At 42.3% G+C, this 72,089-nt stretch overlaps 2 protein-coding genes across 5 annotated transcripts; one reads left to right on the top strand and one right to left on the bottom strand.

Annotated features, from left to right (window-relative positions):
• Positions 1 to 5,253: 5,253 nt before the first annotated feature.
• On the bottom strand, positions 5,254 to 12,743 carry LOC143524743 (uncharacterized). Of its 2 annotated transcripts, XM_077018286.1 has the most exons (6): positions 12,444 to 12,743; positions 11,057 to 11,623; positions 10,344 to 10,499; positions 7,912 to 8,054; positions 7,724 to 7,833; positions 5,254 to 6,879 (listed from the first exon to the last, which is right to left on the bottom strand). In XM_077018286.1, exons 1-6 carry the CDS (start codon positions 12,583 to 12,585, stop codon positions 6,750 to 6,752), a joined length of 1,248 nt encoding a protein of 415 aa, XP_076874401.1. In that variant the 5' UTR covers positions 12,586 to 12,743; the 3' UTR covers positions 5,254 to 6,749. The 2 variants fall into 2 exon arrangements, with proteins under 2 accessions (XP_076874401.1, XP_076874402.1); XM_077018287.1 differs by lacking the exon at positions 10,344 to 10,499.
• Positions 12,744 to 31,210: 18,467 nt separating this feature from the next.
• LOC143524712 (uncharacterized) lies at positions 31,211 to 69,340 on the top strand. Of its 3 annotated transcripts, none has more exons than XM_077018284.1 (5): positions 31,211 to 31,574; positions 40,382 to 40,948; positions 62,957 to 63,096; positions 63,176 to 63,282; positions 63,381 to 66,051. In XM_077018284.1, the coding sequence occupies exons 1-5, from the start codon at positions 31,433 to 31,435 to the stop codon at positions 63,541 to 63,543; spliced, it is 1,119 nt and encodes a 372-aa protein (XP_076874399.1). In that variant the 5' UTR covers positions 31,211 to 31,432; the 3' UTR covers positions 63,544 to 66,051. The 3 variants fall into 3 exon arrangements, 2 of the variants coding, with proteins under 2 accessions (XP_076874399.1, XP_076874400.1); XM_077018285.1 differs by lacking the exons at positions 31,211 to 31,574; positions 40,382 to 40,948; positions 62,957 to 63,096; positions 63,176 to 63,282; positions 63,381 to 66,051 and adding exons at positions 66,066 to 66,192; positions 66,610 to 67,674; positions 68,588 to 68,733; positions 68,803 to 68,909; positions 69,006 to 69,340; XR_013133496.1 differs by lacking the exons at positions 31,211 to 31,574; positions 40,382 to 40,948 and having other exon boundaries at positions 57,056 to 63,096.
• The last annotated feature ends 2,749 nt before the right edge of the window (positions 69,341 to 72,089 follow it).

Genomic DNA, 72,089 nt, shown 5'->3' with positions numbered 1-72,089 from the left:
TGTTGAATGCCGAACTGAAATCAATAAAGAGCATTCTCACATATGAGTTCTGACAGTCCAGGTGGGTCAGTGCAGTGTGTAGTGCTGTGGAGATAGCGTCCTCAGTGGATCTATTGCTGTAATACGTGAACTGGTGTGGGTCCAGCGTAGCAGGCAGGAGGGTCTTCAAGTGAGATAGAACTAGTCTTTCAAAGCACTTGGAAATTATTGGGGTGAGTGCAACAGGTCGGAAGTCATTCAAGGCCGAGGCAGTTGAGTGTTTTGGCACTGGCACAATGGTGGCAGACTTGAAGATGGATGGGACGGTTGCTTGGGCCAGTGAGACATTGAAAATGTGCGCAAAGACACCTGAGAGTTCCTTGGCACAAGCTCGTAGGACACGGCCAGGTACACCATCAGGGCCGGCTGCTTTTCATGCATTCACCCTGCTCAGCGTGCGACTGACGTCTGAAGTGGAGACTACAAGCGGATTCCCATCTGATGGGAAACCGTTTTTTAAAGGTGTCACCTTACTACCCCGATCAAAGCTAGCATAGAATTGGTTCAACTCATCAGGGAGTGAAGCACTGTTGGTGGATGGCACCGTGCTCGGTGGCTTGTAGTCAGTAAGCCCTCCCACAAACGTAGAGGGTCAGAGGAGGTGAAATGCGCCTCAATCCGGTGTTTGTAACGGTGCTTGGCTATTGCTATTCCTCTCCTCAGATTGGCTCTGGCTGATCTGTAAGCCTCCCAGTCCCCTGACCTGAAGACCGCATCTCTGGTCTTGAGCAAAGAGCGAACTTCTCCGTTCATTGACTGCCACTCTATGGATTGGGAAACGGGAAAACCCATGAGAAACTCAAATAGGCAATAAAGGCAAGCATGACATACACAAGGCTTCTAAATGTAAGATTACTTTTATTTTGTAATAGAATACAGCACCAACCATCCACAATTTTGGCACTACAGCCTGGCAATACCTCATTCGCAACTTCTGAATGGCTGTCAGTCACTACAATGGCCAAAACAAAACCTCATATGTTCAATGAGACAACTTTACAGGAGAAGAAAATGGTTTTAATAGAATATCAGTGTAGGAATTCTTAATTCGAGCCAATTTTGGACCATTCCTATCCCTCTTATTTATACATTTAAAATAATGTAAAAAAGGAAAATGACAAAAGGGAGATGTTAGCATTTGATAAACCATGAATACCTTTCTCCACATGAACTTGCGTGTATTTCAATGGTTTTGGAAGGGAATCTTTTCAGGCATATTGGACAGGTGTGATCAACAGGTGCTGAGAAAATGGAAGCACAGAATTCACATCACAACTAAGACTTAGTTTCTACTATTTATTTTTAGCAATATAATTATAATTCATATTATATCAGCATTGCAAATGTACTTTTACTTTACACAAAAGTACTTACATTTGGTCCCTTTTGGCTCATTACCATCACTGTCTAGATGGTCAGATTCTTCCACAGAGTCTTCCACAGCTGTGATTTCACATGACTTGATGTAGTCAGCCAGGACTTGGAGTGGATACATCGTTTTGCACTTCTGACACAGAGCTTTTGGCATGTTGCTGAATGCTTCTGATGTAGGGGGCAATGGATTAGTGTCCAGCTGTTCTTGAAGTGGAGCTATATAAATGGGCCCTTAACAAGCTGCTTTCAGAATTTTGCCAGTATATCCACAATCCTCTGGTGGCATAAGAGACAGCTTTCATCTTCCCCATCCTCCTAAAGTAAAAATACATGTTCATTTTACTTCGCCATTTAAGTCCCCACAGGTGCCCCTCCAATGCGTTGCATTTGAGCCTTATAATAAACTGATAAATCCTGTTACTTTTGTCATTCAATTGTACTTGTACTGCTGGTCCTCAGTATGTGTCTGTTTCTTGTATTTTATTAAAATCCCCTTTTGTGTTTCATGCACTTGTTTCTTGCTCTATGTTAATAACATGTCACATTTACACTCAAAGATGGTTCATCATTAGTTCATTAACTAGAACACAGCATAATTAGAGGGTTCATCAGACTGATTGTATTTTCTATGTGGATCAATAGAATGTATTTTCAATAGGTCTCTTTTACTGTTACAATGTCAAACTTGTAACAAAAAAAAAAACTTTATAGAATTCTTCAAAAAGATTCAATTTCTCCATAAACATTCTCCATCAATCTTAACAACTTTTTCCATAATAAAAGAATCATCTAATCAATGGTTCTGTTAAGTGTTTAAGAAGTATATTTAAGTGTACATAAAGAAATGTCTACATCAAACAAATAATTTAGTCTGTACCTGGTGCTTTGTAAAGAAGCCAGCCTCCTTTTATTGTCATTAGCTTTGGATACAGCACATTGAGTTGCTCCATTAACTGCATTATAAAAAGTAAATAAAAACAAACATATAATGATGCAAAAATTACATTTTGTTTGGGACCAATGCTATAATGAAATGTTATAATACCCTCCAAATAGTCTCTCCCTGTTGTGTTAATTGGGGTAAGTCCATACAAGTCTTACAAACTGAGGGCATAGGTTTCATATGTTCATCATATGTGCCTATCTCCTCATGTGTGGTATCTTCATCTAGAGTAGCAGTTCTTCGCCCTAAACCAGCCTGTAAATGCACCAGCTGCTCTGAATCTATTGGTGTCTTTTCATACAGGCTTGGCAAGAGATTGAAAGTGACACTTATTTTCTGTATCTTTTTACGTGGAACTCCCTCCTGGAAACGTCCGCCTATTAAACGTCGCGTAGCCTTCCCTTTGGAATAAAGGTCTGGAAAGGCCCTGTGGAAACAAAAACAAACAAAAATAAAAACCACAGATGAACAATTTTCCTCCCTACAAATTTATTTTGTAACTTAAAACAATCAGTTAATCTAAACCTGGTCATTTCTGTCTGAACTGTAGGTCTAGGAGCCTGCTTGCCTGGTCTTTGACCTCCCTGTTGCCTGTAAAAGGGTAACCACAGAAAGCTCTTAATTTTGTAGATAAAATATTCCACAACAAGCTTTATAAAAGGTATAAAAGCCTAAACACTGAACCTGCTATTGTCCTCCCTGGAGGGTAACACAGCACTGACTGTGGTCCCTTGGCTCTCACATGATGCAAGCAGAGATACTAGGTGTGTTGCAGAACGTAATACTTCAGCATGACTACCCTGTCAAGAAAAATTGTCAACCAGAAATGTGATAATAAATGGACAAACAAATGTTCTTCACTGAACAGAAAGAAATGGCATACTGGAGTTTTTTGCAATTCAACCACAAACCTGCCTCCTTGCTGCGATGCGTTTAGTATCTATTGTCTTGGTAATGACTCAGTGTTTGGAAGCACCAATCACTGTACCCACTGAAAGCTTGCACAATACTGAAATTAACTAATGCGATACATGAAAGTTTAGTTGTATAGCACGTCTCATATACAACTTACAATATACACATTTATACTACCGCCGCTGAAGGTTAATGGCAACTTCGCCGAGTTAGGCGGTTGAATACGCAGTCTCTAATTTGACTCCCGCACAAAACAAAACATATATTGTTCTTATTGCAAAATAAATATATGTTGAATAATGTTGCTTCATTGCAAACACCAACTCACATTCCTGTAACTTTCACTAAAATATTCCAAGCAGTTTTGCCGGAAGAATGTAGCTGTTATTTAAGTTAGAATAGGCCTATGTGTATGCGCGGTGTCTACTAATAACTCCAATAATAAAAACGATGTTTTTTCTATGCGCGCACCAGTGGGGAACCGTCAGGGCCCTCTACACCCTCTGAGAGGGCCTAAAATATTCTTAAAATATAAATATATATAATTTATCCGATTTTTTTCTATCTACTTACAGTTTGACAATCGACATCTAAACAATTACAGAAACATAAGCAAATAAATTATTCAACCATGTCTATTCAATCTGTATTTGAAGGTGAGGGGTTAAGTTAAGTGGAAGCCTGTGAGCCTGTGTCTCCCCCTATCAGGACTGTGATGCCCGCTGTTCGTTTACAGAGGGCCTTCCAGTTATAATTCAGCGCAATACCAGTTTCAAATGACAGTAAAATTGACCAATCATATCTTCCTCACTTAGTGGGCAGGCTTAACTGTATGATAATTTCCGCCCGCTGTGGCGACACTAGCTGACCTTAGCATACCACCGCTAGCTAGTTTCGATTCAGTCCTTTGATGCCCTCGTGCGCGTTGTTTACATATTCCGTTCCCAAGGAACACAGAGCTGTGAACCTTATTTTGCTTAAGAACTTCTCTAGTACATATATTATTGTTTATTCCGTTTCTAAAGCTGTACTGTCATCTCAGTTTTTTATTTTTTATTTATTGCAGTTAATTAGGAAGGGGGGGGGGGGGCGGGCCCACTTTTAATGGTCATGGTTCGCTACTGGTGCGCACACACACGCACAGCGGCTTAATCATTTTTACCGATTGTGATTTGTGACTAATGTCAATATACCTACACCAGAATTTATAATGCTTCTATGCGGAATGCACAATATAGCTGCAGCTTCAGTGCTTCCGTCACGTACTTACATACGTTAAAACAAAATGCTGTTCATCGTCAATACTGAAGAAACCTAACGCAGATACTAACAAACTAGCCTGCCAACATGTGCTTCACACCATACTCGTCTTAAGAAAGAAATCCAAAATCTGATTTTCAATTTACAACTCTGGTGTGGTCCTAAAGAAGAAGAGGATAAACTAATAAAGATTAGGTTTACTTACAGCTGGAAAAGCTCAGACAGTGCGATCTTCGGCCATGGTCTTCCGAATGGTCCTTTTAGAAAATTGGCAGAAAGACGCGCCTGCACTTGACCTCTGAGATGTTTTGTGATTGGTCAGATGCAGTTCGATTAGCTCTGAGTGTGTTTGCTCATCCTAAGTATCCCGGATGCATTCCCCACCGAAATTTCAACCTGAACCTGAATTTCGACCCGAACCTGAATTTCGACCCGAACCTGAATTTTAACTTCAATTTTTGCATACCTGAATGGATTTAATGGACTTTTTTTTCAAGTAATAATGAGTTCAGGTTCAGGTGACACTAAAAAAGCTCTATAAGAAGGTCACAATTTTGTCTGGGTTCTCTGTGCACAAAAGCTCCAAATGTACAAACAGTTTGACAATAAACGGAGCTCATTTCAAAAATACTTTGGCATTGGTGGAAATGAATAAAGAAACTGTAAGCTTGTACTGAACATTGTATTTATTTATTTAATTAAAATGGAGCAATTGACAATGAGTAAGCCGGTGGTAAAAAAGCTTCTCTGTGACCGTCATCACAATAATACAAAAACTGAGGAACAGCTATAGCCAAACTCCCCAGTATATTAGTAAAAGTGGGTGAACATTAAACTGTCATTCTCTCTTTATGTATGAAATTAGTAATTTCATAAACGCTTGTAGCTCCTTGCACAGACTTAGACTTTGTATTTGATCAACAAATTTTTGTGTGTATAACAATATTTTGAATATAAACTTCTGTTTATGTTAAAATGCTTTTATACATGCATTAAGCAACATGGTCATTCTAGCAAACATAAAAAAACATTTAAATATTAGGTTTGGCATAAGACTTTGCAAAATTGTAAAACAGACTAAAAATCAATAAATATGATAAAAGTTCAGTTTTCCCAAAATGCCTCTTTTTTAACAGTACCAGGTGACAAAGATTGTAGAGTTTACACAACAGGATCAATATCCACAGCCAGGAAACAAACAGTACAAAATCATACAATCCATGAATAAACATAATCTCACGATTATCTCAAGATAATATGAAAATCTAAAAACATTAATTCCCTTATCAGAGCTGTGCAACAGCAACATAAAAGAAAAAATAACTGGACAAAACAACCATTACCCATTATAAACACAACACAAATCATCAACAATAATTTTAATAAGTAACTCGATAACTTCTAAGCCAGGGGTATTCAATTAAAATTTAAAGAGGTCCAGTCTGGCAATATTTAATGATGCCACGGTCCAGAAGTCTATATATTCTGAACCATGGCATCATCATATTAACATCCGCATGCCTTGATTTGCCTATCAAATGAAATGAATTCGGTCTTATTAGATGGCTGAACATGTATATCTAATTTCTGATGTTTTATATGTTATGATATTGTCATATGCACAGATAGAAAGAGTGTTTCCCTACCCAATTCTAAATAATAAGTAAAACATGACAACTGTGCATGTTCAGAAATGGTTTCTCCTCTCCTTCTTCGTCTCAGCGATCAGGTTTCTCTATCTTTTCCCGTCTTGCCTGCCTGTATATTTCTTTCTTTTCGCCGTTTTTCTCTACGTCTCCGTCTCACCTATCAGTTTCTCTATATTTTTATTTTTGTCTTTCACTAGGTTACGTCTTCCACGCCTCCCATCCAGTCTCACTTTGCTTCGTGATACTGGCTTGGTGGTATAGCCAAACTCGCATGCAATTAATCCGTAGGTTTCTTTGGACGCGTGAGCACTACTGTAAGGACTGTAAAAGCTGTGCTGGTAAAACAGAAAGTGCTCAACAAGATTTTACTATAGCGTTTCTGTTTTGGTATCAGTTTCGGGTCCGCATGAGACATCATTTTGGTCCGGATCCGGACAGAGGTCCGCCTATTAGTGACCTGTGTCCTAAGCAATGCACCATATTATATGCTGTAAAAACTTCAACAAAAGGGGGCAGTCAAACTCAAAGCGGTATTTGATTTGTAACATTAATTATTTCACCAGAACGTACTATGCAACACTTTTCTCACAGATCCACTTGTTTTTATTAGAGCAAAACCAGTCATTCCAGCCTTCTGACATCAGAATCTCACCACAGTCTTCATTACCTAGATTATTTGGCTCCCCCTTATTCCAGTACCTGAAATTCATAGAATCAGATTCAACATCTGAACACTGTCCTGATTTCCTTCAGTTCAAACTTCTGCTCTGAGAATTCTGAAAACCTAGAAAAAATATGCCTAAAATCTCTATAAATTAGCAAAGGTGAAGGAGGCCACTAAATCCTCAAGAAATCAAGTCACTAAAAATTCTAACAACATTAACCAATGCCCTTAACATCAGCTTAACTATTTCAATATTAACCACACCCCCTAACATCAGCTTAACTATTTCAATATTAACCACAGCCCCTAACATCAGCTTAACTATTTCAATATTAACCACAGCCCCTAACATCAGCTTAACTATTTCAATATTAACCACACCCCCTAACATCAGCTTAACTATTGCAATATTAACCACACCCCTAACATCAGCTTAACTATTTCAATATTAACCATACCTTGTAACATTAGCTTAACTATTTCAATATTAACCACACCCCTTAATATCAGCTTAACTATTTCAATACTAACCACACTCCCTAACATCAGCTTAACTATTTCAATATTAACCACACCCCCTAATATCAGCTTAACTATTTCAATATTAATCACTGTTGTTAACATCAGCTTAACTATTTGTAATTTTTTACTCTAATTGGGTCATGCAAATTGTTACAAATGTACAACTGCCACCACAGATCTTATAAGCTATGTGCCATCTTCTGACAAATTAGAATAGTAATATATTCAAATATTTATAGTCTTTTACTCACAGTTAATAAATCAAGTAAGAAATAAATCTGAAAATATTGTTGAACTTTTAGGTTGCATTTTCTAAGAGTTTTCTCAGTGTGTGTTATTTTACACTGATTCTCTTACCCAGTGTTTGGAGGTCTGGAGCCATCCACCCATTTCCAGGTGCCCTCTGTATCTACATCAGTCAGACCGATCCAAGCTCGAGTGTTGCTCACCATTTCAAACATAAACTCCTGTAAATGTAGTTCCTACATAAGAAAAGGCAGTAGAAGTATAACTGTTCTCCCTCACATGGACTCTCCCTCTCTCACCTGTTCCTGTCTGCTGTTTATGATCACCAGGTCTGCTCTTCTCTCTCTGCAGTCCTGTCTGCTCTCACTCCAGGTCTTCTCTTCAGTAGAGATGTAGTAGATACTGGAGTTGAAGTATCTCCAGCCTTGTCTTCTTGCCTCTTCTTTTGATAGTATTTCCAGAAAATTATATAATGAATGATTTGGTAAACAAGAACTCAGGACATTTCTTCAAGAATGGTAAACATGTTGTAAAAACTGTGGTGTGTTAACGTCTGATATACACCATTTCTTCAAGAAGGATCCACTTTTGTATACATTTGTAAGCACTGTGGTGTGTTAACGTTAACTATTTCAATATACTGTACAGCCTTGTTTAATCTTGTTTATTATCTTAATTAAAATCATGTTTTTTTTTTATAAAACACTACAGATCTCAAGTGAACATTACTATGTGATGCTACCAGCTTCTCCCATTATCAACAGTCTACTTCACTACTGTCCAGAATTCCTTCATAGCTTGGAACACTAAACCAATCATCAATTATTTACTCACTCATCCTCACCAGAATCCTTATTCATTTATGGCTGTATACGTCTGTCTTCTTATACTTGTCTATTCATCTTCTGGTGAAGTTCTGTCACTGTTTCTTTTGCTAAGTGAGTACTGAGGAATTTACTCTGTTATTGTGTTTTGACCCTGCTGTGCTTTTGGATTCAGATTTTGCTTAGAAATTTTGGATTTAGATTATTATTATTTCAACTTTTGACTTGCTTGCCTTGTCATTTTTTACTTTCTGGTTTTTTTTTTGTGTTTGGTATTTGTTTTTACTGACTTTTGTTTTTTGGATTCTCCCTCTGGCTTGGACAAATTATTCATGCTTTAATAATAAATTGATTGTCCTTGTCACGTTTTTCCCCAAACCCCTCCCTTCTGGCGTGTGTATATGTAGTCCACGTCCATATATGTACTTCCTGTGAGTGTGGTTGTTTGTGTATGTGTTCATCCATCTCTTCAGTCTAATGTGTTACACGCAGGGCTCGTTATGTGTTGTGTATATATTGTGTGTTAGTCCTGAGTTTGTCTTTGTGAGTTTTCGTGTCTGTAACGTTTAATGTTATATGTCTGCTATGTTCTAGTTGCGCAGCTCTCTAATGTTAATAAAGTACTCGTCTCTGCATTCTGCCATTCCTCACATTGGGACAGTCCTGTTCTGTCCTGTAACACTATGTCATTAATGCAAATAAATATTTTTACAATACACTATTACAGTGAAATGTAGCTGTAGTGATTTTTCTTTGTTTTTAATGGAAAATTCAGGTAGATCTTTGAGTCTGTTGCACCTCCAGTGGTGCCCAAATCAATTTAAAAATGTCACATTGACATTTCATTTAATTGAAATTAATCACATTGCCACACTGATGTCTCTATTTGTGCACATACAGTTGTGATCAAATGTATTCAACCCCCAATGCTGTGAAGGGTTTTATGGAATTCAGTGCATATTTGTAATTGTGTTCATAATGAAATCTTACAAGGACTTGTTAAAGAACTAAATGCAACTAAAATAGCATCAATTGTTTTTGTCATTAAAAGTATTAAATGGCCTTTTTGTGATTTCTTCACTGACACAATTATTCAACCCCTTTATGACTACCACTCTTAAGAACAGAGGTTAATTCCAGTGTTTTTCAAGTTTTAAAAACACCTTTGGATGTCTACAAGCACCAATCAAGCATAATAAGCGCCAATTAGGCAGAAGGACTGTGATACTCAGCTCCTTCTAGACATCTACTGGTGTGTTTACAAGCATGGTGAACGCAATGGATATAAAAAGATTGCGAAGTTGTTAAATATTCCAAGAGACACTATTGGAAGTATCATTCGCAAGTTCAAGTTAAAGGGCACAGTGGAAATGCTACCTTGTCGTGGCAGAAAGAAGATCCTGACCGTGACTGCTGTGCGCTACCTGAAGCGTAATGTGGAGAAAAATCCCGGTGTGACTGCTAAGGAACTGAAAAAAGACCTGTCAGATGTGGGCACCAAAGTTTCAGCTCAGACAATAGGGTGCACACTGCATAACTAAGACCTCCATGACAGAACTCCCAGGCGCACCCCATTGCTGACTCCAAAGAACAAGAAAAGTCGACTGCAGTATGCCAAAAGTCATGTGGACAAGCCACAAAGGTTTTGGAACAGTGTACTGTGGTCAGATGAAACTAAACTAGAACTGTTTGGGCCAATGGACCAGCGCTATGTTTGGAGAAGGAAGAACCAGGCTTATGAACAAAAGAACACCTTGCCTACTGTGAAGCATGGCGGGGGGTCAATTTTGCTTTGGGGCTGTTTTGCTTATAATGGCACAGGAAAGGTTCAGCGTGTGCAGGGTATCATGGATTCCCTTCAGTACCAGGAGATCTTGGAGGAAAATGTGAGGGAGTCAGTCACAAACCTGCGGCTTGCGAGACGTTGGACCTTCCAACAGCACAATGATCCCAAGCACACATCCAAGTCCACCAGAGCATGGTTGACGATGAAAGGCTGGAACATTCTAGAGTGGCCATCGCAATCACCAGACTTAAATCCAATTGAGAACCTCTGGTAGGACCTAAAGAAGGCAGTTGCAGTGTGCAAGCCTAAGAATGTGACTGAATTGGAGGCTTTTGCCCATGAAGAATGGGCTAAGATACCCATAGGTCGCTGCAAGACACTTGTGTCAAGCTATGTTTCATGCTTGAAAGATGTCATAACTGGAAAAGTATGTTGTACTAAATAATGTCACTAGGGGGTTGAATAAAACTGATAATGATGTGAGCACAGAAAAATCATTTGTGGTTATTTCATCATAAATATTATGTTTATATAATTTATAAGTGCCTCTTTGATATAATTTTAAATAAGATGACTGAAATGATCAAAATCAATGTCAAACTGGCCAAAACACTTTATTTCAGTGGGGGTTGAATACATTTGTTCACAACTGTACAGGAAGAGCAGCACAGAGCTTCACCTCCAATATTACTGGGTTGAATTATATGTAGAGAAAAGCAGATGAAGAAGTTTGCTGCCATGTTGACACATTATAAGCACATGCTACCATGAGCAGCATTATACACAATTTTCCTGAGTGCTTAAGACTGTATTAGTCTGCAAATGATCACTTACCAATTTCAGAAAACTTTCTTTGGAGTTCTTCTCTCTCTTTCTTTAACTGGCCACTCTCTCCAGTCAGACTGTTGTAACTGTTCTGTAGCAGGTCTTTCTGTGATATCACACTATTGTAACTGTTCTGTAGCTGGTCTCTCTGTGATATTACACTATTGTAACTGTTCTGTAGCTGCTCTGTCTCGGTTGTAAGGCTGTTGTGTCTGGTCTGTAGCTGGTCTATCTCTGTAGTCAGGCTTTTTTGTCTGGTTTGTAGCTGGTCTCTCTGCAATATCATGCTTTTGTAACTGTTCTGTAGCTGGTCTCTCTCTGCAGTCATGCTGTTGTGTCTGGTCTGTAGCTGGTCTCTCTCTGCAATCCGGATGTTGTATCTGGTCTGTAACTGGTGTCTTTCTAATGTCACAATATTGTAATTGTTCTGTAGCTGGTCTCTCTCTTCACTGAGGCTGTTGTATCTGGTCTGTAACTTCACCCACAGCACTATGATGACAGTCAGCAGGAGAAAACACAGCAGCCCCAGACACACTGCTGCCAGTCTGTAGCATCTGCTCCCCGGACTGTTGGCTTCTGAAGATACATCATATTTTTAAGAATTAAATACATACATTGCAGTGTTTCACATGTTAAACTGGGAGGAGTAGTAAAGACTTCACATGGATCTCAGACCACAAACAGTGTGTATATGTGTGGGACCTACAGAACCTAATATAACACTGTACTAGTTCAGACCACAAACAGTGTGTATATGTGTGTGTGACCTACAGCACCTAATATAACACTATACTAGTTCAGAAAGGTGACAGGTCAACCGCCATCACTGTTGGGCCCCTGAACAAAAGCCCTTAACTGAAATTGTAATCAGTCATATTTGTAAGGGTTTTGTTTAAAAGTACCTGTAAATAACATGTATCTATAAGGTGCCTATAAACTGCACTGATGTTAGATAGATAGATTCAACTTTATTGTACAGTGTACAGTGCTACAATACTTTATTACACTCCCTTGTGTGTGTGTGTGTGTGTGTGTGTGTGTGTGTGTGTGTGTGTGTGTGTGTGTGTGTGTGTGTGTGTGTGTGTGTGTGTGTGTTTTCTCACTGTATGGACGGGTTAAATGCGGAGGACAAATTCCTCAAGCAGAGTTATTGTGCACTATTATAATGCACTGAATTTGGAATTGTTCTAAAAAAGAAAAGCATAACTTTTATATAAAGAATACAGGATCATCAGATCATGGATCCCAGCAGTGTTCTGTGTCTGGAATAAAACCAGCTAGTCATACACTGTGCGAAACACGAGAGAGAGAGAGAGAGAGAGAGAGAGAGAGAGAGAGGAGAGAGAGAGAGAGAGAGAGAGATGGAGGGACGGAGGGAGCATATGAGTGTACTGACCTGAGCTCTCATTTTTCTTGCTTCTGGTCCTCTGAGTCTCCTGTTCATCCTTCATGTTTTCATATGAATCCTCACTGTCTGAATCAGACCTGTTGTCTTCAGGAACTTCTGTATTTGCATATATATTCTCATTCATTTCCATTTTTTCTCTCTCTATAAAATGAATCAGTTCAAACAGATGAAGCAGTTTGTGTTCAAATTACTTTTGATCAAACTAAGAGAAAAGCTGCTGGCTGAAACTACTCCTTCTACATATGTGTGTCTCACTAACTCCTTCACCAATGTGACTTCCTGAGCATCTTCACGTGACACGATATGTAAAATTAAGATGTGAACTGACTTATTAAAGAGAGAATACAAGCGGAAGTCTCCCTTTGAGCATATGACCCAAAACAAAAAAAGAATATAAGAAAACTTGACTGCATACGGGATCCTTACGTTGCATTACAGAGACTTCATTTTCATTCATGAACTTGAAGAGCAGAAATTGTACAGTCTCTGTACATTTCTTACTCTGTACAGTTCTTACTGTACATCTGTAACTAACAGTGTGGCACATAGACTCTTCTACAGAACATCTACTAGAGCTGTGAGAGTGTAGATGATGTATGAGACCATAACACCAACACACAGGCAGAGAACAATATTACAAACGAGAGAGATTGAGACATTGTATAGATGTATAATGAATAATGAACAATTGTTTATAATAGACTTATTGTTTATAATGGACTATTAGGCCACAGCAGTGGTGTCATATCAGGTAGCACTGCAGCAGTGGTAGGTGGGCGGGGCCAGAATGTAGCAGGACCACATGTACCAAAATAAATAAATGATGTATGTCACGTGTGGGAGGTTTAGTTGAACTTCATCTCTACCTTTTCACCTTCCTTAATATATTCACACACACACACACACACACACACACACACACACACACACACACACACACACACACACCATGTCTGTGTTGAACTGCACTAGCAGGTAACACCAACATCAATGCCTGGAATGTACTGTAATTAGAGCGTTATGATAAACTTTTCATGACGGAAATAATGCCATAAATGCAATAAAGAGTCAGTCTGATCCTACTGAGAGTAGAAGTGCGTCTTGCTATTGTCCAGACCCTGAGTGTGATGCACACAGAGATGGTGTTAGATGCTGCTTTATTGAGTTCACATCTGAACCTCAGATCTGTTATTTAGGCATAATTTACATGCTATTTGAATATCTGTCACAATCTACAGTGTCAACATGTCTAACACTGTAGACTAGGCCAGTGTGACACTGGCAGCAAGGAGGGTCCAAGTTGAGAGATAGTTGTGAGTCTTTATTCTCCATCTCAGCTCCACTAGAGCAGGTGCAGGTGAAGCTCTAGGATCAGGACAACTGGCAGTACGCAGGATCAGTGGCAGGTACCTAGTGACTGTGCTACTCAGAGGAAGTCAAAGTCTCAGTAACTTTGTGTTGGAAAATGTTAATGGATATGTTGAACAGAGAGAAAGATATCCAACATGTTAGTGCAAGTTAATCTTCTATACCACTTACAGCATTTGGGATATTTGCTTGTGTGTAGAGTTAGAGGAAGCAGTGGAATGAAACTCCATGATCTGGGGCTGAAACTCATTGTGTTCCTGGGTATAGTGATTCTGTAACGTTTCTCGCGCTGCGTAGCGAGGAGACGGACACAAATGCTGAGAGGAGCGAGATTTATTAAAGGAAATACCATACTCATCGTCGCTTAGCCAGTCCGGGTCGATAACGGGAGGGCAGTCCGAGTAACAGGCGAATACGGGCATGACAATGACAAGGGATACGAGAACAGACAAGGAATCAAAAACCAACAACACACCACGGTCAGGTACACAGATAAACAGCAGATTGTCAAACAACCAAATCAAACAAAATACCAGACAAAGGACAAGGGAGACTCAGGGGCTTAAATACAATGACATTAAACAAAGGGCAGGTGATGGTAATAACAAGGGGCGTGGGAACTAACGAGGTAATCACAGAGACAAACGAGCGGGGCGGGGTAAACAGGTACGGAACACAGACACGAGGGGTTCGGAGTGACAGCTAACGGAGGGGGACACGGTCATACGTGACAGTACTCCCCCTCAAGGCGTGCCACTCCGGGGCACGCAAGGGCAGACAGGGCAGGGGACCACGGGACACAGGACAGATCGGAGGAACAGACCAGGACAAAACAAGACGAGGGACCTGGGGCATGGCAGGGACCGGAGACAGGGGAGCAGAGACTGGCCAAGGGCCGGGTCGGGGCACGGTAGAACAGGCAGGGCCAGGATGGGCCAGCAGGGCCGGATGGGACAGGACCAGGAGTAGACACGGGAGTGGGGCCAGGGAACAGGGCAGGGGCATACACGGAGGCAAACACGACGTGGACGACAGAGACCGGGACAGGAACAAAGTGGGTCAAAACTTGGGGCACTGACACGGGGACAGGTACGGAGACGACACCACCAGGCACAGACACGGGAACAGGAACACAGACCCTGACAGACACAACCACGGGGACAGGGACCAAAACAAAACCAGGGATGGGACCAGAGAGCAAGGGGAACACGGGCAACGGAACATAGGAGGCACAGGGCGGAGCAGGGGGAACATAAAGTCCATGCCCAACAGGGGGCAGCACAGTCTCAAGGGCAACAGGCGGGGACCGCTTGCGTGCAGCGGGAACAGGCGGGGTCCGCTGGCGGGCAGCGGGGACAGGCGGGGTCCGCTGGCGGGCAGCAGGGACAGGCGGGGTCCGCTGGCGGGCAGCGGGAGCAGCAGCCGGCGCGGGTGACCTCTCCAGGGTCGCGGGGACAGGAACTGGCGTGGACTGCCGACGGGCAGCGGGAACAGGAACTGACGTGGACGACCCCTCCAGGGTCGCGGGGACAGCAGCCGGCGCGGGCGACCTCTCCAGGGTCGCGGGGACAGCAGCCGGCGCGGACGAGATGTCCTCGGGGGGCGGAACCTCCATCGGGCTGACGTCCTCGGGGGGCGGAACCTCCATCGGGCTGACGTCCTCGGGGGGCGTGTCCGCCATACTGACGTCCTCGGGGTGGCGGAACCTCCATCGGGCTGACGTCCTCGGGGGGCGTGTCCGCCATACTGACGTCACCGGGGGGCGTGTCCGCCATACCGACGTCATTCCGGATTTCAGCCAGCCACTCCTTCGTCGAGTGGCTTGTACGACCCCCCAAAAAAATTCTTGGGGAGCTTTCGGGGGGTAGCTTCCGGGAGTAGCGGAGGGAGGTTCTCTTCCAGCGAGACGACGACCTCATGCGCTGTGGCGGCGGGGCTCTGAACTGGGGGCGTGGTCTTCCTCCTTCCCCGGTCCGGTCTGCGCCTGGAAGAACATACAGACACAACTGCTTCTCGGTGGCTTTCCTGGTGACTCCGCCTCGTCGGAGGTATCGGGAGCTCACAATGACTTTTGAAAGCCAACCGAGAGCCAAGCCAACGCTCGTCTGCACATTCATTCCGTCTGCTCGACTCTCGCGCTACAGGCTGGAGTCGGGCAGACACATTGCGCTTACCAGGGAGCTCGTCGCTAAAGCTAGACGTTGGAAGTGTCCTCGCTTTGTTCTTGCAGCGACGAGACTCCCCTGTACCCACAGCGCAAGGGGATTTCCTGTCTCTGGTTCGTTCGTACTGCAATACCGGAGAGTCGAACCGGATTAATCCAGCCAACATCTCATTACAGTGTTCGAACTCACCAGAGTCTCGCTCTCTCGCTGTGTCCTTGGTAGGTCTGGTATTCTGTAACGTTTCTCGCGCTGCGTAGCGAGGAGACGGACACAAATGCTGAGAGGAGCGAGATTTATTAAAGGAAATACCATACTCATCGTCGCTTAGCCAGTCCGGGTCGATAACGGGAGGGCAGTCCGAGTAACAGGCGAATACGGGCATGACAATGACAAGGGATACGAGAACAGACAAGGAATCAAAAACCAACAACACACCACGGTCAGGTACACAGATAAACAGCAGATTGTCAAACATCCAAATCAAACAAAATACCAGACAAAGGACAAGGGAGACTCAGGGGCTTAAATACAATGACATTAAACAAGGGGCAGGTGACGGTAATAACAAGGGGCGTGGGAACTAACGAGGTAATCACAGAGGCAAACGAGCGGGACGGGGTAAACAGGTACGGAACACAGACACGAGGGGTTCGGAGTGACAGCTAACGGAGGGGGACACGGTCATACGTGACAGATTCCTGACTGACAGACCTCAAGTTGTCAAGATGGGACATTTCACATCCAGCTCAAAAACCCTCAGTATCGGCGCCACCCAAGGATTTATATTGAGCCCACTCCTGTACTCACTGTACACCAGGGGTGCCCAGCCTTTTTTTAACCAAGATCTACTTTTGAAGTTGATGGCATGCCGAGATCTACCAAGTCAAACACAAGGGCCGGGCAATAATTTAAACAAGGAACCCTAATCGCAGTTAAAATGTAGTTGTTTTTTTATTTGCACAGGTGGAGAATAAGACGTAAATCCAACAAATGAGGAAATGATCAATGCATCAAATAGGTTGTCAAAACAGAACAACCTTCTCACAAAACAGAACAAGAATCTCACAAGAACTTCACACCATCTCTATCTCTCTTAGCCACACACACACACACACACACACACAATAACAATAACTCTAGAAAAGATAACTTCAAAGCAGGAAGGAGGAGAAGATAAGTCCAATATTTAAGAATGCTAAACTTCACTGGGCAGTGGTACTGGCAGGGAAACTGATAAAAATCAGAACATACTTTTCTAAGTATATGGATATGAATATGTGTAATTCAAGATAGTAACATACTCTTCTAAGTCCAGTATGTGGATATGAATAGGCCCAATGCTTAATTTGTAAATCAAACGATGCCGGAACGCAAACAGCGCCATGAGACAAGGGGTCACTGAGGCCAACAATGTCACCGGATCGCACACAAAACGCAACGCTTAGGCACACAAATGTCAAAATAACAAGCCAATTCGTATATATAAATTACTTTTAAATTATTTGCGTGTGTTTTATAAGTGTTTTAAGTGCAGAAGTGCATTTTCAAGTACTTTAGCCTAAAGCCAGCACTTTTCAAATCTAAAACACAAAGCAACATTGCTTTGTGTTTTAAAATTGGTCAGATAAATGTTCCTTCCCCTGTTTTTGAGGGGTGTTTCTTTATACTACCACATGTCGTTTCGGACAACACTGCATAGAATGTGACTTGGCAAATGCTTCCGCCGTTCACAGAGGTTCACGCGAGCTGTGCGGAGTCGCGCGCTACGGTCACTCGCAAAAGTATAACTAGCTTTATAGGGGAGATGCGGAAAGGCATCGATAAAAGGGAGAGCTCTTATGTGATTTAGGAAACCTGAATGTGGATATTGTGTTTAAAAATGTATTTTATAGAATTGTTTGTTCAATTAATTGGTTCATTTAACACTAGGACTACCACCATTTTAATTCCAAACTTTTCTACCTGGCCTCCACCAGGGGGCAGTTCTGGGGACATTTGCATCCCATTAGGCCACCCTTTGTTATGCACATGCAGCCATTATAGGTAGACGGGGAGTGGGTGGAGGGGGGGGGGGGGTGATGGTGTGAACCATCAGTTCATTGTTCTGCTGGATGTGTTCACTAACTCAGATAGAGAAGAAAAAACCCTGGCCTCCCCTTGGGGAGATTGTCCGTGTGGGTACATATATGAGTAAATTTATGTTGGGATGAAGGTGTGTGGGTGTATGTGTGTAAGGGTGTATGTGTGTGTGGGTGAATATGGATGTCCAATGTAGCAGCAGTTGGTGAACCATTGCAGTGGTCATTTGAGCTGTGTTTTTTCTGCCCTTCCCTTTTTATAATATAAGTAATCTTTATTTCTATAGCACCTTTCATACATACATGCATGTGCTAAAAACTACTGAAAATAAGGTTTGTGGGTGTATGTGTGTGGGGGTGTGTGTGGGTGTATATGTGTTTGGGTGAATATGGATGCCCAATGTAGCAGCAGTTGGTGAACCATTGCAGTGGTCATTTGAGCTGTGTTTTTTTCTGCCCTTCCCTTTTTATAATAAATAATAATAATAATCTTTATTTCTATAGCACCTTTCATACATTCATGCAACTCAAAGTGCTAAAAACTACTGAAAATAAGGTTAAAAAATTACTTTTCTCTCCCCCTCATTTCTATCCTGTCCTGTATAGATAGATGAGCAACTTAGATGAGCAACCATAGATCACCATAGATGAGCAACTTTTCCCATCCAAGACCCGTTGCTGTTTTCTTCAGTATATAGCCACAAAACCAGACAAGTTTGGGATAAAGTTCTGGGTGGCATGTGACCTGAAAACCAAGTACGTATCCAACATCATCCCATACCTTGGTAAAGACTCCAGTCGTCCCGTGGGGGAAAGACTATCAGAAAATGTGGTGATGAAGCTCATGGAACCATTTATGGACCAAGGAAGAACTGTTACCACAGACAATTTTTTCACCTCACTGTCACTAGCAAGGCAGTTGCTGGGCCGGAAGACCACCCTCCTTGGCACAGTAAACAGGATTTGTCGTGAGCTTCCAGACTCTGCCAAAAAGACTTTGGTCCGTGAGGAATTCAGCACACAGGTGTTTTCAACCTCTGTTGCCACACTGACCGTTTACACACCCAAACGTAGAAAGACTGTCTGCATCCTCAGTACCATGCACAGTACGGTGGAGACTGGGAACACACAAAAAAAAAGCCAAACACAATCACTGACTACAACTCCCTAAAATGTGGTGTGGATATAATGGACCAGATGTACGAAAGTACACTGTGCGTTGCGGAACACGGCGTTGGCCAGTCGCTGTGTTTTATAATATGATTGACATTGCAGCACTGAATGCCTATGTGCTTTTTCAAGCATGCACTGGGGTAAAGGAGAGACGGTCGGAGTTTTTGGTCAATCTTACAGAAGAGCTTGCACAGGCTCATGTGGCAGCCAAGGAGGTGGCCAAGGAAAAGGCTCAGCAGCAGCAACCACCCACACCTGACACAGGGAAAAGGGCATGGTGCCAGGTCAAGTGTTGTTGCAAAAGTAACCGTGCCACTAATCGTTGTGTGTCTTGTGATAGGTTCACATGTGGCAAGTGCAGAAAGAAGATGATGTGGCAGTGCCAGGTGTGTGCAGAATATTCATAGGTGTATTCATATATACACCTATATACCAATAAAGCTAACTTGAATATAAATTTCTGGCAATGTTGACTTTTTTTGGGGGTGGGGGGTGGCTTCACCAATTCACCTTCACCTTCTTCCAGAGGAACATTTCTTCTGGACCTGCATATTCCCACCTCCACCCCTCCCCATACAAACACACAAACAGTACTCCTACATTTAGAATCAATGTAATGGCCTCATTTTCACAACACTGGCTGAACAGGCTACTCTCTGTGTGGTGATGGTGGTGGTACATAATTGTTTTCTGATCCTTACATAAAAATAAAGTTGTCCTCCAAAGAAGGTGTGGGGGGGTGGAGGTAGGCCAAAAAAAGAGAGTAGGGAGAGAAAAGTAAATTTTCTATTTTTGTTTGCCAGTTATGGCTGTTGTGTTTTTGAAAGAGACACACTGCAAAAAGTACCATCTTGATAAGTTAAAATTGCTCAAGAATATTATTCTATTTCAAGTAGCTGAGGGTTTTTTGTATAAATTTATGTAAAAATATCTTTACCTATACCTATTGACAGTTTTAACTACTTAAAATAAGGTTAAAAAATCAGAGCCATTTTGAATAATCAATATGCCACTATAATTCAAATATTATGTTTGTGTCAATTTCACATTATTTCAACCTTCCACAAATCAAATCTCAAACATGGTCCTGAGTTGAGCAGACTTCTGCCAAGAGAGGTTGCAGTCTCATGAGGCAGCCAAAGGTGTGTATTGAAAGGTGTGTCAACAGCAACCACCCACAGCTGACACACGCCTCATTTACATAACACTGGAGGTAAGAAGGGCTTATCACACCTGCCAAGAGACCAAGAGTCTAGTTGGGATACTGTCGAAAGCAGGCGGTAGTTCTTGGTAGTTCTAGTGGGGTACTGTCGAAAGCAGGCGGCTTGGTAGTTCTAGTGTTAATTAATTGAAAGAGGTCCCGGATCCTGTTCCGGCAGGATCCGGCTCAAATTAAGCCCTGAATAGGCCTATGCCTAATTCAACATGAGAATAACAAAAAAACACACTTCTCTACCTTAGTGGGACTTCTGGCACTGGGAGGAGTCAGCTAGCTTCTCATAATCCGGGCAGTAGGAGCTGAGCGCGAGGTGGTCATCAGTCAATGTGGTTCTGTACTTCGACTTAATTATTTCATTATTAGTTCATTTACCTTTTCGGTTAGTAGAGCTGATTTCGCCGGGAACTCATTAGCATACCTCTTGTAAACTGTGAGAAAATGTCACTCCAAATTCCCCTTCTTCGGTATGGCCACAGTAGCATTACAGATCAGACACACCAACTTTGAATTTGAATAAGTAAAAAAGTAGTCCTCTTCCCCCTCGGGATGAAAGTGATAATTTTTAGCTTTTTTTGTCTTCCGCCATTATCTCTTCAGCTGCCACCATTCTGGCTTTCTCGTCTTCGCGCTTTAGAGTCCCTGGTTACAAACTAGCAACTGTGGCAAACCATATCCAGCATTCATCAGAAAAGCAGAAAAGGTTGTGTAAATAATTAATTTTATTTTTGTATCTTATTATTATGAAAATATATACTGGCCTCTCATGAACGATGGTTTGACGATGGTGTGATTAGTGTGTGTGTTTTTTTTTTGTTTTGTCAGAGCCTTAAATACATGGTTACATGGTAACACTTCTCGCGATAGACTGAAACTCCGCCCGCGATCGACTGGTAGACCGCGATCGACTGGTTGGGCACCCCTGCTGTACACCCATGATTGTACAGCCACCCACAGCTCCAACATCATTGTGAAATTTGCGGATGATACGAATGTGAATTATGAGAAGGCCTACCTGTGTGAGGTGGAACATCATGGTGTGAAGTCAACAACCTGAAAATGAACGTATCTAAGACCAAGGAGATGGTAGTTGACTTTAGAAGGGAGAAGTTGAGGACTCCATACACACCTCTCCAGATCAATGACACTCCAGTTGAGTGAGTGAGTAGCTACAAGTACCTCGGAGTCCACATCTCTGAGTACCTGACATGGCCCTCCACACATCTCCACCCAGATAAAGAAGGCAAGGCAATGCTTGTACCATCTCAGAAGGCTGAAGAAATTCAAGATCTCCACAGCACTGCTGAAACTCTTCTTTTCTGCCACCATTAGGTCTGTTCTTTCTGGAAACATCACCACCTGGTTTGGTAACTGCAACGCCCAGGACAAGAAATACCTTCAAAGAGTGATATGTTGCTCTGAGCATATCACCAGGACTGTACTGTCAAAACTTCAGGACATTTACTCCAGTTGGTGCACAACATCTGGCAAATGCATCATTAAGGACATTCACCACCCAAACCATGGTCTGTTTGAATGGCTACCCTCAGGGAAACGTCAATGCATCATCAGGGCCAGAACTGAGAGGCTGAGGAGGAGCCTTTATCCTCAGGTCATTCGAACACTAAACTCACCAGACACACTAAACACATAATACACATGGTCCATTCTGTTCTTCATCAGACACACAACCACTTTATCAGTAACACAGTCACTTTATAGATTCATTTATATACTTACAACACGCACTCCTGGCTCCACATGACTTTACATGTACATAGTAGATTTATTTATACTCATTTTTTCTTTCTATATTAGTTTATATTTGATAGCTTATAGATAATTGTTAATTGTAAATTGTAATTTTTTATTATTAATATTTGTAATGTACTGCAGAGCAAGGAGGCGGACACAAACGCTGAGAAGAGCGAGATTTATTAATTGGAATTCCTAAGACGTGGTCGTTATAACGGGCAGGGGTCATAATGGGTGGGCAACCAGAACAACAAATATAGACAGGCATAACGACACAAGGAATAAACAAGGTACCAAGACAACGAACGAATACTCAAAACAAACACGGGAAAACACATACAAACTAGGATAACCAGGTACAGAGCACACAAATGACTAAGCAGCAAACTTATGGATCAGGAACACTAAACAAAACAACCGATACAGACATGGGAGACACAGGGATTAATATACATGGAACTAAACTAGGAAGAGATGATACAATGACGACAAGGGCGTGGCAGACAATGGGAAACCATGGAGACAGACGAGCAGGGCGGGATCAACGGGCAAGGAACACAGACACGAAGGAACCCGGAGTGACAGCTAGGAGAGGGGGCGTAGCCCTATGTGACAATATTATTATTAATTGCTGCATAGTCTAGGAATAGTCACATATTCATTTCACTGTAAATCTTGTATCACCACAATTTATACATGTGACAAATAAAGAATCTTAAATCTTAAAAATCTTAAAGTATTTTTCCGGTAGAATTCTACAAAGAATTATGGTCTGTGCTAGAACCAACCTTTTTTAGAATGGTAAATCAAATTCAAAATGATCACGTACTGTCCCCAGACATGAATTCTGCTAACATTACCATACTTCTAAAGCCAGGCAAAGACCCTACACTTCCTTCCAGCTATCGCCCCATTTCACTCATAAATGTAGATCTTAAAATTATTTGAAAAGCACTTGCCAGAAGATTAGAGAAAATCACCTCACTTATAATACATCCAGACCAAACAGGTTTTATCAAGGGTAGACAATCGGCCAACAATACACGCAGACTAATAAACATAATAGACTACTGCACAATTAACAAAATAGAAACTACTATTGTATCTTTAGATGCAGAAAAAGCATTTGACCGGGTAAACTGGAAATATTTATAAGCAGTACTACACAAATTTGGATTTGGCTCATCCTTCATAAACTGGATCAAAACCCTACATAGCTCTCCTAATGCACGTGTTAGGACGAACGATATCACCTCACAAAGCTTAATTCTACAGAGGGGCACCAGGCAGGGCTGCCCACTATCACCCTCACTTTTCGTTCTCTTCATTGAGCCATTAGCAGCAGCAATTAGACAAAATGCAAGTATTACAGGAATTAACACAAGAACCACAAACCATAAGATAAGTCTCTACGCAGATGATGTATTACTTTTCCTGCAGAACACACAACCTTCTCTTCCGAATACAATCAAACTTATAGACAGCTTCTCTTCTATAACAGAATACTCCATCAACTGGGGTAAGTCAACAGTTTTGCCTATAAATTGTAGTTTCCAGAACATGACCACCACTCCACTACAATCAGGTAATATTAGATATTTAGGCATACATGTCTCTGCTAAACTTTTAGAATTAGTACAGTTAAATCATATCCCTCTATTAAAAACAATAAATGATGATCTCACACGCTGGAACGCTATACCTATATCACTCATAGGGAGAGTCGCTACCATTAAAATGATGGTTCTACCCAAAGTCAATTATTTATTCTCACTAATCCCAAATAAACCCTCTGCCGCTTGGTTTAAATCCTTAGACTCAAACATCTCAAAATTCCTATGGAAAAACAAGCCATAAAGAATAAGTCTGAAAACCTTGCAAAAGCCAAAACTCAATGGTGGCTTAGAACTACCAAATTTTTATCAATATTTCTTAGCCAATAGATTACAGTACATTTTAAAATGGAACAAATACGACTTAGTAGACAGCCCATGGTTGGACCTAGAACAAGCATTCTGCGGGAAATTAAAACTCTCAGACCTCCCTTACATTAGCCCTAATATTAAGCATCAGGACTGTTTTAAAAGCCTCAGTATAAATACTTCACTGACAGCCTGGTGGGAATTCCTTAAATTAACTCGGTCTCCATTCATCCCATGCAAACTAACACCCATTTGGAACAATCCAGACATTTGTCAGAACAAGAAAGTATTACATTTCACATCATGGCAAGATAGGGGAATAAAAAATTTAGAACATATTATTAAAAATGGAAACTTTGTCACATTTCAGGAACTTATATCAGAGTATGATATAAATAACAGTAGATTTCTTGAATATCAACAATTAAAATCCATCATTCAACAGAGATTTAACCGCAATCAACTGAATTTAGAAATATCAGCATGGGTAACTGAATTTTTTATTTATTATCAAAACTGTATAAATTATTGTTAAAATTTGATGATTCAATCTCCCTTCCAATAGCCAAATGGGAACGAGATCTATCTATTAATCCAAATCAACATTTTTGGACAGACATATGTACAAATATTTTCAAAATAAGTAAAAGCCCCAACTTACAACTTATACAATACAAAGTCCTTCATAGAACACACTATACAGGACAAAGAATGTTCCAAATGGGCCTAGCACAGTCAAACATGTGCACCCACTGTACAGGCAATGTAATTGATCACTATATGCAGTGGCGGACTTAGCAATTTGGAGGCTCAAGGCGAATTTAGCTAGGGGGCCCATCAACATTAATATGCGAGAAATAAGTTCAGGTTCACACTACAAGATTTTAGGCTGGTTTTTCAGTCGCCGACTGTTTTTGTAGATCGCCGACAGAAACTGTGGTCGGAGGCAAATCAGGGATCACTCGGCGCTCGCTCAGTCGTGTAGCATGAACTGCTGAAAGACGCTCGCCGAGCCGTCGCCGAGTGGCCGCCAACTAATCGCAAACGACCGGCAGATATCTAGCATGTTTAATATCCAGCATGTTTCATATCTAGCCCAGTCGGCGACTGTGAGTCAACAGCAGCGTCTAGCTTCATACAACTTTACTACAAGACTGTGTTTAAGTTATTGTGACAGCACTGGAGAAATAGTGCGATTGACTATATATATGTTCACTGCAACGGAGATGAAATAATTCTGGCAATTTGGGACTATGGAGTGGTTAAACGGTAAAAAAAATAATAATAATAATAATAACGAAAACGTGGAGCACATGTACGTTGTTTTTATTTTCTTCGCGGTGTTGCTGGTTCTCGCGAGTGTTTCATTTTCGTGTTCTCGTGTTTTTGGACGGCAGCCAGATGAGTCGGCGATTCCCCAGTTGTTCGTGAGCCCGCGTCACCGATCAGTCATGTAGTGTGAAAGCCACAACAACTGAAAGACTCGCGATTACAGCACAACCAGTCGTGTAGTGCGAACGGCACAAAAACCTGATGACTGAAAAGTCGTGTAGCGTGAACCTGGCTTTAGCTAGACAAGGGGGCCCTACAGTGGGAGGGGCCCAAGGCAATTGCCTAGCAACGCCTCTATGCAAAGACCGCCTCTGACTATATGCATGCTATATGGGACTGTAAGCCTGTCCAGGAATTCTGGCAGAAAATATGTGTAGACTTGTCCACGTGGCTTAAATGCTATATCCCAACTGCCCCCAGACTGTGCATCCTAGGAGACGTCAGTGAATTGGCTGTGCAAACACATCACACATAATTCTTACTGCCCTATGCATCGCCAAGAAAACCATTCTTATCAATTGGAAACCAAAAAAGGACCTGCATATTACTCATTACAAAAATTTATTACTCGATCACATCTGTCTGGAGAGAATGTCTGCTTCCTCTAGTTGGAAGAATTTAACTCTCTTTGGTTTCCACTGATCAGTTCCATTAGCTAGTCGGGGAGGCTGGCTGGGGCCACGACTCCCGGGTGGCCGGTTGGTGGCTGGGGGTCGGTTCCGGGGGGACTGCTCGTGCCGGCCACTTTCTGGGTTGGAGGACCAGGGCTGCCGACCTGGGATGTTTGTGTGTTTGTCCTGGCGGGCGGTGGGGGGCGCTGCCTCTGGGCTCTGGGGTGCGGGGCCGGGGGTGCGGGTGCTGGCTGGCCTCCCCTGCGGGGCCAGGTGGCGGGACCCAGGGCCCGGTGCCGGGGGCCACCCGACCCCGTGCTGGGGCCCTGCTCGCACGGGTGGCCTGTGCTGCTGCGGGCGCACCGCTGGGTGGGGTGGGTCGGTCGGCCTTGTGTCGGTGCGTCGGGTCTGGGCCTTGGGGCTCTGAGGTGCCTGGCTGGTGGGGGTGGGGCGGTGGCTGTCAGGGGGTATCTGGGGTGGGCCGGGGGTGCAGGGTTCCGGACTCAGACCAGCTTGTCTTCAATCCTGTGGATGTCTGCGGTCATTTGATGTGCGATTGATATGGCTGTGGGTGATTACATAGGTGTGTTGTGTATATGGGACAAACGTGTGGGGGTTTATATGTTGTAGGGAGATATATATAAGGGATGAATGTGTGTGGGTGTATACGTATACGAAAAAGAATATGTGTTTAGGTGTATGTGGATGTCCAGACCGGCTGTTCTCTGTGGTGGGGGCGGTGGGGATTGGGCTTGGATGCGGTGACGGAGGGAGCTGCCGGCCCGGTCTCCCCGGGTCGACCGCTCCCTGCCTCGAGCCGGTGGGGCAGTGAAGCTCGGTGCTCAATGAGCCAGCTAGCAAGCTGGCTCTCCTCTTCCAGAGGACCATTTCCTCTGGACCTACGCATTACCACCCACCCACCCCCCACACATACACACACACACACACATGCACACAGTCCTTGTACATTTAGGATCCTGGGGGGCAGGCGTGTAACCAGAGGTTGACGAGGTGGGCCTGTTGCCATGGTTCACCCGTCTCCTCACTACTGTCTGTCCCTCAGTTTTTACTGCACCTTAGACATTGAGGGCCTTTGAGGATGGCCAGTGGCCGGGGGCTTTGTCCACGTTGGTCCCAACACCTGTCCCCTCAATTTTAACTGCACCATAGTATCACACACTACCACACATACATATACACCAACACCTACACACAACACAGCACTGGGGGTGGAGGGGTGGGAAGGCCTTCCTTCACTCGTTTCCTACTCCCTGCCGGGGTGGGGGTGGGTCGCAGGTGCGGGGCCGGGCTGGTGGCGTCCTGGAAACTACTACCGATCCTTGCTGGTCCAGCCATTTGCCCCCGCCGCAGAGGGTGTGTTGGTTTGGATGTATGTGTGTCTTTGTCCTACCTTTTTATACAGGTAGGTGAATGAGTACATGTTGGGGGGGATATATGGGTATGTGTGTATATATTGCAGTGTGGGCACATTTGGGGGTAGGCCCATGTACGCAAGAGTGTATATGGGTGTGGTCAGATGTGTGGAGGAAGTCATGTTGGGATGAATGTGCATGTGCGTGTAGGTGTATATGTGTGAGGGTCTACATGTGAAGGTGAGTTTGGGGGCGCATGTGTGTATGTGTATGGGGATGGGTGTGGGTGTGTGCATGGTAGGGGTGTATATAAGGGGTTGTGTTGGTGTATAGGGGTAAATGCATATATGAGTTTGAATGTATGAGTGAGGACGGCTGGTTCTGTGTTGGGGGCTGGTCGGGCCCGGTCCACTCCCGGCTGCTCCCCTGTGGTTACTGCTCCGCTCCGGAGGGGGGCGCCTTGGGGTTCCGGGGGCCCGGCCTGGTGCTCCGGCGTGGGGGTGGTTGGCCCGCTCCCCTGGGCGGTTGTGGTCCGGGGCGGCTCGGGGCTCTTCGGTGGGAGGGGGGCCCTGACGGGTGGTGGGTGGTTCTCCGGGGCGCGTGGCGCTGGGGCTTTGCTACCGGCCCACGGCGGGGGGGGGGGGGGGGGGGGGGGGTGGGGGGCTCTATTTCCTCTGGTTCCCCTGGACCTGCACTTCTTGGCTGTGGGGGCGCTGTCCGGGGTTCTCACTCTCCCGCCTGTGGGGGCGGGCATGCGTGGGTCACGGGGAAGTGCGGCCCTGGGATTCCACTGCTCCTGGGGGGCCGTGGGCGGGTGGAATTCCCGGGTCTTTCTCTGCCTACCTCTGGCCTCTGGGGGAATGTTGTCGCAGCTTTCTACCCTTGCTGGTAAGTACATTCTAGTGTTGTCAAAAAAATTGATATATCGATACGTATCGATACTGAACATTCTGAAACGGTACAATACTCGTTTCCCTTAAGTATCAATTCTTTTTACATAAAATGCGCTTTCGTTTGACCCACCCAAGCTGCCGTAATGCACAGGACAGTTTGTAATGTTAATATGGCAGCTAAAGCAAATGCAGTGCTGTTGGATTCGAAGCAGATACAGATGGAAAACCGAAGGATATGAACAAGCCCGTTTGCAAGCGGTGCTTTTGGAACATTTCAACGAAGGGCGCTAAAGCCTGGTTGAGTGACCATAGCGCTCGACTCCGCGCGCACCTCGCACGAACCTCCGCGAGCGGTGGAGGCTTTATACTTTCCGCTTTGCAGTGTTGTCCGAAACTATATGTCGTAGTATAAAAGAAACACCCCTCAAAACAGGGGAATGAACACTTACCTGACGAATTTTAATGCTGCTTTTTGTTTCAGTGTGTTTCAGGTTTTAAAAGTGCTGCAATTTAGGCTAAAGTACTTGAAAATGTTGAAATTGTAACTACTTCGTTTCACAACAAATATCTGTCTGACTGGACATTTTTCTTGTATTACATTAACAAATACGAGCCTCTTGTAATTCCAGGATGAAACATGAGAGAACGTGAAGACGTTAAGAAAAATGCATGTTACGTTATTACGTTAACTCTTGTAATTCCAGGACGAAACACGAGAGAACGTGAAGACGTTAAGATTGGGCGTTTTGAAAATAAACAACCATTAAATAATGTGATTAAAAGCGCAATATTTCGAATCATTTCGAGTATATGTATAAATATTTAACTTAATTAAGTTTAACGTGCTGGGAAATATTGGTACAAGCGCTTGAATTGAACCCTGCAAACATGACTTTGTTCATTGCGCTGAGGCGCGGCGCGCGCGAAGTTACAAAATTCGAGAGGTGCATGACCTCGCGTGCGCCGCGCTTCAGCGCGATGAACAAAGTCATGTTTGCAGGGTTCATACACCTTGTGGAATTCAAACACTTGTATGTCACTTTCAAGGTCCATTTCAATATTTCCCAGCACGAGCAAAGACACTTTGTCAGACGTTCAAAAGACGTCCACTGAAAAGCCAGAATGAAAGTTTTAGCGACGTCTTTTTTAAACGTCTATTACTGCCGTTCAGTTGCAGTTTTTGCACGTCCTGACATCCAATAAAGGTCCTAGTCAGACATTCAGATAGAAAACTCGTCATAGACGTTCATGTTAAGTTAAAAGGTTAAGGTCCTAGTCACACTGTCAGATTTTGAACCAGTTTTGAACGTCCACCAGACATGCAAAAATGGGTCTGGACTGACCGATGTGATACAGACTTGATTTTAACGTCTTTCTGACGTCGCATGTGTGTTGGGATAAGTTAAATATTTATACATATACTCGAAATTATTCGCTTTTTTATCACATTATTTAATGGTTGTTTATTTTCAAAACGCCCAATCGTAACGTCTTCACGTTCTCTCATGTTTCATCCTGGAATTACAAGATGCTGGTATTTAACACAAAAGAACTGTTCAGTCAGACAGATATTTGTTGTGAAATGAAGTTACAATTTCAAGCATTTTCAAACACAAAGCAACATTCAATTGTTTGTTTAGAAAAAAAAATAAAAAGGCTTTAAAACGGAAATTAGCACCGTATCTGACTTTGGTATCGAAAATGGTATCGAATTTCAATATTTTTTTAAATATCGTATCGAAGTTGTAATTCTTAGTATCGTGACAAGCCTAGTACATTCCGTACATTTATCCTATGTTGCACAACTAGGTTACACATAAACACACACTCACACATACATCACGTCATTTGTGCTAAATGTCTTTGGTACACTTTCTGTCATTTGAACTGTACATAAAAACAAAGTTGTCCTCCAAAGATGGGGGGGGTGGAGGTGGGCCATAAAAAAAAAAAGTATTTTTCTGGGGCTTATATATTGACACTTTTAGACTGTGACAGATAAAGAACACAAAATTGTGTCTGACAGGGTCTGTTGAGGTGTGAACTCAGCAAAGTATCATCTAACACCATCTGTGTGTGCATGTCACACTCAACGCCTGGACTCCTGCAGCAGGACCACTTCTGTCTAACTCTTCACCATCTGAGAGTATCATTATTGTTCTATGAAGAACATTCATGTTACATCTCTAGGAATTAATATATGACACCACAGCTGTGGCCTAGTCTATTGTAAACACTAAATCTATATACAATTGTGCATTATCCATTATACATATATACAATATTCTAATATTTTTCCTGTTTGTAAAGTTGTTCTCTGCCTGTGTGTTGGTGTTATGGTCTCATACATCATGTACACTCTCACAGGTCTAGTAGATGTTCAGTAGATGATTCTATGTTATGGTCTCATACATCATGTACACTCTCATAGGTCTCCACCAGTTTGAAGCTGAAACTCGGCAGATTGTGGAAACATTCCTTCCTGTTAGAGCTCACCATATACAGAGTGTATCGAGGTTTAGGGGGGATTGTATCTGTATGTGTAGTGACTAGTTGAGGGCATGTGTGCATCTTTATGACCACACTGAAGTCTTGCCAATACGTGTGTGTTCCTTAAAGCAGTGGGTGATTGTCTTGTGTGTACAGTTAAAGTGGAAGCAGTGGCATGAGACAATGGAAAATTGTTATGTTTTATTTCTAGTGTTAAGCTACTACATTCTGAAATGCTGAAGTATTTTTACTGGGCTTCTATATTGACACTGTATACTGGGACTGATGTTAAAGAACATGGAAATTGTGACAGGGTTGGATGAGGTGTGAGACATCTCTGTGTGCATGAAACATGCATGGGCCACATGCTCAAATAGAAACTGCTTGAATCCTCTGAGTTCAGTATATTCACAGTATATTCTGCAGCATGCAGATGCCCAGGAAGAAACATTAGTAAAGGAGGAAGTCAGGGTTCAGAACAATTGCAACACACATATATAGAGGGTGTTTAATCAGCAGATTCTCTTTTAGTTTGATCAAAAGTAATTTGAACACAAACTCCTTCATCTGTTTGAACTGGTTCATTTTACAGAGAGAGAAAATGGAAATGAATGAGAATATCTATGCAAATACAGAAGTTACTGAAGACAACAGGTCTGATTCAGACAGTGAGAATTCATATGAAAACATGAAGGATGAACTGGAGACTCATAAGACCAGAAACAAGAAAACTGAGATCTCAGGTCAGTACATTCATATGTGCTCTCTCTCTCTCTCTCTCTCTCTCTCTCTCTCTCTCTCTCTCTCTCTCTCTCTCATATGTCTTTGAATCAAAACATACTGTAAGATACAGCAATCATGTATCCATTTACTTCAGATGAAGGCCAGCGTGGTAGAGGCACATCTTTAATAGTGATTGTACATTATAACTGGTTTGCACTGACAGTTGATTGTTGGGTAGTTATTAGCTGTACATCTGCAGACTCAAACTTTATTCATCATCCAACAAGATCACACAGCAGAGATATTTCAGCTGTAGAACTTCCTGGATCTCCACTGAAATAAGAGCTGAAATGGGAAGATAACTTTTCATACCATTAGAGAGCAATGAGAGAGAGAGACTCTAGTTAGAGAGTGAGGTTATGTTTCAAATGAGTTCTTAAAGTGTAACCATTTATTTGAAATGGGATAAACTTTAGAAAACTGAACATTATGAAATCAAGTATTGATAGTAAGTATAAATTATATTATGCTACAACTATTTTATTTAGAAAATGTAAAAAATAACAAAAGATCCAAGATCAGCTGACATAGCGTATCCAAGTCTAGTCTGTAAGCTAAAATCAGCAAAACAATTCTTACTGGAGATATACACTCACTGGCCACTTTATTAGGTACAACTGTCCAACCGCTCATTAACGCAAACGTCGAATCAGCCAATCACATGGCAGCAACTGCATTTAGGCATGTAGACATGGTCACTGAACACAGCATAGCCTGGCATATGGCTATATGCGCTCACTTTACTCACACCACAAAACAAGGGTCAGTAAAGGCCGGCAAATCGACATTTTTGAGGACATAGAAATAAACACTGAAAATCTGTTTCTGACTGAACCTGTACCAGAACACCAGCTGAAGGTGAAGCACAGTAACCCATAATTCAGCATCCAACAACAACAACCTAGCAGGGGAGAGGTTTTGGGTGGTATCTGCTTCTATGGTTTTGCATGAGGACAGAATACCCTCCTAGAGCTGTTGCTTAGATATGAACTGCCTCCTGCAGCCATATACACTCCTTCTGATGATGCTCCAGAGGTTCTCAATGGGGTTGAGGTCAGGGGAGCATGGGGGCCACACCATAAGTTTGTCCCCTTTTATGCCCATAGCAGCCAGAGATGCAAATGTGTTCTTTGCGGCATGAGATGGTGCATTATGATACATCAAAATGATCTTTCTGTGGAATGCATGCTTCGTCTTCCATGGCAGGAAGTGCTGTTTGTGAAACTCCACATACATCATGGAGGTCATCTTTACCCCTTCAATGATCCTAAAGGGGCCGGCAATATCTATCCCCATGATTCCAGCCTGAAACATTACTCCACCTCCTCCTTGTTGGTGCCGTAGTCTTGTTTGCATGGAGTGTCCATCAACCAGCCATCCTCCACTCCATCCATCTGGACCATCTAGCGTAGCACGACACTCATTGGTGAACAAAACAATTTTGAACTCAGTCGTCGGGTATTGTTTGGCCCACTGGAGTTGTTTCTGCTTGTCTGCAGTGGATAGAGGAGGTCGACAGGATGGCTTACGCACAGCTGCTCTGAAGGACCCTGCATCTTTTTGTTCTGGGAATGTTGGAGGCACCTGCATCTTCAATGCTGTGACGAGGCATTTTTGCAGCTGCTCTTTTTACCTGACATAATTGCCTGTTGGAAAGAGTCCTCAATCAGCATGCACACGTGTGCTCTCGATCAGCTACATACTTCTTGATTGTGCGATAATCACAATGAAGTGTCTTGGCAATGTTGATTGTAGTCATGCCTTGACCTAAGCACTCCACAATTTGTTGCTTCTGAGCAGTTGACACATCCTTTTTCTTTCCCATTTTGGCAGAAAATGTAGGCTGCGTAATAATGTGGGACAGCCTTCTTGAGTAGTCTTGCCTTTAATTGGACACACCTGCCAAACTAATTAGCACAGGGGTCTATCTAGAAGACTGTTCCTATCAGGTAATATGGAGAGGATCCACATCCAATCCATGTAAACTCTCCACTGGAGTCCCCCAAGGCTCTGTCCTAGGCCCTCTTCTCTTCTCTTTATATACTCGTTCCCTTGGTGACATTATTTTGTCTCATGATTTCTCTTATCACTGCAATGCTGATGACACCCAGCTAATTCTTTCATTCCCTCATTCTGACACCCAGGATTCTGATCGTATCTCGGCATGCTTGGCAGATATTGCTTCGTGGATGACTTCTCACCACTTGAAGCTCAATCCTAGCAAAACTGAGCTTCTGCAAATTTCAGGAACCCCAAACCCACACAACAACCTCACAGTTTCCTTTGAGAACACCTTGTTAACACCATCAGAAACTTCTCGAAGCCTGGTTGTAACGTTGGACAACCAGTTGTCTTTCTCAACACGTGTTTCAAAGCTGACCAGATCCTGCAGATTTCTCCTCTGCAACATACGGAAAATACGACCCTTCCTTTCACAGGAAGCTACTCAAGTGCTTGTGCAGTCTCTAGTTATCTCAAAGCTGGACTACTGCAATTCCCTATTTGCAGGTCTTCCTCTACGTGTCATCAGAGCTCTACAACTAATTCAGAATGCTGCAGCACGACTGGTCTTCAATCTCCCCAAGTTCTCACATGTGACTCCTCTGCTACGCTCTCTTGACTGGCTTCCAGTAGCAGCACGCATCATATATAAAACCTTGATGCTTGCTTACAAAGCCAAAAATGGACTAGCCCCTCCCTACATGATGTCTGTCCATGGTCAAAAGCCGGTCCGTACAGCGAGCACTCAGAATCTCAAGCTTGGCTCGACTCGAAACTCCACACTTAAAGTCTCATGGAAGACAAAACTTCAGACTATTCTCTGTCCTGGCTCCAAGATGGTGGAAAGATCTTCCATTAGCTGCTCAGACTGCAGAGTCTATTGCTGTCTTCAAGAGTAGACTGAAGACTCACCTGTTTGTTGAGTTCTTAAAAGAGCAATAACTCAGCAGATAGCACTTGCTGTTGTTCTTAAATTGTATGTCTGTCTATGGTTAATTGTGCTTCTTGGTAAACATGTAACTTGCAAAACACTAGGTAATGACGTTGACTCCTGTAGTTTAGTAGTAGTCTGACTCAAAGGTATTTTAAATTCTGACCTGTCTGTACTTACCTAGGATGAATTCTGTGATCAGATGTAAAGCACTTTGTAAGTTGCTCTGGATAAGAGTGTCTGCTAAATGCCATAAATGTAAATGTAAATAAGCTTCCTCAAGCTTCCTTATTAAAAACTGTTTCCTTTTAAATCTAAACAACAACAAGTGTGTTCCCATCTTTCTTGATTTCCTTTTGCTACTCTTTTTGTTGGGCAGTTTATGTCTTTTCTTGTGCCTCACTGTATTAGAGCCAGTCCTTCTGGCATTCTTGGTTCTCTGTTTCCCATCTAAACCGTTTGTACTATAACCCTCTTTTGTTTTCTCCTCTACCTTCTCCTGGATGTTCCTTTTGCCCCCTTCCTGTTCCCTCTTCTAATTGTATTTCAACTCAGCAATTGGGTCCTATCTATCCCAAAACCTTGTGGTGGCTCACACAGTTCACCCCTGGCTAGCCACTTCGTTACACAAAGATCCAAATAACCCCTTTATTTTTTATTCTTTACTGTGCAACTTAAGCATTCTAAATGTACACTCAGATCAAAATAAGGTCAATACACCTACAAGCAACTGACACTAATTGAGGAGTCAATCAGAACAAACCAAATATGCAATAACTAGAATAACATGAAAAAGAAACTTTATGAAGAATTGGCCATTCAGAAGGCTGACATCTGGACAAATCATTTCCAAACATTTTCAAGATAAAATTGGATCCAAATTCTACATGACAACATGACATAAACAGAAAGTGTGAGGAACTAGAATTGGCTATTAAACATAACCAATATTCATTCAACCTCAGACACTATGTCCACCATTTTCCTATGTCACATAACATATGACGTAAGCGCAATTCAATACTTTTCTGTTTTGTATTTTACCTTGTTTGGTCATGGATTTAGAATCAAAACACACATTTAGATTAGGCCCAGAGGAAGCTAGTCACTCCTCAACCAGTGATTATTTAGACATCTAAATCAATTATTTACTTACGAATTTTTTTGTAATGTTTTGTTTGTTTATTATGTATATATGCAAAATATGATAAGGGTATCAGAACTGGCCCACCTTTACAGGTACTCGGTCCTCGGTCTGTGGGCGAGTGGCATCGCTCTTCCTGTCTCCTTCCCTTAAGGCACCATCAGGTCTCTGCGACTAGAATAGGAGTTTGGTGGCTTCAGCGGGTTATGAAATGTTTTGTTGATTTAAGCCCATGACATCTCAGAGGGGCTCAACGGCAGGTCCAGTGTTCTGGATCCACCCCCACTGAATGCCACCCAACTCTGTCTTCAGTCTTTCGGTCCCTCAGAACTTTGCCTCTTCCACCGCACCTCCCGCTGCATCCAGTGTGATGCCTCCTCTGCCCACCTGGTGGTATTGGCTACCAGCCGCTTCCTGACCAGCCCTTTGATCCCCAACAGTCCAAGGGATCTCCAAAGTGACTGCCCTGCAAAGCCTCTGCATCCCGCCTCCACCAGGAGGTTCCAGGTCTTCCATCCATTTTCCTGGCTCTCGAGGATGAGGGCTTGATATTTCCTCAGCTTACGCTTGTGTGCCTCCTCCATCCTCTCCTCCCAGGGAACAGTCAGTTCAATAAGCACCACCTGTTTGGTACCTTTAGACCACAGGACAATGTCTGGTCTCAGGCTAGTGTGTGCTATCTTCTCTGGGAATTTGAGCTGCTTCTTCAGGTCTGCCCGCATCTCACAGTCATTTGACGTGGCCAGGACCCCCTTGCTCCTCCCTCTTGCTACTCCACTTTCTCCTGCCCTGATGAAATTAAAAAATTTCCCTTTAGTTAGCTGTTTGGATCTTTTCCTAGCTTGCTCGATCTCGTCTGCCAACTGCGCAAGGATCTGGTTGAGTCACCACCGGAACTTTCCATCGGCTAGGTTTGATTGGCATGAGGAGAGGACATACTCAAGATTAGCTGTCCTCCCGCAGAGCGTGCAGCTGGGGCTCTTGACCATTCCCCAAGTATGGAGGTTTGAGGGGGTAGGTAGGACATCGTATATAGAACACAACAGGAACTTGATCCGGTGGCCTTCCATGCTCCAGATGTCCTGCCAGGTCAGAGCTCTTTCTCTTGTGCTCTCCCATCTAATCCAGCTGCCTTGTTTGTTCATGGCTACAGCATTCCTCCACCGCCTTTAGGACCTCTTTCTGCACTAAACTTCGCCTCTCCTTTGGGTCTGCTTTGTTCCAGCTTGCTTTGGTGCAGCAGCCCACACCAAGCCTTCCCTGGGTTACTGAACCAACAATGTCTGCATGATGCAGTCTGTCCTCTGCTTCCTTTAGTGCTCTGCTGGCTGACCACTTTCGGCCTGTCCTGATGACGATGTCTGCCTGGCGTACTTTCTTGTCTTCGCTGTCCCACAGCATGATGGCCTGGTGTGTTTTTGTCACCTTCGAAACAGTAATCCATGCCTTCATTATATCTTAGCTGGATTACTGTAATGCACTTTATTTTGGAGTCAGCCAGTCCTCCCTCAGACGTCTACAGTTAGTTCAAAATGCTGCTGCCAGACTTTTAACTAGAGTGCGTAAGAGGGAGCACATAACTCCTATCCTGGCCTCACTACACTGGCCATTCAGAAGGCTGACATCTGGACAAATGATTTCCAAACATTTTCAAGATAAAATTGGATCCAAATTCTACATGACAACATGACATAAACAGAAAGTGTGAGGAACTAGAATTGGCTATTAAACATAACCAATATTCATTCAACCTCAGACACTATGTCCACCATTTTCCTATGTCACATGACATATGACGTTTAGCACAATTCAATACTTTTCTGTTTTGTATTTTACCTTGTTTGGTCATGGATTTAGAATCAAAACACACATTTAGATTAGGCCCAGAGGAAGCTAGTCACTCCTCAACCAGTGATTATTTAGACATCTAAATCAGTTATTCTTGGAGTTTTCATCAGGCAGTGAGTGAACTGAGAGAAAAAGATGACACAATTCTTTGCAGAAATTCAAAATTTGGTTTAAAGTAATGGAATCTGTAAATAAACCAATTGCCCTTTTTGGCAGCAAAGTGTGGGGTCTGCATACAAAAAAAAATTGACAAATGGGACAAACATCCAACTAAGATTCCACACACAGATTTTGTAAAAATGTTTTAAAGGCTCACAAAAACGCCACCAACAATGCATGCTGAACAGAATTAGGCCAATGCCCAACACTGACAACAATACAAAAAAGAGCAGTGAAAATGTAGAAGCACCTGAAACACAGCGACCCCCACTGATACCTTTATGAAGCTCTGCAGTCCCACTAACACACACTCACACACACTAACCTCTACTCAAACCATTATGAAGCTCTGCAGTACCAGGAGTTGAGCAAAGAGAACAATGACCCCGTCACTCAGCTGGTCCTGAACTACACACTAAAACTCACCAACACACACTCACACACACTAACACTCACCAGATTAAGGACCAGGCAATCAAAACCAGAACCAACCAAATTCTTGGTAGTGGCCTCACTACACTGGTTGCCCGTGCATTTTAGAATTCATTTTAAGATTCTATTATTTGTTTTTAAATCTTTAAATGGACTCGGCCCGCCTTACCTCTCGGAGCTCCTCCATCTACACGCTCCCAGTCGGTCCCTCAGGTCAGCTGATCAGCTTCTTCTGAAGGTGTCGAGGGTAAAACTCAAGCTCAGAGGGGATCGAGCTTTCTCAACTGCTGCACCGAAATCATGGAACGACGTTCCAATATATATCAGACAGGCCTCATCACTGTCTATTTTTAGGACACATCTTAAAACCTACTTTTACTGTATTCATTGGCTTTTAGCCCATAACATTTTATGTTTTAAAACATAAAATGTTTTATTTTTTATATATTTTAATTATTTTATTGTTCTTATTGTTTTACTGTTTCCTTAGTAATTTTATCAGTATTTCTATTCTTACAGTTGCTGTTGTTTTAGCATAAAATGTTTTCTGTTTTTAATTTATTTTTGCTCTGTAAAGCACTTTGACACAGCTGAGGCTGTTTGGTATGTAAATAAAAGTTGAGTTGAGTTAAATTCTTTCATCACTCATGTTTTTGGCAGCTGTCGCTTGCTGCCTGTGCTGTTAAGGCAAATGGAGCAAAAGCTTCGTGGGATGCCCAGCCATCTCCTTAGATAGGTTTTCAGGTTCCTCTCCAGACCCTCCACTGTGGACACAGGTACCTCATAGACAGGGAGGGGCCATAGCAATTTGGAGAGAACCCGATGTTGGTACCCCCAGGCCTTATACTTGCCCAGGAGGCTGCACTTATCCAGAGATGTCATCCAAGTTTCTGCTTGGCTAAACATCTCCTTCATAGTCTGCCTTCCCCAACCACCTCCTCAAGCACTTCACAGGTTTCTCTTGGACAGTTGGGATGATGTTCTCTCCAATCTTGAAGCGGAACCGATCCTGAATGTGCCCCTTCTTCAGTACAAGGCTTCTGGATTTTGCTGGTTTGAACTCCATCCTTGCCCAATTGGTGATCTCCACCAAATGGTCCAAAATCCATCTTCCTTCTGGCACTCATTTAGCTGTTATGGTGATGTCGTCCATGAACACTCGAATGGGCAGCATCTGAACGCCACTTGCGAGTACTGCATCTCGACGCAACTTCTCTGCTGACTTAACGAGAAGGTTCATCGCTGCGGAAAACAGAATCACTGAAATTGTACAGCCCGTGACAATGCCCACTTCCAGTCTCTGCCAGTTAGTGGTGAATTCTCTGCAGGTGAAACACATGTTGAATCTGTCGAAGTAGTACTGCAGGAGCTTCTGAAATCGCTCTGGGATATGGTAGGTCTTCAGCGTCATCTCCACTAGCTTGTGGGGTATTGTTCTATAGGCATTTGATAGATCGAGCCACAGAATTGCCAGGTTGCCATGGTTTCTCTTTGCATCCTCAATGATTTTGAAGATAACACATGTGCGTTCAAGACAACCAGTTTTACCTTTTTGAACCGCAGAGTTTTACCTTTTTGAACCCGTTTTCCAACATAAAGTTATCTATTACATAACTAATTAATTTATTCCAGTGTTTAGAGCTGTGAGCTCAACTATCTGTTCAGTGTGCAGTGTTAAAAGTATTGTAAGTGTTCAGGCTTTGGTAATACAAATATAGCAATATTTGTCATGCCAATGAAGCACCTTGAATTGAGGGGGGGGGGGGGGGGGGGGGTTACTTACACAGGTCTACCACAAAGGGAATGAAATCAAGTATTATAGTTATGAAGTTAAATCTATCTAATGTCAGTGCCTTAGGGACATTTAACACATGCAGGTTATTAACAGATAATTTTATACAAAGCTCCTTACAAATAAGATTGAATACAATTTCAGCAATTGAGGATTAAGGGCTTTTGTTTAGGGGCCCAACAGTGATTGCGGTTGACCTGGCAACCTTCTGAACTAGTATAGTTAGGCTCTGTAGGTATTAGGCTCTGTATTAGTTTATTAGGCTCTGTAGGTCACACACATTTACACACTGTTTGTGGTCTGAACTAGTATAGTATTATATTAGGTTCTGTTGGTCCCACACATATACACACTGTTTGTGGTCTGAGATTCTTGTGAAGTCTTGACTACTCCTCCCAGTTCAACATGTGAAATACTGCAATGTATTTATTTAATTCTTAAAAATATGATGTATTTTCAGAAACCAACAGCCCGGGGAGCAGATGCTACAGACTGACTGCAGTGTGTCTGGGACTGCTGTGTGTTCTCCTGCTGACTGTCATCATAGTGATATGGGTCAAGTTACAGACCAGATACAACAGCCTGAATGCAGAGAGAGACCAGCTACAGACCAGATACAACAGCCTGACTGCAGAGAGAGACCAGCTACAGACCACATACAACAGCCTGACTGCTGAGAGAGACCAGCTACAGACCACATACAACAGCCTGACTGCAGAGAGAGACCAGCTACAGACCACATACAACAGCCTGACTGCAGAGAGAGACCAGCTACAGACTAGTTACAATAATCTGACAAAAGAGAAAGAACAGTTTCAGACCAGTTACAACAACCTGACAGTAGAGAAAGACCTGCTACAGAACAATTACAACAGCCGGGCTGCAGAGAGAGACCAGCTACAGAGCAGATACAATAACATGATATTAGAGAGAGACCAGATGCAGACCAGATACAACAGCCTGACTGAAGAGAGAGACCAGCTAAATAAAGAGAGAGAAATACTCCAAAGAAAGTTTTCTGAAATGGGTAAGTGATCATTTGCAGAAAATTGTGTGCAATGCTGTTAATAATGGTAGCAACTGCTTACAATGTGTCACCATGGCACCAAACTTTTTCCTCTCCTTTTCTCTACATGTATTTCAACACAGTAATATTGGAGGTGAAGCTCTGCGCTGCTCTTCCTGTATGTTCACATATAGAGACATCAGTGTGTTAATGTCATTATTAGGCCCGTGTTGAAAAAATCGATTTTCGGATTCATAATCGATTCGCATATGATGATCTGATAATCGATTCGTACGTCCAAAGATCGTCCAAAGAAGGACAGTTTATCCAGTGTCAGTGACTATTTACAGTTAGTCCATGTCACTGACAGTTTACTCAGTGTTTTTACAGTTAAAAAAAGTTAAAAATGCTCTTGTAACGTTGGGCGCAAAGCGATGGACGAGACAGAATCCTTTGCACTTTCCAAATCGTTACGTTTATTACATTTACCGAAGCGCAGACAGCGCACATAAAACACGTTTACATAGAACATGTGTGACTCAAACAACGAGCACAGGACGCTGCGCAAACGCACATTAAGTAGACAAACCACACAAACCCCACGTGATGACGAGACGAGGTACAGGTGAGAATTATCACAAGACGCACCCGCACCCACGGAGATACACAGACGCAGACGAGTAGACGCAGACAACGTTAACACACGCCCAACAGGGAGGGGTCGGGGACCGTAACGTGAGAGTTCTGTTCTTATAATCTCACTTTAAAGAAAAATACACGTTTACATTTTATACTTTCAGTTTATTAAGTGTGAGCACTTTTAAAATAAAAATGCATTTGGTAGCAACAGCTTTTGGGTGACTTCTTAATTATTTCAATCATAATAATAATGCACTGGTTAGTGTCCCAGTAGGAGTCCACTGTTGCAGATATAGACACCTCAAAGATGTCCTCTGTTTATTGTCCTGGATTACCTTTCTTGAAGGTAGATTTATGATTACCCTTTTCACCAGTCTTCCAGCCATCAGTAACTACCAACTACCAGTAACTATTTGCTGACTAATATTGATATAATACTAGTTTTAACATGTTGCTTCTGTACATAGTCAGGAAACGGCTCAAATAAATACATTTTTAATAACACTAAACCCCGAATTGGATCGAATCGATTAAATCGGATTAAATCGAAATAAATCGATTCTTAATCTTCAGAATCGGAATCGGATCGATTCTTGGAATTTGAATCGATACCCAGCCCTAGTCATTATCATCACCATGATGAATGTCACGGTGAGGCGGCCCCCTACCGGCCGCCTCTGTCCACAGCGGCTGTTGTTGTTTGGTGACGTCATGTGCGTCCCTCAGGTGGGCGGAGCCCGTGATCCGTCTCACCTGAGGGTCGTTTGTTTGCCTATATATGTCTTGTCTTTGTACCAGTTGACCGCTGGTCATTATATCCTTAATTTGGAGCTAATGCATGGGTTTTTGGTTTGCACACTTCTATTAAACCATCCTTTTTTCCTGAGACTTGGCGTGATCGCTTCCTTTTCGTTGCTCACACCTGCCCGTCACAGAATGACCAGCCACCCTTCGGAAGCCGCCGAGTCTCTTTTTCTTTCTCCTTCGTTCGTGGTCATGTCTCGTGGTGTTTGTCTGCGTGGTGTTTGTTTGAAAAAATCCGCCGTGCCCATGTGTTGTGTTAGTGGCACGGCGAGGGACAGGACTGTCATCCTGGAAACACTCTTCGTGTTTGTTTGTTTGTTTGTTTGTGTGAAGAGATCCGCCGTGCCCATGTGTTGTGTTAGTGGCACGGCGAGGGACAGGACTGTCATCCTGGAAATACTCTTTGTCTTGTGTGGTGTTAGTGTGTCCAGGTGAACGGACGTGAGGATCCGTGTGCGTGTGCGTTTGTTATATGTTAAGTGTTTTGTGTGTGTGACGCGCTCGCCGCTCGTCACTGTCGCCTCGCTCCCCGTGTGTCGTGTGTTTTATGTGGGGAGCGACTGCGACTCTGAGCGGCGCGTCACCATCGTTTATGTGTAGTGCACGCAAGTATCAGTCCCGTTCGTTCAGTGTCTGCGCACTAAGTTCTGTTTGTCTAGTCTTTGTGTTCGTGTTTTGTCCCAGCGTGTTGTCAATTGTTTGCGTGTAATTCCACGCATGCTCTTCCCCTTGAATGTGTGTTTGGGGGGGGGACCGGCTGTGGTCCCGTGCCATGGGGTGTGGCACGGAGGGCATCTCTCCCGAGGGAGGCCCTGAATAGGGTAGGGCGCGTTTGCGTTTTGTGTTTGTATATATGTGTATGTGTGTGTGTGTGTGTGGTTGTGTTCTTTGTGCAGGTGCTTCTCCTTGGCAGTGTTCCTGGACCTTGTGGGGGTCTCCACCTGGCAGGAGCCCCCTTGTGTTGTGGGGTGACCGGAGCCTGGTCGTGAAGAGCCCCTCCCTAGAGGGCTGGGGCCCCCGGATGTTTGGGGACCATGGGGCTCCGGTCTGAAAAGCTCCTGCTGGGGATGGAGATCCTTCCTCCTGCCCGGGGTGACCAGGAGGCCCTTGGGGCTGCTCCCTAGCCCGCGTCGGGGGTGCTCTGGGCCTCGGTCTCTGGCGCTCCTGGGTTGGGTGGAGGAGTCCACCTTGAGATGAGAGGCCCCGGGAGGGATTGGCTCCCCAGGAGGCTGGGGTGACCCCTAGCAGAAGGCAGGGGAGAGATTATAGATTGGGGCTTATGACAAAAAGTGATTTACGACTTTGACCTCTAGTTGACCCCGACCCTTACCCCCCCCCCCTCCCCCTCCACCCCCTCCCCCCTCCCCCCTCCACCCCCCCCCCCCCCCTTCCCCCCACACTCCCCCTCCCCACCCCAACTCATGACATCATCATCACATTAATCACGTCAAGACGACCAAAGAGTATTAAGTTGTGCTTTGATATTTTGCTTGATAAGGTTAATTAAAACATTATTTTGATCTTCTTTGATGTTGACTCTCCGGGGCCGTATAACCCTAGACACCTGTGACACACACACACACACAAACACACAGACCCTGAACGGAACAGCGCACAAACCCTAGTCACACAGACCAGCGCTAAAAGATAGGGATCTCAGACACACACACCCGTAGTCTCACACACACACACACACACACACACACACACACACACACACTCCCCTGAACAGCGCACACACACCCCTAGTCACACACACCCACTCCCCTGAACAGAACAACGCACACACCCCTAGTCACACACACCCACTCCCCTGAACAGAACAACGCACACACCCCTAGTCACACACACCCACTCCCCTGAACAGCACACATACATACCCCCTAGTCACACAGACCGCGCATGCGCACACAAATATGCTTACTTTGAGTAACTTCAAACAGTTAACAAAACTCTGATGAACCAATGAGGAGGCATTCTCAACACACCAATCCGAGGTGCGTGTTTAGAGCGCGAGCATTTAAAGAGAGAGAGGGGGAACGTTTCCTTGAGGAGCCAACATGCATTCGACTGTGGTATTGTCCATACAAACCATTTTTTTCCTGAGTGAGGCCCCATACTGACTTGAAGTAACTCTGAGGGTCCTCGGCACGCTGAGTTGACCTCGTCACCTTTCCCTCAATGAATTAACTCAGGTCTTCCCACACACACACACACACACACATACACACACACACACACACACACACACACACACACACACCGATGCACTCGCACATGACCTTGACTCACGCTGTAGGGAAACCTCCGTCCACTGCCCGCGACACACACACACACACACACACACGCGCCCCCTAGTCACACACTCCCCTAGTCACACAGAACAGCGCACACACAAATATGCCTACTTCAAAGTAGCGTACTTCAAACAATTAACAAACTCTGATGAACCAATGAAGAATCATTCTCAACCGAGTTAAACCACACTGTATAAACATTAAAATTACCTCTTTTAAAATTTTATGTAGAGAACTTGTTAAACTATCAAGTTTATAATGACAATCTTAAAACAATGTAAATATATGTAAAAGATTAATACATTGTTTTATTCACTGTTTTTTTTTTTCTGAAAACATGGAACTCAGATTTCAGTCTCCCTATATCAAAGAAACTGCCATAACTTTTTATCAAATGTTGGAATATCTCCTCAGGAATCACCCGACTCTTTTAAAACATATCCTTTCTAAAGTCTGCAGGAGCCTATGATACATGTTGGGTCATAGTGCTTAATATCCGTTATGTGAAGCTCCACTGTGTAGCAGAGTTTCAGGGAACTTCCTGAAGACTTATGAAAGGCCGTCCTTTAACAGTAAATGTGGGTTTATCAATAAATGTGACAAACCCATAGAAAGTTGCAAAAAAACACTGGACCGAGGCATGAATTGTGCACCAGTTTAACATCAAGTTTAATCTATGTGCATAGCAGTTCACAAAAATTGCTTCTGGGGCAATTTCTTTAACTTTATCTTAAAGTCCTTTAGCGGGAGCCATGACAGTAGTCACAATGTACATCACATTTTTTACATCACAAAGTGCTGCATCTGTTATTTTAAAACACCAAAGACAGATTGGACATTTTGTCGTTCTGAAATATAAAACATCCACAAATCATTACTAAGTTTGGGCCTGCGGTATTTACATAACAAATTATCAGACTGTTGTGCATGACATGAAAATGTCAGTTGTCTTATCTACTCGCCAGTCAAAAATGTAAGCAGATGGAACTTCATCTTTGATTTCATTAAGGCCAGAGGCTGTAATAGCAGAGCCTACAGTTGTAAATAACTCTGAATGTAGTTGGACATCCCAGAAAACAGAGGATGACTGGAGTGGTTAAGACATCATCATACACGGATATTCTCTGTAATTGCCCTTGTTAGTAGATTCTACCCTCATTACAACCTCTAAAAGTGAGCTGTTTACCGTCGAGCAGTGAAGAACATCGAGATCTGGATAGTTGCTATTTTGTGCTGTTAAATCTTTATCTTTTGGTCCCTTAATATGTAGTCCATCATCAATCACACGTTCTACTGTGACTCTACATAGGAAACCTGACCATGAACATGAGCTCACGTTCCTTGTTTTTCTATTGAGTTTTGCATATCTAGTCAAAATTAACCAAACCCTCCAAACACACCTTTCACCAAACAATATGTAACTGAGATGATTGCGGCCAAACATTCTCTTCGTTTAAGGTAAGACACTACAGGTGATAATAGGGTAAAAATGTCATCTAGCAATCACTATGAAACTTACCACATTGATTATTGACATTAAGAGAATTACAAGTTTTCTGAAATGTTATGTTTAAATATGCAACTTAGGCGTTATCTAATTAAATATATGTTAATTTGCATTTATTTCAAAAACAGAAATCTAAACAATGCATAAAGTCAGGTTCAAAATTCTTGTTTTGAGATTCTGAATATCTCTTTATTACTTTATAAATCAGAAAAAACTGTTTACTTACTCTCAATCTAATCATATCATTAGAGCATCCCCAACAATAAAAGGACAAACAACAGCAAAACAGAGCAATGTAATGACTAAGTTTAACTTCAATAAAACGCAATCACAGCGCACACACTGCAACCTGTAGAACTTTTACCTTAGATTGTTGTATGTCTGTCCTGCACAATAGTTCCCCAGTCCTGTTTACAACCTAGTCATCCATCCCTGCTCCATATGTATGTCCCTCACACATTTCCTCATGATGTGTTTTCAGCTTTTTAGCTGTGCTCAGGTTTGCACTTGTGTTTCACGCTGGCAGACGTCTCAGATGCGACAACCTCTGCTTTTGATATTCTGAGTATATCAGGTTCATTACATTGACAGTAAGACTGTGCTCTGATCATATCAGCTTCATTACATTGACAGTAAGACTGGGCTCTGCAGCCACAACCTCTCCATATCAGTCATCATAGCAGAGGCACCTTCACTAAAGGTAGAAATGGCCATACCTGTTGCTGCCTCAACCCTGCATTTACCAACACAATTAAATGTATAGGATATCACTACCTGTTCATCTCCTCACGTTTAATTGGTGTATTTATTTTTTACTTTTACATAACATAGGTATGAGTTTAAAACCTTTAGTCACAAAACATTGTATTCATTCACTTTTATTAATATTTTGTCCATTCTACCACTAAAGAAAAAATCTGTAGGGTAAAACTGACATTATTTAAATGTCATTATATAAAACTGTCTCTATCTCAACCCTGTCCCATACCTGTATTATTTTTGTAAACCTGCATGTCCCAAGACGCGTATATGTATATACAGGTTTGCGGTACCCATCTCTTTCACACAGACTGCACTCTTAAAACAAACTGCTGCAAAATCCGTGGTCTGATATTAATTTTAAGCCCTGTGCCTACACAATTAGGACAAATTAATCCACTAATTAGTTCAAACGCGCTTTGCTGTGCGGCGCATTCGGTCCGACCTGCTATCTAAAGTCTAAATGCGTGTAAGCATTTCATTATCTAATTGATTTTTGCAAGTTTCACCTTGCTTCTTCTCGCAAGTGACAATTGTTGTCTTTTCTGAGAAGCTGTTAAAAGCAATACTTTCGGCGTTTTTATATTATAAAGATACTGAAATGCTAAACCAGAAAGTGTGACCGCATGTGACCACGTGACGCTCTCAGGTTTCACATTCTCAGAAATCGACACCGGCCAACGAGATGTCAAGCTTGCGTTTAAATCACCCTTTTATCCCCCCCCCTTGCGTTTAAATCACCCTTTTATCCCTCCCCCCCCCCCCCCCAGAAGAGCTAGAAGAGGTGGCTGGAGAAAGGGAAACCTGGGCCTCTTTGCTCAGGCTACTGACCCCGCGACCAGGGCCCCAGATAAGAGGATGAGAATGGGCGGATGGATGTATCCTGAATTTTGAACTAAGTGAATGCTGTGTGATGCTGTTTAATTCTCTACATAAGGAATGCCAAAACATGGCCCACATTTGCATTTTACACCTGAGAATATCCCTCTGCAATCTTCACTAAAATTAAGCGACTTAAGAAGTCAATATTTACATTTTTCTACAGTATAGTAAATAATAAATAAAATGAGCTGGAGTTTATGAGTTTATATTCCATATATGCCCCATGAACCGAGCTTGAATTCCTCCAAATGCCGGGGTATGCTTTTAAAACTATGTTCTTTGTCAAAGTGATGAAAAGCTTCAGATGATCTTCCAATCATTATATATTACACTGCACAAATTCATTTCTACTGTGCAATAAATGTGTAAATATTCCAGATAACAACTGAACTGAAAACTGAACTGAAAAAGAAGTATACAGTCTGAACTGTAGTACTGAACCTCAAATATGCGCAATGTCCGAGGGGTTAAACGTGTTGTGCTTCTATGGGGGAAAACGTCACGCTAGTTGATGACAACCTGTGAGAACTTGTTCTTTGAACACTTGCACGTCCGGTACATTGTTTTGGAAGAATATAGTTATGTACATCTAATATTAAATATCTGCAGAACTTTTTTCAAGATATTTTGGATATTTTACCTGTCCTTACCTCGCAGTTGCCTTTGAACTGCGGTTATCTATTACACTTTAGGTCTAAATTCATATCCATACTGTTTAAAAGGTTTTTGAAGTAACGTAATGTTTTGTACTACATTTTCCATATGACTTGTGCAGTTTAATGAAGTTTATATATAGGCTACTTTGCACTTCACTTGCCCGGCTGAAGACCTCTGTCTAAACCTCCTGTTTCTCTATAAAATATGCACAATTAGGGGAGGCCGGGTATGTTTGTAACACTTTTTGCTTCCAGTATGGAAAACACAATATGTATTAGTTAAACAATATACAAGACTCGTGTGGCTTAATGAAATGTGGGAGTGATAGAATTTATAATTATTTTATAACTGTGGGGTATTTTTCTTGTCCGGAATCAACCAGCTTTTTGCTGCCATGGTTCTATGGTGTAACAATTTTGCACTTCACTGCACACACACACACATCAACATTTTTCTCAACTAGGTATTCAACAAGTGTATCAACCACTTTGCAAACATTAATCTGTTTCTTTGTTGAAAGTTTTACTACACAAATGTCTATTATATACACACAGACAAAGCACATGATCGATTTTTACAGCATTGTTGCTCTTAGGCATGAGAACCAACAGTTTACTAATAGACACATGGGGTGTTTCGTTAGAATCTACACACAACTGGGCCAAATGATGCCAATCATGCGACGTTGTTGTTTTGACAACATTTATTTGATTCTTGAAATTTTGTAAACGTTTAACATCATCAGCGTTCATGTTATTAAAAAGTGTAACATCATCCACACTATCGCCAATACAATTATACAACAAATGTGTCCATTCGTAGTACACACGTTCTGACAAACTCTGTCGTACACAAGCCAGACCCATTTTCGACTTAAACAGCACTACGAGTCTTTGAACCGCCTTCCCAATGGTCAACGGCGTCAGAGACGAATTGTTCGGATGTTTGATCAACCAGACTTTTCCTTAGCTCCTGCAGCTTTTCCACAATGTACGGCTCGCTCCGCAATTCACAGACAACGGTTTCAGCACATCCTTGCACTTTTTGAAGAGCCAGCTGTATTCCAAAACACTTTAGAAGACCCGCTATGGCTTCTCTTAACTCGGGTATGAACAGTGACTGTGTTATATCTTTATAGTATTTTTCAAAAAAGAAGATATCCGGCTCAAAGAGACACGTGTGTCGACGCTGGCTGGGGTGATTCACCTCACAACCGAGACACATCTCCTTCAACTTGCGATCTATGATGTGTTGTAGGATTGCAACAACGGCAGACTTTATCAGTTTCAACGCCGTAGTACACACTCGGCTGTCCACATCATCGGGCTGCTCATGTGTGATTGTGTCTTCTGGAACATCGACTTGCTCATCCGATGAGGAGGCCATATTCACATATCCAAGAGCCAACATACTATTGTCCGGTCCTGTGTTGTCCATAGCTGATTCATCATAGCTGTAGTCCACAAACCTACGACCGGTGCCGATCTCCGTATATTCAAAGCACGGACCTCTGTAGTTTCTATACCACACACGCTCACAGGCATCCGGCTGGTCTGCTGGATGAAAATCCTCAAACACGTTGGCCTGCATGTTGGCCTTGTCTTGATGTTGTGTGCCCACGATGTGGAGTTGTTTCTTTTAACGCACTTTCGGGTAGGCTGTGATCCTCTTTGACCACCCCACAAACGTCATAAGCCAGAGAATCAAACAGATTAATTTTAACATCCCTAAAGTGGTCGCGAGGTATTTGACCAAATGCTTTGGTATACCGTCTCTTCCTTGGTGCTAAAAACAAATTGGTTTCACCACTAGAACTAAATCTTGGCGTAACTGTTGAATCTCTAAAAAGAGCCTGATCCACACACAGCAGACATTTTAAAATGCTGTAGCCACATAAACTGCAGTGTCGGTTTAAATACTATATACAACATCTACATATTTAAATGTCTCGTGTCTGATTGACTAAACTGTGTGACATAGACGTCAAGGCGTCATGCACCAACAGGTGTGGTGTGGCAGGGGATGTGAACTGTGGGGGGCGTACCCCCAGACCTCCCCTTGTGGGGGATAGCCTGTCAATCAAACATGTCACTCAAAGATGTCATAAATCAAGGGGGGTGGTTGGGTGGAGATGGGTAGGATATGCCCAGACTTGCCCCTGTTGTGGGGGTGACCTGTCAATCAAACATGTCACTCAAGGGTTATAAATCAAGGGGGTGGTTGGGTGGAGATGGGTAGGATATGCCCAGACTTGCCCCTGTTGTGGGGGTGACCTGTCACTCAAGGGTCATAAATCACTCAAAAAGGAGTTTGTCAGAACGTGTGTACTACGAATTGACACATTTGTTGTATAATTGTATTGGCGATAGTGTGGATGATGTTACACTTTTTAATAACATGAACGCTGATGATGTTAAACGTTTACAAAATTTCAAGAATCAAATGAATGTTGTCAAAACAACAACGTCGCATGATTGGCATCATTTGGCCCAGTTGTGTGTAGATTCTAACGAAACACCCCATGTGTCTATTAGTAAACTGTTGGTTCTCATGCCTAAGAGCAACAATGCTGTAAAAATCGATCATGTGCTTTGTCTGTGTGTATATAATAGACATTTGTGTAGTAAAACTTTCAACAAAGAAACAGATTAATGTTTGCAAAGTGGTTGATACACTTGTTGAATACCTAGTTGAGAAAAATGTTGATGTGTGTGTGTGTGCAGTGAAGTGCAAAATTGTTACACCATAGAACCATGGCAGCAAAAAGCTGGTTGATTCCGGACAAGAAAAATACCCCACAGTTATAAAATAATTATAAATTCTATCACTCCCACATTTCATTAAGCCACACGAGTCTTGTATATTGTTTAACTAATACATATTGTGTTTTCCATACTGGAAGCAAAAAGTGTTACAAACATACCCGGCCTCCCCTAATTGTGCATATTTTATAGAGAAACAGGAGGTTTAGACAGAGGTCTTCAGCCGGGCAAGTGAAGTGCAAAGTAGCCTATATATAAACTTCATTAAACTGCACAAGTCATATGGAAAATGTAGTACAAAACATTACGTTACTTCAAAAACCTTTTAAACAGTATGGATATGAATTTAGACCTAAAGTGTAATAGATAACCGCAGTTCAAAGGCAACTGCGAGGTAAGGACAGGTAAAATATCCAAAATATCTTGAAAAAAGTTCTGCAGATATTTAATATTAGATGTACATAACTATATTCTTCCAAAACAATGTACCGGACGTGCAAGTGTTCAAAGAACAAGTTCTCACAGGTTGTCATCAACTAGCGTGACGTTTTCCCCCATAGAAGCACAACACGTTTAACCCCTCGGACATTGCGCATATTTGAGGTTCAGTACTACAGTTCAGACTGTATACTTCTTTTTCAGTTCAGTTTTCAGTTCAGTTGTTATCTGGAATATTTACACATTTATTGCACAGTAGAAATGAATTTGTGCAGTGTAATATATAATGATTGGAAGATCATCTGAAGCTTTTCATCACTTTGACAAAGAACATAGTTTTAAAAGCATACCCCGGCATTTGGAGGAATTCAAGCTCGGTTCATGGGGCATATATGGAATATAAACTCATAAACTCCAGCTCATTTTATTTATTATTTACTATACTGTAGAAAAATGTAAATATTGACTTCTTAAGTCGCTTAATTTTAGTGAAGATTGCAGAGGGATATTCTCAGGTGTAAAATGCAAATGTGGGCCATGTTTTGGCATTCCTTATGTAGAGAATTAAACAGCATCACACAGCATTCACTTAGTTCAAAATTCAGGATACATCCATCCGCCCATTCTCATCCTCTTATCTGGGGCCCTGGTCGCGGGGTCAGTAGCCTGAGCAAAGAGGCCCAGGTTTCCCTTTCTCCAGCCACCTCTTCTAGCTCTTCTGGGGGGGGGGGGGGGAGGGATAAAAGGGTGATTTAAACGCAAGGGGGGGGGATAAAAGGGTGATTTAAACGCAAGCTTGACATCTCGTTGGCCGGTGTCGATTTCTGAGAATGTGAAACCTGAGAGCGTCACGTGGTCACATGCGGTCACACTTTCTGGTTTAGCATTTCAGTATCTTTATAATATAAAAACGCCGAAAGTATTGCTTTTAACAGCTTCTCAGAAAAGACAACAATTGTCACTTGCGAGAAGAAGCAAGGTGAAACTTGCAAAAATCAATTAGATAATGAAATGCTTACACGCATTTAGACTTTAGATAGCAGGTCGGACCGAATGCGCCGCACAGCAAAGCGCGTTTGAACTAATTAGTGGATTAATTTGTCCTAATTGTGTAGGCACAGGGCTTAAAATTAATATCAGACCACGGATTTTGCAGCAGTTTGTTTTAAGAGTGCAGTCTGTGTGAAAGAGATGGGTACCGCAAACCTGTATATACATATACGCGTCTTGGGACATGCAGGTTTACAAAAATAATACAGGTATGGGACAGGGTTGAGATAGAGACAGTTTTATATAATGACATTTAAATAATGTCAGTTTTACCCTACAGATTTTTTCTTTAGTGGTAGAATGGACAAAATATTAATAAAAGTGAATGAATACAATGTTTTGTGACTAAAGGTTTTAAACTCATACCTATGTTATGTAAAAGTAAAAAATAAATACACCAATTAAACGTGAGGAGATGAACAGGTAGTGATATCCTATACATTTAATTGTGTTGGTAAATGCAGGGTTGAGGCAGCAACAGGTATGGCCATTTCTACCTTTAGTGAAGGTGCCTCTGCTATGATGACTGATATGGAGAGGTTGTGGCTGCAGAGCCCAGTCTTACTGTCAATGTAATGAAGCTGATATGATCAGAGCACAGTCTTACTGTCAATGTAATGAACCTGATATACTCAGAATATCAAAAGCAGAGGTTGTCGCATCTGAGACGTCTGCCAGCGTGAAACACAAGTGCAAACCTGAGCACAGCTAAAAAGCTGAAAACACATCATGAGGAAATGTGTGAGGGACATACATATGGAGCAGGGATGGATGACTAGGTTGTAAACAGGACTGGGGAACTATTGTGCAGGACAGACATACAACAATCTAAGGTAAAAGTTCTACAGGTTGCAGTGTGTGCGCTGTGATTGCGTTTTATTGAAGTTAAACTTAGTCATTACATTGCTCTGTTTTGCTGTTGTTTGTCCTTTTATTGTTGGGGATGCTCTAATGATATGATTAGATTGAGAGTAAGTAAACAGTTTTTTCTGATTTATAAAGTAATAAAGAGATATTCAGAATCTCAAAACAAGAATTTTGAACCTGACTTTATGCATTGTTTAGATTTCTGTTTTTGAAATAAATGCAAATTAACATATATTTAATTAGATAACGCCTAAGTTGCATATTTAAACATAACATTTCAGAAAACTTGTAATTCTCTTAATGTCAATAATCAATGTGGTAAGTTTCATAGTGATTGCTAGATGACATTTTTACCCTATTATCACCTGTAGTGTCTTACCTTAAACGAAGAGAATGTTTGGCCGCAATCATCTCAGTTACATATTGTTTGGTGAAAGGTGTGTTTGGAGGGTTTGGTTAATTTTGACTAGATATGCAAAACTCAATAGAAAAACAAGGAACGTGAGCTCATGTTCATGGTCAGGTTTCCTATGTAGAGTCACAGTAGAACGTGTGATTGATGATGGACTACATATTAAGGGACCAAAAGATAAAGATTTAACAGCACAAAATAGCAACTATCCAGATCTCGATGTTCTTCACTGCTCGACGGTAAACAGCTCACTTTTAGAGGTTGTAATGAGGGTAGAATCTACTAACAAGGGCAATTACAGAGAATATCCGTGTATGATGATGTCTTAACCACTCCAGTCATCCTCTGTTTTCTGGGATGTCCAACTACATTCAGAGTTATTTACAACTGTAGGCTCTGCTATTACAGCCTCTGGCCTTAATGAAATCAAAGATGAAGTTCCATCTGCTTACATTTTTGACTGGCGAGTAGATAAGACAACTGACATTTTCATGTCATGCACAACAGTCTGATAATTTGTTATGTAAATACCGCAGGCCCAAACTTAGTAATGATTTGTGGATGTTTTATATTTCAGAACGACAAAATGTCCAATCTGTCTTTGGTGTTTTAAAATAACAGATGCAGCACTTTGTGATGTAAAAAATGTGATGTACATTGTGACTACTGTCATGGCTCCCGCTAAAGGACTTTAAGATAAAGTTAAAGAAATTGCCCCAGAAGCAATTTTTGTGAACTGCTATGCACATAGATTAAACTTGATGTTAAACTGGTGCACAATTCATGCCTCGGTCCAGTGTTTTTTTGCAACTTTCTATGGGTTTGTCACATTTATTGATAAACCCACATTTACTGTTAAAGGACGGCCTTTCATAAGTCTTCAGGAAGTTCCCTGAAACTCTGCTACACAGTGGAGCTTCACATAACGGATATTAAGCACTATGACCCAACATGTATCATAGGCTCCTGCAGACTTTAGAAAGGATATGTTTTAAAAGAGTCGGGTGATTCCTGAGGAGATATTCCAACATTTGATAAAAAGTTATGGCAGTTTCTTTGATATAGGGAGACTGAAATCTGAGTTCCATGTTTTCAGAAAAAAAAAAACAGTGAATAAAACAATGTATTAATCTTTTACATATATTTACATTGTTTTAAGATTGTCATTATAAACTTGATAGTTTAACAAGTTCTCTACATAAAATTTTAAAAGAGGTAATTTTAATGTTTATACAGTGTGGTTTAACTCGGTTGAGAATGATTCTTCATTGGTTCATCAGAGTTTGTTAATTGTTTGAAGTACGCTACTTTGAAGTAGGCATATTTGTGTGTGCGCTGTTCTGTGTGACTAGGGGAGTGTGTGACTAGGGGGCGCGTGTGTGTGTGTGTGTGTGTGTGTCGCGGGCAGTGGACGGAGGTTTCCCTACAGCGTGAGTCAAGGTCATGTGCGAGTGCATCGGTGTGTGTGTGTGTGTGTGTGTGTGTGTGTGTGTGTGTGTGTATGTGTGTGTGTGTGTGTGTGTGGGAAGACCTGAGTTAATTCATTGAGGGAAAGGTGACGAGGTCAACTCAGCGTGCCGAGGACCCTCAGAGTTACTTCAAGTCAGTATGGGGCCTCACTCAGGAAAAAAATGGTTTGTATGGACAATACCACAGTCGAATGCATGTTGGCTCCTCAAGGAAACGTTCCCCCTCTCTCTCTTTAAATACTCGCGCTCTAAACACGCACCTCGGATTGGTGTGTTGAGAATGCCTCCTCATTGGTTCATCAGAGTTTTGTTAACTGTTTGAAGTTACTCAAAGTAAGCATATTTGTGTGCGCATGCGCGGTCTGTGTGACTAGGGGGTATGTATGTGTGCTGTTCAGGGGAGTGGGTGTGTGTGACTAGGGGTGTGTGCGTTGTTCTGTTCAGGGGAGTGGGTGTGTGTGACTAGGGGTGTGTGCGTTGTTCTGTTCAGGGGAGTGGGTGTGTGTGACTAGGGGTGTGTGTGCGCTGTTCAGGGGAGTGTGTGTGTGTGTGTGTGTGTGTGTGTGTGTGTGTGTGTGTGTGAGACTACGGGTGTGTGTGTCTGAGATCCCTATCTTTTAGCGCTGGTCTGTGTGACTAGGGTTTGTGCGCTGTTCCGTTCAGGGTCTGTGTGTTTGTGTGTGTGTGTGTGTCACAGGTGTCTAGGGTTATACGGCCCCGGAGAGTCAACATCAAAGAAGATCAAAATAATGTTTTAATTAACCTTATCAAGCAAAATATCAAAGCACAACTTAATACTCTTTGGTCGTCTTGACGTGATTAATGTGATGATGATGTCATGAGTTGGGGTGGGGAGGGGGAGTGTGGGGGGAAGGGGGGGGGGGGTGGAGGGGGGAGGGGGGGAGGGGGTGGAGGGGGAGGGGGGGGGGGGGGTAAGGGTCGGGGTCAACTAGAGGTCAAAGTCGTAAATCACTTTTTGTCATAAGCCCCAATCTATAATCTCTCAGGGGTCAGCTCTGGGAGGAGGTAGGTCCAGGAGGTGAAGTAGCTACGCCTTGGAGAGGTAGCCTGCACACCCACACACACACGAGGGACGAGAGAGGAGCCATAGCCCCTCGTCCTCACACCCGTGGGGCTTACCGGCTGAATGCAGGTTAGGGCGTGAGGGCCCTATGACCGACCGGGGCGTGGTTTTGTGTTGTTAACGGCCCGGTCGGTCCAGGGTCCCAGGGATCCGTCTCACCTGAGGGTCGTTTGTTTGCCTAGATATGTCTTGTCTTTGTACCAGTTGACCGCTGGTCATTATATCCTTAATTTGGAGCTAATGCACAGGTTTTTGGTTTGCACACTTCTATTAAACCATCCTTTTTCCCTGAGACTTGGCGTGATCGCTTCCTTTTCGTTGCTCACACCTGCCCGTCACAATGAGACATTTTTTTATTAATTTGGGCACCACTGGAGGTGCAACACACTGAAAGATCTACCTGAACTTTCCATTAAAAACAAAGAAAAATAACTACTGCTACATTTTACTGTATCAATGTATTGTAAAAATATTTATTTGCATTCATGACGTAGGGTTACACTGCAGAACAGGACAAATGCTCATGACAGTATTTAAGAAACACCTCATGAATGCCCTGGGACGCATTCTCAGTGATGTATCCTGGGGTCATAGGGTGTTTCAGGTCTCACAACATCATACACCCTTACCCAGGCGACCCAGCCGGGGGTGATCAGGCCCCGATTTGCATCCTAGTAGCAGTCCACAGATCTGCCCTTTTCATCCAAAGCCACGTAGTGGCCTTCTCAGCGGCTTCACTTGCAGATTTGATGCCCCTCTTCTTTGCTGCTCCTATGATGCCCAAGTGACTCAAGACCTTATACAGAGACCTTCCGGCAAATCCCCTGCAACCTACCTCTATGGGCTCGTAGAAGGTCCTCCAGCCTCCCTCCCTGCACTCCTCTACCAGTTCCTGGTACTTAGCCCTCTTCCTCTCGTTGGCCTCCTCCATATGTTCTTCCCAGGGCACTGTTAACTCCAGTATGATCAGCTGTTTAGAATAGTGAGAGGTCATGATCATATCTGAGCGGAGGGTTGTTGTTGCGATGTGCTGAGGGAACCTCAGCTGCTTCTCCAGGTCGACCTGCAGCTGCCCATCAGGTGCTGTGTGGAGTAAGCCAGTTGTCTTCTGTTGTTGTATTTTTGGTTGTTCTCCAGCTTTGACAAAGGAGATTGCCGTCTTGGGATCATGTTGATTTTTTCCTGGAGCTAATGGCTTAGGCTACACTCTCAGCGACTGCCTAGAGTACCTGGTCATGATGCCAGCGGTAGCGTCCATCTGCCAGTGCTTTCGGGCAGCTGCTGAGGAGATGTTCCAAAGAGCCTCTACCCGAGCACAGAGGGCAGGAGGATGTTTCACTTTTTCTCCACACATGGAGATTTGCTGGGCTTGGTAGGGTATCGTAGACGGCTTGTACCAGGAAGCGAATCCGCTAGAAATCTGGTTGCAAGATGTTGGTCCATGTGATCCTGCGCTGTAGTGCACTCTCCCACCTCGTCCACACTCCTTGTTGTCGTAGACCCACTGCCCTGCTCACTCGCTCCTCTTCCACACCCGCTCTAACTTCCTCCTGGATCAGATGGTGTCTTTCCTTTTCACGGGTCTGGCTGATGATGGGCTTTTGGATAGTAACACCTGCTCTACCTGTTGCCACAGTGCCCACCAATGCTTTCTGTCTAAGGCATGACTCTGCCAGCTCCACTGCTTCTTTAGCCCTCCACTTCCTTCCTGTCCTCACCTCAATGCCAGCTGCTGACACCTTGCCGTCTTTCGAATCCCTGTACTGTAGGGCTTCCCTGGTGCGTGCCACCATGAACTCTTCTTTGAGTCCACTAAGGGGGAGCTGCAGAATGTTACTTGTTCCGTTCCGTAGAGGGCAGCATTGGTAAGGCTGTGAGGGAGGCCCAGCCATCTGTGAAGAAAACCACTAATCCACCTCTTTAGGGACTCAACTGCTGTCATCAGGATGGTACTTGTCGATCACCATACCCTTCTTCAGCACCATGGACCTCGATTTGGTGGGCTTGAAACTCATCCTTGCCCAGATGATGAGTTTCTCCAGGCCTTGCAGGATCCATCTGCTCCCTGGGACTGACATTGTAGTTACAGTAAGGTCATCCATATAGGCTCTGATAGGGGGTTGTCGCACACCTGACTTAGACAGCGGCCCTCTGCACTCCCCCTCGGCTGACTTGACCATCATGTTTATGGCTAGGGAAAAGAGGACATCAGAGATAGTATGACCCTCATCCTGAAGTCAATGTAATAGTCTATAATGAGGTCCTTGATTTAACTGGGAACATGGTGAATGTGAAGAACAATTTCAACCAGCTTATGTGGTATGGAACCATAGGCGTTGGTCAGGTCCAGCCACAAAACAGCTAGATCTCCTCTGTTCTCATGAGCCTCTCTGATCAGTTGCGTGACAACTCCTGTGTGTTCCAGGCAGCCGGGTGCACAACTGATTCCTCCCTTCTGTACTGATGGATCATTGTAGCTGTTCTTGAGGAGAAACTCAGTCAGTCTTCATGAGACAACGCTAAAGAAAACCTTCCCTTCTACACTCAGTAGTGAGATGGAGCAAAACTGACTGATGTCTCTTGAGTTCTCCTCTTTCGGGATCCAAACTCCCTCAGCACATCTCCACTGGTCGGCCACTCTCCCTCTTCTCCAAATCACCTTCAGAACCCTCCACAAGTGCCGAAGAAGCCCTGGGCAGCACCTGGGCAGTAGATGAGATAAGGAATTCCACTTGGCCCTGGTGCAGAAGCCGAGCAGGCTGCCCTGACAACCTCCTCAACCTCCTTCATACTTTGCTCCTTCAGTTTGAACTAGAGATGCATGAGTACCGATACTGGTATCGGGTATTTGCCCGATACCATGTCCATTTACCCGTACTCGTACTCGCAAACGAGGCTCCGATACCAACATCCGATACCTTTTTTCTAGTGGACGTAAACCACGTTATGCTAATGAGCAGACAATTCAACATGTCGGCGATCTGGAAGTACTTCACAATTAGTGATGACAACCCAAGCAAAGCAGACTGCAAACTGTGTTCTATTAAAATATCAAGAGGAGGTACTTCTGCGTCTTCCTACAACACGAGTAACCTGATAAAACATCTTAAAATGAAACACAAAACTCAGCACGACGAGTTCACTGCTATCAAACCACTGCATCAACCAACACTGCAGCAAACGCTAAGTAGACGAGAGAAAATGTCTACACACCACCCTAGATCTGTGAAGATAACAGAAGCTCTTAGCCAGTTTATTGTTCTTGATGATCAACCATTTTCGGTCATTGAGAATCAGGGATTTCGGCACATTCTTGATGTGTTAGAGCCCAAGTATGAAATTCCCAGCCGTTATCATATAACGGAGACCATTTTACCGAAGATGCACGAAAAGGTGCAAACGCATATCAAGAGCTTGTTGCATGATATTACAGCCTTCAGCTTTACTACGGACATTTGGAGCAGCAGCGTCTGTCCAATGTCTCTCATTAGCTTAACTGCACAGTGGATAGACGATAGTTTCATTCTTCAGAGAGTTGTACTGCACGCAAAGCAATTCCGTGGGTCACATACGGGCCAGGCAATAGCAAGCACATTTGAGGAAATGCTCAAGACTTGGGCCATTCCTAAAAGTTCTGTCCATGTCGTGGTGCGTGACAATGCCAGAAACATGATAAAGGCAATGGATGATGCTGGACTGCCTAGCCTTTCGTGCATTGCACACACACTCCAGCTGGCGGTAAACGAGGGTCTGCTTGCACAGCGCAGTGTCGCTGATGCGGTGGCAGTCGGGCGCAGAGTTGTTGGGCATTTCAAGCATTCGACTTTGGCGTATTCCCGCTTAGAAGACATTCAGTTGCAGCTCAACCAGCCAATGAAACGTCTCCAACAAGATGTAAAAACACGGTGGAACAGCACATTCTATATGCTACAGTCCCTCATTGAGCAGAAACGGGCTCTCGGAATATTTGCGTCAGAACATGAGCTCCCCGACAGCCTCAGCCTTAATCAGTGGAACCTACTAGAGAAAGCAGTGACAATTTTGGAGCCATTCGAAGAGTTGACTCGACAAGTGAGCTCCTCTGAAGCATTAGCCTCGGACGTGATTCCCGCGATCACCGTACTACAGAGACTGTTGTCCAAAGAGATCGATGAGGAGCAGGGGATCAAAACAATGAAACGCACTTTGCTCACAGCTGTACAGAAGCGATTTGCTGACGTGGAGCAAATCCAACTCTTCTCCACCGCAACACTTCTTGATCCAAGGTAATGTGCGTGCATTTCATGTTGCTAATGTACTGAGGGTGTAATGTGGGGAAAATGCTCAAATAAAAGATGGACACTTCCAGAGATAAATAATAAGATTTTCTATTCTATTCTAAAATGTCAAACAAAATGATTAATTTATACTCTTTTATTGTAGACAGTGTTAGTCTATAATTAATTTCCATTTTATTTTCTGGACTACACTTCAACCTTCTAAGGCAGGGATGCCCAAACTTTTCTGGGCCATTTTCAGTGTTTGTGGCGTGGGCCAATGAGTGGTGCCACGCTGCCTTCTCTGCATTGGCCTGCGAGCCTGAGTTCGGGCATCCCTGTTCTAAGGTCTGTGTGCCCATGTCGTTGCTAAACCATTAAACAAACTCTCATAAATACTTCTTTTCAAGTAGTCATCAGAAGCTGACATTTTATTATTCGTTAGATTATTATTTTTAAAATATTTACATTACTGAGATTTTTCACCTTGGTTATCTAGGCTTTATTTTATTTTAGATTTAAAATAAATGCACATGCAATCTAAAAAAAGTTATATAAAATCATACCTCTTGTTATAAATCAAAGATAAAATATCTCTATATGTATATGTCTATATTCTTCACTGATGGTTTGACATAATGAGATGTATAAGATGTACATTTTCAGCAACATAGGGCATGTTCTGTTTCAGATATAAGGACCGTTTTTTCTCAAGCTCCAGCACTGCTGAGAATTCCAAGGAGAAAGTGATGCAGGAGCTGCAGAAAATATCTGGAAGAGACATCAGCCAACAGAGGAATGAGGAACCATCTGCCAAAAGACCAAAGAATGACCAGTGCAGCAGTCTGGACAGTGTGTTTGATGAAATTGCTGATGAGCATGCTTCTGTATCCTTGAGCAGTGTCCCACGGGCTGCTGCCATACAGTTGGAGACATACCTTGGAGAGAAGACGATTTCTCGTTCAGAGAAACCACTCCAGTACTGGGCAGTTAACAAAGAGCGATTCCCAATTTTGTCCCAAATGTCGAGAAGATACTTGTCAGTGCCATGCAGTAGTGTGGAAAGTGAGCGATTATTTAGCTCCGTGGCACACATTGTCACTGAAAGCAGAAACAGGCTCACAGCTAAACATGCAGAGATGCTTCTTTTCCTGAAGAAGAACCTGCCACTTACAGTTGTAAAAAAAGATTAGCTTTTAGTAAAATACTGTAAGTAAAAATACTGAAAATGTTGTTTTTTGTTGACATGGTGTTTGTGTAGGTAAAAAATGTTCAAATAAATTATAGGCCATGCACTGTTTTATGTTGGTTTTGTATTGATTTCATTGCACTATTTTACATTAATAACTATTACATAATGCTCCTGACTGCTTAATTCTATGTAAGTATCGGTATCGGTATCGGCAAGTACAAAAATACACGTACTCGTACTCGTACGGAAAAAAATGGTATTTATGCATCCCTAGTTTGAACTATTGTTGACAGTTTATTATCAAAACAAAAAAAATGTTTCCAAGCCAGAAAGAGAATCAAATAATCAGAGTAAAGCCAGTAAAAACAACACCAAGCACACAAATCAAAACAGAAAGACAAAAATGGCAAGGCAAACAAGTCAAAAGTAATACAACTACTACTACTAATAATAATAATCTAAATCCAAAATTGCTAGGCAATAATCTGAATCCAAAAGCACAGCAGGGTCATAATACAACAACGCAGACTAAATTGCTCAGTACACACTTAGCAAAAGAAACAGTGACAGAACTTCAATGAATAGACAAGTATAAGAAGACAGATATATAAAGCCCTAAATGAGTGATGAGGATTCTGGTGAGGATAAGTGATTAAATAATTGATGGTTGGTTTAGTGTTCCAAGCTATGAATGGAATTCTGGAAAGTAGTGAAGTGGACTGTCGATAATGGGAGAAGCTGGTAGAATAACGCGTAGTAATGTTTACTTGAGATCTGTAGTGTTTTATATAAGAAACATGTTTTTAAGATTTTCTTTTTTTTACAGCTGTAGCCTATATCAGACGTTAACACACCAGTTTTTACAAAATGTTTACCTTTCTTGAAGAAATGTCCTGAGTTCTTGTTTACCAACTCATTCATTACATTTTTTTCTGGAAATACAATAAAACCAAGACAAGACAAGACAAGGCTGGAGATACTTCAGATCCAGTATGTATTACATCTCTACTGGAAAGAAGACCTGGAGTGAGAGCAGACAGGACTGCAGACAGAGAGGAACAGACCTGGTGATCATAAACAGCAGAGAGGAACAGGTGAGAGAAAGAAAGAGAGAGAGACGTGCAGAGATAAACTCTATTTTGATTTTCTATCATAATGTTTCCACAATGACAGGAGTTCATCAGACAAACCCTCATCAATATTTCTGCTTGGATTGGCTTGACTGATTGGGAGAGAGAGGGAACTTGGAAATGGGTGGACAGTACAGAACTGACCTCTGGGTAAGAGACCACTGAACTAAACTCTGATCATGATGGAGTTAATGACTCTTGTTCATTACTTTATGAAACACAGCTGACCCGTTAGTTCTCTCTTTCAGATACTGGGGCAGAGGGGAACCCAATAGTTCTGTTGGGGATGAGGACTGTGCTGTTACTTGCAATGGATCTGGTCATTCATGCAGAGACTCTGAAGGGAAGTGGGCTGATTATCCCTGTGGTTACACTTTTGTTTGGATTTGTGAGGACAGATTTTTTAACTGATTCTACAGTAAACAGGATTTCATTCATCTGGTGTGAAGCTGGTATGTGAGAGAATTATGGAAGTGGAGCCAGGAGATGAAATTAGCCTTTGCCTTTCCACACATATATCAGCACATGCTGTACAACTCCATAATAACTAATGATTTTTTAAATTTCTGCTTAGTCAACAAGTGTTGGTGACATATTATAACACACTTACAAAATTGCCCTCACAGAAGTGTTTCTTAATTTTTTTTTAAGTCCAATAAATAATCTATTTAGCTGCATAATTTATTCTTAATATTTGTCATTGCCATACATATGCGTATGTGTGTGTTGTGTGTGTATCATGAAGATCAGAAATTTGAATATATATATATTCTGTCCAAACCAACAATTAAACTGTTAGACTATGTGTCACACTATGTTTCTTGGTGAGGGCAGACAAGTAATGACAAGTTATTTTTAAAAAAGTATAGCAAATCAGTCCTATACATTTACATTGATCTAACCAGTGAATAAAAAAAATACAAAAACTACTTTAGATGGCATCTTATTCCTCAGTCCAGCAACATGCAGGGGACGTTTTTCTGTGCCTCCACCCGGTGGCGCCATGCGTACTTGCGTATTTGCATACTTTGTTAATTAAAACTATACCATTCTTTTAAAAACTTCCTTTCATCTAGTTTCATCAAGTTGGTTGTGCTTCCATATGACTGTCAGACAATTCGTCTAGACATAATTTGTCCATAATTTTACTGCACAAAGCAGGCAGAATTTCTAAGTATTGAAATCCAGGTGAAATTCTGTATTACATTGAGCATTAGGAAAATGAAGAGCAGATGTTTCTGACTGGCTGCAGTGCCAGATTAGAATGAAGAAGTGCACTAGAAAAGATATTGGGCAGGAACCCAAAATCTCTGTGTCTGAGAGATACATCGATTTTGGGGAAGAAAATGAATCTTACTGATAACACCCAAATCTACATATAGGCCAAAACACCCACAATACTCCTTATCTAAAGACGCAGTAGCAGGTATAACAGTACATACTGTACATACTGTCACTTTGAGGCGAGGGTGAGGCAAACAGCCAAGACGACACGTCGTTTAAACATAAGCAGAATATTCATTAGTGAAATAGCACATAGCGCTAGTAGAAACACGCAACCCAATGACAGTCAACGAACAAGAACTGACAAAGACGTGGACTAACACACACACTTAAATACTCAGACATAAACAAGACACGTGTTTCAGCTTACACACCAGAATAAACACACGTGGACAGGACACGCATAAACACAGGTACATGTGTACACGAACAGACAAACACATAGAGGGTGTACAAAAGCAATACATACAAAAGCAATAGAGCTTAAAACAAAACTGAGATGTGGAAGGATGAATGTCACAGTGCCTATTAGAAGAATAAAAATCAACTACACATCTTTCAGTATCTTAAAGTATCTGTCAGATACTATATAAACAAAGGTGCATACTAAATTCTGTAAAGATGATCACAATATATTAATAATGTGACCATACAATGGTCAAAAGGGCTTGTCGGACTACACATGACAGGGTGTAGTGCCTGTGCTTTCTTCTGGCTCCACTCTTTTAGATATGCTGCCATAATTAGATCTGCTGGAGTCCATCACTGTACACTATGTCCCACTAATTTAGACTCCTCAGTATTGGACATGTCTAATAACCCCTACACCTGATGTCATGCTGTTAGTTGAGACTGAAGGAGAATGGGTCCAACCTTTGAGTCTTGGTTCCTCTCGAGTAGAATTTAAGTGGAACATGTAATACAAACATTAATGTTTGTCTTAGCTTGCTGGTACAATTCATCATAAACCTAGAGTGTGTGCATTTGAGTGCTGGAAAGGCAGAGATTAAATTCCTGCATGTGACACATTTGGCCTGTTTTGGTTCTCTGTTGTGCTGTACGTGGTCCTGCTACATTCTGGCCCTGCTCACCTACCACTGCTGTGCTGCTGTCTGATATGACACCACTGTGGTGGACTGACAGAAGTCTTGTAGAAGCATTTTGTAGGAAACAATCATGTATGGCACAATGTTGTACATACAATATTGTAAATGTTCTGTTTCTACAGATTCACTACAGATCTCCCCTGTTCATCTCTAGAAGATTCTGTGTGTCACTATGAGGTGGGCCATAATGGCCAGTGTCTATTTCTACATCCTCAAGATACTCAATCTGACTTAAATCTCCAGGCAAACCTTATTTGTTTGTTTTTGTTTTCTGAAGACTTTACAGTCGACATGGTCAGATAGTTGAATTCTCTTTTTTATTACTTGACCAGGTCACAGCCTAATTTCACATTATCTTTAGCAAGCAGACACCCATGATGTAACTTTAGTAAAGGAGGAAGTGAGAGTTCAGATTAACAGGAACAAATATATATTAGTATAGTGGGCTAAATTTCAGCACACTTCTTTCATCTGTGTGGACTGATTCATCTGTGTGGACTGATTTACATTTCTATCTAAGATCAGATTCCCAAAGAGAGAACAATGGAAAATAGTATTAATATTTATGAAAATATAGACGATACTGAAGTCAAAATATATTATTCAGAAGACAAGAATCGGAATAACCTGGATACTCACAGAACCAGAAAACCAAAAAAACAAAACTCAGGTCAGTACACACTTAAGGTCAGTACTCAGGTCAGGTCAGTATACTATTAAGCTTTCTCTCTTTGCTTCATATGCATGTCTTTATAACTGCATTGTTTTGTATAGTGTTTTAGATTATGCCTATCCGTAATCTATCCCTAAACTGTTCTTTATAAAAATGTTTTCCAAGCTTATTAAACAAGCTTTAATCATATACTTATTGACATATCATAAATGTATGTGGTTGTTTGAATGGTTTAAATGTTTTCAGTATGATACAAGCTTTCTATGGATGTGGGGGTCAATACTTCCAACACACTGTACCCTTTCCTTTTGGGAAAGTTCCATACCTTTAGTCAGTGCAGTTAACACAGTTCTTCACAACAAGGAGATGTAACAGAAAATTTAAAAGCCACAGTAAGGTGTTCTCTTCTTGTAGATTAAGCAGGATATGGAGGTGATGTTGCTGGCACAACTAACATTTAATGGACTTGTAGACAACTTGCACAAATAGCAAATAGTGATCTCGATGGAGACACGGAAGGAAGGTCAAAGACCGACAACATACAAGACAAGAAGCAAACAAGACACAGGTGTAGCACATAAAGGATGTGACACAAAAATACTGGTGAACACTGAATACTAACGGGACACAACAAGGGAGTGTGGCCAACACACAGACACACATCCTTGCGCGCGCACACACATTATAATCATCTTAACTAATAACAATTATCAAATATACGGCAATGGGCAATAGACTATGTGGTGGTTTGGTGTAAAATCAAAACACTGAGACAAATTTAAAAATTCAGTATCTACAAGAGTTTATATGAAAATACTACATATAATTACCAAGCAACAGAGAACTCCACACTGACCATATTGGTCTGAAATTCATGTGATGTACTGTTACACCCAGATTAGTATGTGTAAAGTTGTATGTTAATTGATTACTTGATATTTTATCTTTATTTAAAAAACTATTTTCTTGCTTCACAAACCATCACCACAGGGAGCAGATGTTCTAGACTGACTGCAGTGTGTCTGGGGCTGCTGTGTGTTCTCCTGCTGACTGCCATCACAGTGCTGTGGGTCAAGTTCACTGCAGAGAGGGATCAGATACAACCCAGAAACAACAACCTGACTATTGAGAGAGACCAGCTACAGACCAGTTACTACAGATTGACAGTAGAGAGAGACCAGCTACAGACCAGTTACAACAGATTGACAGTAGAGAGAGACCAGTTACAGACCAGTTACAACAGATTGACAGTAGAGAGAGACCAACTACAGACCAGTTACAACAGATTGACAGTAGAGAGAGACCAGCGACAGACCAGTTACTACAGATTGACAGTAGAGAGAGACCAGCTACAGACCAGTTACAACAGATTGACAGTAGAGAGAGACCAGTTACAGACCAGTTACAACAGATTGACAGTAGAGAGAGACCAACTAAACAAAGAGAGAGAAAAACTCAAAAGAGAGTTTTCTGAACTGAGTGAGTGAACATTTATATGCTGTTACAGTACTGTCCAAAACTCTTAAGCAACCAAGATATGGGTATATGGGTAGTCTAGTCAGTGTTTATTTACTTTAAGTGTGTCATCATTGTAGCAAGCTTCATTTGCTTTTCTCTCATGTAGTTCAACAGTTCAATAGATGGTGAGTCTCTGTGCTGGTCTTCCTCTATGTGTACATATAGAGACATCAGTATGTCAATATGATCATCATGCTAAAACTTTTTCAAATAAGTTAATTCCCCATATCTGTCACGTAGGGCTACGCCCCCCCCCCCCTCTTAGCTGTCACTCTAGTCCCCTGTTCCTCGTGTCTGTGTTGTTCCTTGCCCGTTATTCCCGCCCTGCTTGACTGTTTCTATGGTTTCCTCCCTGTCTGCCTCGCCCGAGTCGTCATTGTGTCCAGCTGTGACTAGTTTAGTCCTGTGTACTTATATCCCTGTGTTTCCCTAGCCCGTTGTCCGTGATTGTGGATTTAGTTCTCTTGTGAACCCGTGCAGTCTCTTGTTCACTGTTCTGTGAATCCTGGTCTGTGAGTACTTCTGGTTCCGTTGCCCAGTCGCCCTGTATTTCTGTATCCTGGTTGTCTGGTGTGTCTATGCGTTCTACCCGTGTTTTGTTTAAGTATATCGTTCAGTGCCTTAGTCCCTTGTTGTACTCTGTGTCCAGTTATGCCACTCCGTGTTTCATGTTCGGACTCCTTATCGGATTTGACCACTGACTTCCTGTTTGACCCTGAGTTTGGAATTCCCTTTATTAAATCTCGCTCTCCTCAGCGTTTGTGTCCGCCTCCTCACTCTGCAGCATACGCTGCGTTACAATATCGTTCTTAAATGTTATGTGAAATAGTTTTTCAACTTACTGATTATATTTCTTTGGAAATACCATCACTAGGAACGGCCGAAAAGCAGTGCTGGAAACACGTCTTCAGCTCCAGTATGTACTTTATCTCTACTGAGAAGAAGACCTGGAGTGAGAGCAGACAGGACTGCAGAGCAAGAGGAGCAGACCTGGTGATCATAAACAGCAGAGAGGAACAGGTGAGGGGGTGGGAGGGCAGAGAGATCTGATTTTAGATTTTTTATCATACCATGTTATCACAATGACAGGAGTTCATCAGACAAACCCTTGGCAGTATTTATTCTTGGATTGGCTTGACTGATGTTGAAAGAGAGGGAACTTGGAAATGGGTGGATGGAACAGCACTAACTAATGGGTAAGAAACCACTGAACTAAACTCATGATGGAGCTAGTATCTCTTGCTCCTCATTACATTATGCAACACAGGTGATGTTTTCATTCTCTCTTTCAGATACTGGGACACAAAGGAACCAAACAGTTTTGCAGGGGATGAGGACTGTGTTATAACGGGTCAGCCTGGTTTGAACCCTGTGTTTAACTGGGCAGATTATCAATGTAGTGTCACTTTTATTTGGATTTGTGAGAAAATGTTACAGTGAAGAAGGGAAAGAGAGCAACTATAGCAACCTTAATTTAAAACATGGCTCCCTATAAGTTTAATTTAAAGGTTCTAGAAATTGGCTGTTTTTTTTTAATATTTTTGGCTTTAAATTAAAATTAGTATAGGCTGATTGTCCTTGTATTGACAATTTTTGAGTCTGTATCTGATTAAAGCTTATATCTTCACTCTTCTAGTGAGCTTCTGTCTTTTGGTGTGAAGCTGAGAGAATTGTGGAGGTTGAGCCAGGAGATTAAATTAGCATTTCTCATCAGTATGCTGCTACTTACACACTGTAAATTCCCATAATAACAAAATGGTTTTCATTATATTTCACATTTATGCCAAGTGAGCAGGCCATGATGGCACAATATAACAATTATCAAGATGTTCTTATCCCAGAAGTAGTTCCTTGGTATTTTACCTGAACATTTGTAAAATATGCAATGAATAGTCTGCATTTAACTAAATAAATACATCCTGCATGCAGTCCATAAAACAAATCAGTATATAAGACATATTTTACATGAACACTCATTCCTCAGTCCAGAGATCCATTTTCTTTGCTAATTTTATCAGCAGTTACTGGAGCAGCAATAGTGACCAACTGCTGAACTATTTGCTATACCATCCAATCAAAACTAGGAGGGACCTAATTTGCTTTTTCAACCTTATCAACCTATGATGAATGAATGTTCAATTTTTATAGTGACAACATATGTTGTGAAAAGCGTTATACAAATATATTTGATTTGATTTGATAGTGCCTTTCAGGATACCCAAGGCACTTTTTACAAAAGTTACACAGGTAAGTCTCAGACAACCAATCACACACAAGAAGCGGCAGCCAATTGCGCAGAGCGTACTCTCTACCAGAAGGCACAGCCACCTGGGTGACTGAATGGGGTGCAGGAAGGGGAGAGAGAGGACAGACCCTAGTGGCAGAGCACCATCCACCACTGGGCATACAAGCACACACACATTCATGCACGGACACTTAAACAACTACTTTTCATTGAACAGAGAGAGACACAGACACACACTTTGTCAGGGACTGCCAATTTACCTAACCTCAATGTCTTTGGACTGTGGAAGGACACCGGAGATCCCGGAGGAAACCCACACAAACACAGGGAGAAGATGGAAACGCCACTCAGATAGGGACTTGAACCCAAGACCCCAGCGCTGAGAGGCAAACATGCTAACCACTAAGCCACCGTGCTGCCTACAACCTATGGCTGAATCAGGCTGGTATCCCAGGTACTGTGATTTCACTTGACGCCTTTCAAGTTTCACCACATTCAACATCAAAACTGCTACTGTCTTTTGGAGAGCATTGTCAGGGTAACCATAATCCCGTGCACTAACGAAAATGACACCAAAAAAAAATAAAAAATAAATAATAATAATAATAATAATCTTTATTTGTATAGCACCTTTCATACATACATGTAACTCAAAGTGCTTTACAGTATAAATAAAAGAAACATAAAAAGGAGATAAGACAAAAAGAAAATGTTAAAGATAAAATATTAAAATAACATAAAATGTAAAAAAGTAAACAATATAATAAAAAAGTAAAGTAAATAAGAAATAAAGTGACAAATTATAAAATAATAGAATGAAGTAAATAAGATTGAGAGTTTCTTAACTAAAAGCAGATCTAAACAGGAATGTTTTGAGACTCTTCTTGAAACTATTCAGGGATGAAATGCCTCTGAGCTCTTCAGGAAGAGAATTCCAGAGCTTTGGGCCATAGTGGCTAAAAGCACCCTCGCCAATCTTTAAAGAATATGGAGAACTATTCAAAGGATTGGGAAATGTAAAAGGGTACACACACAAGATAGTAGATAAGTCTATACCACCTGTGGCACAGAAATTAAGACAAATTCCATATCACATGAAAGAAGCTGTGAACCAAGAATTAGACAAAATGCTTGAACAGAACATAATTGAAGAAGTAAATGAAGGATCTGAGTGGGTTTCGAATTTACTGTTCACGCCAAAGAAAGATACAGCAGAGTTGAGGCTCTGTGCAGACCTCAGAGAGGTGAACAAAGCGGTGATTAGGGAAAGACACCCAGTACCGACTGTAGATAGCATTCTCCAAGCAGTTCAGGGATCTAAAGTCTATGCAAAACTGGATGCAAGGAAAGGCTTCTGGCAAATTCACTTAGATCCAGAGTCAAGACACCTGACCACATTCATTACACACCGAGGTTGCTACAGGTACAAAATGTACCATTTGGATTATCATCAGCACCAGAGGCTTATCAGAAGTCTATGGATTTATTGCTTAGTGGTATGCCGGGAGTAGTGTGCTACATGGATGACATGGTCTTATATGCAGATGACGAGGAACAGCTAGAAGAAAAACTGAGGAGAGTGTTCAAAAGATTTCAGAAGAGAGGACTGACACTTAACAAAGACAAATGTGTGTTAGGATTGAATCAGATTGAAATACTAGGTCATGTGATCTCAGGAGAGGGAATAAAGCCTGATCCAAGAAAAGTGGAAGCAATAAGCAAGGCACCAAGACCCGAGAACATTTCACAACTACGTTCATTTTTAGGTACATGTGGATTTTTGATGAAATTCATACCAGATTATGCAAACATGTCCGAACTAATCAGGAGACTGACACGAAAGGGTGAAGAATGGCAGTGGACCACAGAGCAGAGGTGGGACCAAGTCAGTGTTTTGCAAGTCTCAAGTAAGTCCAAGTCTTTATCCTCAAGTCCCGAGTCAAGTCTCAAGCAAAGACAGTCAAGTCAAGTCAAGTCTCGAGTCAAGACAGGCAACTGTCAAGTCAAGTCCCAAGTCTGAAACTTGGAATTTCAAGTCCTTTCGAGTCTTTTTTTTTTAACCAATGTTGCAGGTATATTTTAAATGTAAATAATAGACATGTGTTCTTTTTAAAATCTGTATTGTCCTCAA

This window comes from Brachyhypopomus gauderio, chromosome 1 (assembly GCF_052324685.1).
Source record: "Brachyhypopomus gauderio isolate BG-103 chromosome 1, BGAUD_0.2, whole genome shotgun sequence".
NCBI classification, from domain to species: Eukaryota; Metazoa; Chordata; class Actinopteri; order Gymnotiformes; family Hypopomidae; genus Brachyhypopomus; species Brachyhypopomus gauderio.
This window is presented reverse-complemented; position numbering and strand designations above follow the sequence as displayed.

Bases quoted from the DNA above. Each gene is read 5' to 3' on its own strand.
- LOC143524712 (XM_077018284.1), top strand. From the start codon at position 31,433: ATGGAAATGAATGAGAATATCTATGCAAATACAGAAGTTACTGAAGAC. The intron at 40,949-62,956 runs GTAAGTGATCAT...AATAAAACCAAG, and splicing joins AAGAAAGTTTTCTGAAATGG to ACAAGACAAGACAAGGCTGG. The intron at 63,097-63,175 runs GTGAGAGAAAGA...CCACAATGACAG, and splicing joins TAAACAGCAGAGAGGAACAG to GAGTTCATCAGACAAACCCT.
- LOC143524743 (XM_077018286.1), bottom strand. From the start codon at position 12,585: ATGGAAATGAATGAGAATATATATGCAAATACAGAAGTTCCTGAAGAC. The intron at 7,834-7,911 runs GTGAGAGAGGGA...CTACATTTACAG, and splicing joins TAAACAGCAGACAGGAACAG to GAGTTTATGTTTGAAATGGT. The intron at 6,880-7,723 runs GTAAGAGAATCA...TATGAATTTCAG, and splicing joins TCCAGACCTCCAAACACTGG to GTACTGGAATAAGGGGGAGC.